This window comes from Xenopus laevis, chromosome 1L (assembly GCF_017654675.1).
Source record: "Xenopus laevis strain J_2021 chromosome 1L, Xenopus_laevis_v10.1, whole genome shotgun sequence".
Classification (NCBI taxonomy): domain Eukaryota; kingdom Metazoa; phylum Chordata; class Amphibia; order Anura; family Pipidae; genus Xenopus; species Xenopus laevis.
This window is the reverse complement of record NC_054371.1, coordinates 79,311,051-79,383,139: the sequence shown is the minus strand read 5'-3', so window position 1 is coordinate 79,383,139 and position 72,089 is coordinate 79,311,051. Positions and strand designations below refer to the sequence as shown.

Below are 72,089 nucleotides of genomic sequence, written 5' to 3'. Positions count from 1 at the left end.
GTAATTTTCATTAAAAAATTATGATGTTCAGCACTCTGCAATAAAACAAGAATATTATATTTAAAGGAACAGTAACTTCAAAAAATAAGTGTTTTAAAGTAATGAAAATATAATGCAGTGTTGCCCTGCACTGGTAAAACTGCTGTGTTTGCTTCAGAAACACTACTATTGTTTATATAAATAAGCTGCTGTGTAGCCATGGGGGCAGCCATTCAAAGGAGAAAAGGCTCAGGTTACACAGCAGATAACAGATAAGCTCTGACTGTCTAATGGTGTTATCTGTTATCCATTAGTTAACCTGTGCCATATAGCCGTTTTTCAATTTCCGCCATTGCACCACAGCAGCTTGTTTATATGAACTATAATAGTGTTTCTGAAGCAAACAGATCAGATTTACCAGTGCAGGGCAACACTACATGATATTTTCATTACTTTAAAACATTTTTTGGTGTTACTGTTCCTTTAAAGATAAGTCATGGTAACAACACACAAATCTTGACCAAAAAAAATGATAGCTTAGAAGGTTAGAAATGCTACAGACAGGTTCTTGTTACCGTAATAGCTGTATAAACTGTTGATCTCAAAAGATTTAAAACAAATTATCTTCTCTAAAATTATGAAATTTGGATTTAAATAATAGTAGTTAATAGTTCACATTTAGGTAATTAGATAATTAGGCCAATCTGAAATTGTCAGATGTCAACTGATGACACCAATTGGGGTAATGTGTAAGGTCACTTGTCATAAATCACCACCAAGATGTCTACAACATTTCTTCATTGCCCACTAAGGCCCCTGTCACATATGGGAGTGTTGTTTCAGGCACACATACAGCAACTTGCTCCACAATGCATAATGGTAAATTGCATGCAAGTTAGGTTTGCATTACATTGTGTGGGCACAAGACAATGCCTGTGATGCCACAAGCAGCATTAGCATACTATTCATTAGATGCAAAAGAATAGCATGTATAGTAGTGGTGCCATTTCTTGACTTAAACAGCACAGTCTGGGTTTGCTTAGGGCTGCATTACCTGCCCCAATGTTTTAGCCCTGTCTCTACAAAGTCAAGAGGTCCTCAGCACTCAACCCATTGTCAATATATTAAGGACATTTAGATATAACAAATGTCCTCCCCTTTAAATAAATCAGGGATTGTTTGCCAATATATTTAAGATGGAGAATATGTCAAAGTCATCCCTGGGCTTGCCAGTCCTACACTCAACTTTCATCTAATTCATTAAGAATTCAATTGCTTAATTATATATTTTACACAGGGACTAAGTACTTACTTGCTGCTTTTAAGGTTAACCCCCCAAACATGTTTGGCCACCACTGGGATCACCTATAGTTAGAAAGGGTGGGAGCTACAACATGGAGCTGGTCACTGCTCCTGTATAACTATAACAAACAAGGAAAAGTTGTGCTCACCACTCATTTTTAAAAACACTAAGCGGGGGTGCAATGAGGTTGTAACCACAAAATTCATACAGACAAAGACAAGAGGTGCTCGGCATTCAAACCTTTGTCTTGAATATATTGCAATATATGGACAAACAGTCCCTGTTTTGTTTAAAGGGGATGGCATTTTTTAATAGCTTAATTCACAAAATGCCTCAATACCCTTAAAGGAACAGTTCAGTGAAAAATAAAAACTCGATAAATAGATAGGCTGTGCAAAATAAAAAATGTTTCTAATATAGTTAGTTAGCCAACAATGTAATGCATTGAGGTTGGAGTGACTGGATGTGTAACACAACAGAATAGAACACTACTTCCTGCTTTTCAGCTCTCTAACTCTGAGTTAGTCAGTGGGGGCCACATGGGACATAACTGTTCAGTGAGTTTGCAATTGATCCTTAACATGCAGCTCAGATTCAAAAGCAAACAGTTATACCCATGTGGCCCTCCTCAAGTCACTGATTGGTTACTGGCTGGTAACCAATTAGTGGAAACCAAGAGAGCTGCAAAGCAGGAAGTAGTGTTCTGGCTATTCTGTTACACATCTCCTCACTCCAGCCTTTTAAAATTACATTTTTGGCAAACTAACTATATTGAAAATATATTTTCCAGAGCCTATTTACCCAGGTTTTATTTTTATACTGAACAATTAATTTAATGTTGATAAATGGTTGAGCAGAGGACTATTTGTCTTTGTCTGTATGAATTTTATGGTCATATCCTCATTGCACCTGTGCTCATTGGTTTAAAATTTAGTGGTGAGCACAACTTTCCCTTTTTTGCTTTAGCCCTTAAATGCCACCACCCTTAAGTCTAGTTTCTGCAATCAGCAAAGGTGGCAACCATAGTGTATAGCACACAAAGGAAGCCCTGGAAGTAATACCTCCTCAAGGCAAGTTTATTCGCAGGGCTTCCTTTAGATGAATGCAATTTTCCACTGCATTCATACATAAGGCCTATAGTGTAATATTTTTTGTATTCAATATTTTGTATTCAACCATTTATAATTTGACACTGGGTTAATTATCTGTTTTATGTAAGTATGCTTACTGTATAAAAATATCATACCACTATAATACCCAGAACAATATATTGGAAATCGTGTTCTGATGTCTTAAAATATCAGGATGTTAGAAATCACTGCAGTGGTCCGTGGCCATAAAGTTCTATTATAATATACTGTAGGTCACAGGACTCTTAGGTAACTTTTAATACCTTTTCATTTTGTTTTATGATGCACCAGACATATGCCACAAGTGACATTAGTGAGTACTAATTATAACTGATGACAAGCACTGTTTCTAAGGATATATATTTAAAGTGATTAAAACGTTTGTGTATTAAATAGAAAGAGTACATATAATTGTAAATAGTCTTTTACAGACTACAAATATAAATATTAGTGTTTCCATAGAAAATATATAAATGTAAACGTTTCCATAAAAACAGTCATAGCACTGTATTTTGCTAAATAAGACAATACCTACCCTTTCCCATTTTCCATCAATTCAAATGCTTCATTCATTTTTCTCAATGACATTCTTTGGCTCACCAGGAAATCAAGGTGAAATTTCTTTGCCATATAATCAGAAACAAGCATTGGTACTTCATCTCTGCTTTTAAAACCTATGCATAAAATTAACATAACATTAACACGATATGCAGTAAATAATATAAACATCAGAGTGTCCCTTCCTACGTGCACCTTGACCAGTGGGGGAACTAGGCCAGGGCCCGCACCCCCTCAGGGCCCCCCGGCAGTCCGTTCGCCGCTGAAAATGCATCCAAATGCGGCCGTACGGAGGGGGCAGGGCTCAGCTGCGTGTCACGCACCAGGGCCCGCCCCCCTCTAGGATCGCTACTGAGCTTGACTTTTAAGTATAGACACCTGCACATTTTAAGGTGATATAGATCATTGTATCACCAGTTTCCAGCTGGACAGCTGTGTTTTAATGAAGAAAATAGGCAAAACTTTCAACAACAGTACCAAATATCCTGTACTTAGTTGTGGATTACAACATTAAATTGATAATTGATAGGGACAGGTTTCACAAGCATTCTCAGCATCGATTATGGAATCTAATAGAAAATGTACTTATTCAAGAGTATTTTTGGCTAACTGTCTGTTTTAGTTTTGTACTGGTATATAGCAACACTCTCTTTTAAGAAATTTTTAGATGAAATCTTTCAGAATTACTAAGATTTTCATTCTCAGTGGACTGTTCATTTGTTTTATTAGTTCACTACCTCCAAATGGGGATCCTTTCATTGTACGTCCCATCATGAGTTCACCGGGATGAAAAGAAAGCCTATCATCTGGTCCTGCTACTCCAAGCACCATGGTGACCCCACTACCTATGTAAGTTGATTCAAATGCCGTTTTCTAAATAAAGAATAAAGATAAAAAGAGAGATAATATTACTGCTATGGCATTGCTGTGGTTGAACTTAATTAGATTTTTTTAAGCCACACCTCTCCCTAGCCATGTCTTTACATGCCTGATCCATCAATAACCGTGTCTGGTTTCAAATAAAGCCGACACCTGACTTAGCTTTTAAATGCAAGATTGTTCCACCAGAAAATTAACAAATAAGATGTATACATATGAAGTATCAATATGTATGACATCCTTATTTGGCATTTGAAACAACGGCTGAATCCGAATCCTGCTGAAAAAGGCCGAATCCTAGCCGAATCCCAAACCAAATCCTGGATTCGGTGCATCCCTAGTAACATTAAATAATTACAGTTCTGCCATGCACTACTATGTAATGAAAAGTTGTCTTTTCTATTAGTCTTATCATCTAAAAAAAAATATTTACCATTGTTTCAACATATCCAGTACATTCAAAGGCAAAATCCACTCCGCCATTAGTCATGTCTCTAATGACCTCTTGAATTGGTTTGTCATAATCCTTGGGGCTTAAACACTCAGTGGCTCCCAACTCTATGGCTTTTGGAAATTTATCCTTATGTGAACCAACCCCAATAATCCGACCTGCTCCAGCGATTTTGCAGCCAATAATCGCTGAAAATCCCACACCTCCTAAACCAAATACAGCACATGTAGATCCTGGAGTAACCTGAAAAAAACATTTGTAAAAATGCATTTTAGCAAATATAGGATCCATAAACGATATCCAGATTGCAAGTACTATAATTTATAATACAGTATCTGAACAGTTCATCCAGTGAAAATCAAAAAGGGGGATTCCCCTACTGTTTTAGTTTTATCTATTCATTTAATATCAGATCAGATCACAGTTTTACACACTGTAATAAAAAGTGGCTTCATTTGTACCCTCAAATTTCTTTCACCCATTCTGAAGGCATTGCAATACTCCTCACATTTGTATTTATTCTCACAATGTGTAACTTTCTGTGCAACATTATCATTTTACGATATAAAGCTGATCAGTAATTGCTACTTCGGGCTATTATAAATGACTATAATGTCATATAATGTATATCTCTAGTTACCTTAGCAGTGTTCACTGCTGCACCATATCCAGTAGCAAATCCACAGCCAATAAGGCAGCCTTCAACAGGAGCAGCAGGATCAACTTTGGCAACAGATATATCAGGGACAACAGTGTACTCTGTAAAAGTGCTTGTGCACATAAAATGATAGATTTGTTTGCCTTTGCATGTGAATCTGCTCGTATTGTCATACATCAGCCCTGTTTTGGCAAAAACGCTGGTGGAGGAAAACATCAATACAAATACGAATTATTCTTTGAGGGTTTGTTTATTTTTTTTGTCCAGATCATTTAATGTAAGGTTGCCAGATCAGTAGCGATGGGCGAATTAATTTGCCAAGCACGAATTTGCGGCAAATTTCCACGTTTCGCCGCAAGTGAATTGATTTGTGAAACTGTGGTGACAATTCGCTGGTGAACAGATTTGCCATCACTACAGTTTAGGAATACAGGGCTGAACTGCTCCCTTCTCTCACTCTTTGTCCTGTTTCTTCCCCCCCTCTCCTCCCTGCACTATTCCTTTCTCTCCCTCTATGCCCTGTTCATTTAACCCTCTCTCTGCCCTGTTTATTCAACGCCCTCATTGCAGTGTTTGTTTCTCTCCCTCTCTGCCCTGTTAATTTAACCTCCTCGCTACACTGTTCCTTTCTCTCCCTCTTGGCCGGGTTTATTTAACCCCCTCTCTGCCCTGTTAATTTAACCCCTCCCTGCACTGTTCCTTTCTCTCCCTCTCTTCCCTGTAAATTCAAACCCCACCTGCACTGTTCCTTTCTCTCCCTTTTCCTTTCTCTCCTGTTCATTTAACCTCCTCCCTGCGTATTCCTGCTTGTTCAAACTTACCAACTCAGATCTAAACCGTTAATTTAATATTATGTCAAGAGAAAAACTTAAACAAAAGTAGAACGTACTCATTTTTTTCACAGAGGTTACAATTTGGATCTCTGCAAGCGCTGCAGTGTCCACACTTTGATAAAATGAGTGGAATCACTTTGTCACCTAAAGGAAGTAAGTTACATTCATGAAATGACTTTTTTTTACATTTGTTAACATGTAGAAGACAGCATGGGTTATAGTATATATGTGGAGGCAGTGTAAAAAGAGCAAAAATTATTGCAACTGGGTATTTTCTTGCACTTTATAAGCTGCTTTCTTCTTTTTACAAATAGTCAAAGTCTCTGCACTTCATTTCAGAACATAGTGGGGCTGGCTGGGGCAGCACTAGGCTCCCCCAGCCCTTACGCACCCACTAAACATCATTCAGGTGTGCAAATGAGAAACTGGGGGATGCAATGGGATCCCATCCTTACTGTCTGCCCTATGGGGGATTTTAAATCTGGTACTAGGTGCACAGCATGGCTACTTGACGGAGCACTAAGGGCTCTGTGCCCCTTTTGCTCATCACTTCCTGGTCTTTGTAAATTATCTCTAGTGTCTACATAGAATAAAGTAGTTTAATTTTTTGGGTTTCTGTGTATTCTGTGTATGTTCCGCAGTCCTCAATAAAAATTTAAGCACTCTGTATCCTATAATCCATATAAAGTTAAAGTCTGTGCAACTTCCACCCTACACTCTTGTCTTGTGTTAACCTAGACAAATACTACAATAGGAGATGCTTGCTTCCAGCTGCAGCTCACTAGCACCTGCACCAGATTTCACTTTGAATAATAAAAGCAATGATGTAACAACTTTCAAACATACATTCATTACAAATTTGAATGGTAATTTATGAACCTAATTGCACCTGAAAACATTCTTTTTTAATTCCTTTTCTGTTCTTCCTGGTTGTAACCCTTATAACAATGTAACAGGAGTCATGTCTCTTCCAGTTCTGTCAGCTGGCTTGCAACATTGTTTTCAGGATGAGATCAGGCGTGCAGAATATAAACAGACAATGCTTTAAATTGCAATATAATTGTAAAACACTGAAAAAGATTAATGCATATGGAAACATTTTTCAAAATGATATATTCTTTCACCATTGAATAATATATTCTTTGGGACACTTTTGTGCAATGCCATGCCAGACATGATCATAAGGGTATCAGACCCATCCAAATTACAGTTGCAATTGATATTACAAACAGTGAAAATACTGTACTATGCTGATAGTTTATGTTTTCAGTGCAACTGCTTTCGTGGGCATTCATGAAAAAAGTAACACTCATACAAGACTCACCTGGTTTGACAGTAGTCACACCCTTACCAATGCTTTCAACAAAGCCAATGGCTTCATGACCCAAAATAACTGGAAACTTTACACCACTAAATTTATCTTTTAGTACACTGAGGTCTGAGCCGCAAATTCCAGATGCCAGAATCTAAAATACAAACCGATTTAATTAATAAAAAATGAATAAAGATACTGTCAAATTTGCTATAGATTTCTTTAGGCTATAACACAACGGGACTGAAAGCTTGAGGAGCTTGAAGTTCTTTTTTCTTTCCCCAGTGGAAGTGAAGAAAATGCAAAACAAGTGGGTATCCACATCTGATGTGTGTAGATGAACTTGTTCTAGAAGGACACTTGACAGAGGCCACAAACAACAGGATTAAAACATTAAGACATTCTTCCAAGTGATAAGTAAGAAAATATATGACTAATGTGCTAATTACTCTAGTGACATATAGATATCATGCTAATTATTAGAAGCATACGCATGGCACATATCCTTCTTTAGGGTCCTTACATACAGTTGTTTGTTCCTGCGTGGAAAGCATGAAGGATTAACCACAGGGGGATGTAGGAACACCCTTGTGTAAGGGCCTGTAAGTTAAAGAACTGAATTAAAAGCTGTAATTAAAATGTAAAGTCTGTCATTTTGGAGAAAAACCACAAATTGGATTTGTAACAATGTCACATGTAAGCTTATGCAGTATGCCTAAGTACATCATTTGTGTTAGGACTGTTCTTTGATTAATATGAGCCTATTCAATCTTACTTTTACTGAAAATCATGCTGTAAATGCAAAATAGAGTAAGTAAGTTAGTAGAGTTGAACAATAATTGGCTGCAATGCATAGCTGCAAGAAAAAAAAGCCATTGCTACACAAATTCCACAAAACAACATGAAGGGCCTCATTCACAAAATACTGCAAGCTATCATTGATTTTAAAGGGGCAATCTACTAAGGGTATGCAAACTTTGAACTGGAATATATTATTATTTCTGTATAATACAGCATGTGCGTTATTTTGTAATGCCTAATAGTTTCATTTGAATTACATTTGTCTTTTTTGCAAATCTGTTCATTGAAAAAGAGGGATAGGTCATAAAACTTACAAGCCCTAAAGCCACTACACCTGCATAAGGTTAACCTCTGTCTTCAGGGAGAAGTAGAAGAAAGGCATTTAATACTCTTTATCTGTACACTTAAGACACAAGTTTTATGGGGAAGTCTGTAATAAGGATTGTTATTGTCACTGAACAGAATTTAGCTGATGTTCTTTTGCAGTTTATTGAAACTAGTTGAAAAGTTGTGAAAACAGAGTCAAAAAGCAGTAAATTAATACACATTATCAGTACTGTACAATACTGTAGTGCCTTTCCTTTAGATTTGGCTTTGCAACATTCCACTTAGAATGACATTACCTTTATTCTGACTTCATGAGCTTTTGGGGGTGCAACCTCCATTTCCTCAATGGTGACAGGTTTGTGCAGCTCCCATGCTATAGCCGCCTTACATTTAATCACCTAAACACAAATTTGCATTAGATCAGGTTAAAAATCAATTCTGCATTGTATATCATTAAGGAGAAGATAATCACCTTTGCATTGAAGGCATTGTTTTGATTTTTTTTTTTTTTTGCTGCAGATTGCTTCTCTTTCGACTAACATATACAGTTTTGTTAAAGAATGATTACACAAATAAATGTAATGGTATAATACTATAACATTAAATAACTGCTAGTGAGAATAATTTTGCATTAAAATGGCTATATTTGTGCTTTAATTCCTTTTAGCACACTGTGTGTGTGTCGTTATTCCAGCATTGACATCTAAATAGGATAAAGATTACAGCAGAATCCCTTTACAAAATAAGAATGTTACAGAACAAAAGAGATTTCGTTTGCATCAAAAAAAGCAGCATGAAAATGAACGGCATGAAATATGCTGGAATGGTTCACTCAGTTTGTTTATGGCCAAGTTCCCCAGAACACAGCACACACAGGACTTGGACAAATAACAGCTTATTAACATGAACATGACATTTTGCAGAGCAGAACATTACAATACTGCCATTTTTATCAGTATCTGGGAAAAATCAGAAAGGTACTTTTCCTGCAGTGTCCATTTCTACGGTGTCTTCAGCAAGTGTTTCTGCTCTTTTCAGTGACAAGCCGTAACAAAGATTACCTTTCAGGAGCTGGACTTTGCCTTTTGAGCAGTATTCAGGCATACAATTGGTTTGATTCTTATCCAAAAACTCAGACTGCCTACTTAAGCAAGCAGTGTAATACCTTTTAGAATCTGATTGTAGTGGGCTAAAAAGAACTGTCTGTCAAACATTAGACATGGATTGAGATTAAATATTCAGTGTTATCAGAAAGTTTGACTCTTTCTGCATCTCAATTTGAATATATTGGAACAATCTAAAGTAACTTTCCAAATATTTTCTTTAATTTATTTGTTTAGAAATATTCATTTTTTTATATGCATATATATGCATATTCCCAAATCTCATCGATGTTACCTTGCTAAACCATTGCCCTGCAGTCCTGTATCTAGCCTTAGCAACTAGTCATGGTTGCAAGCAGGAGCATGAGGTGGCTCCAGAACTAACCTGCTTATCTTTCTGCCTCAACAAGCATTTTCACTTGCCAATCACTATCATTTGTTTTAAAGGCTACTACCAGGGCTACCACCACCTATAGAAATTAAGAAAATTTAAGAAATACTAGGAGAGGCTTTTGACACTTTAAAGAAACATTTTTTTGCACAACAACTGTGCGCAATTGCTCAGTTGAGGCTTTAAAATGATATATATTATATAAGTCCTTGTTTCAAAAAATGCCATATTCATAGAAATGTGTGTGTGTATATAATTATCCCAGCAATGCTATCCAGCTAATGATACACAGCAAGGCAGAAATACTTGCCAAAAAAGCAGCATGAAAATGAGCGACATGGAATATGCTAAAATGGTTCATTCAGTTTGCTTACACATCTAGTTCCAAGTTTCCCATACTACAGATGTGCCATCATAACAACTTATTAACATTCAATTGTGCAGAGTACAGTACAGTATTTCTATCACTATCTGATAAAGATAACAAAGGACTCTGTGGTGTCCATGACTTGTGTTTTACAAGGTGTAGACACTAAAAGGGGTCTAGTTATAATAAATTGGACAGTGAAAAAAAAAACAGTGCTTTAGTGCTAGATGTTTCAGCTCACAGTTGGGATGATGTCAAGATATTTTTTATGGAGATTTGAGGAATGTTGGAGGAATGAAGCTTTTCTCATGCAGGGTGGTAGAGTATTCCAGAGGTGAAGTGCAATCAGTGAAAAAGGTTTGGAGGATATAGTAAGTGTTGGACTGGACTGACTAGACACTGAGAATAAACCTGGTGGGACCAAGCCCTCATGGTCACCACTGACCAACACCCTCTCTCCACTTCGCACTGTTGTGGCTCTCCCTTACCTCCTCCAGATCAGGCGACGGTGTTTGCAGGGGCCCTAAGACTGAGGAGGGGCCTGGGGATATGTGGGGGCCTTCAGTCTGATGCTGGATGTAATACAGTGAGTGGAAATGAGAGTCTGGGGGAACAGATAGTAATATGTTACAGTAGTCTGTCCTGGAGAGTATGAGGGTCTGGACCAGTGTTTTAGCAGTGCAGAGACAAAGGAAGGGATTTTGCAATGTGGCAAAGCAACATTTTTGCAAAGTGGAATGTTCTGATAAGGAATGCAATGTGGGCTGAGAAAGAAAATAATATTTGTATTCATTTAGATTGATGGTCAAATAAATTCTTACCCCATATGTAATAAAAGGCACTAAGTTTGCCCTGAAGCAGTAACCCATAGCAATAAGATATTTGCTTTTAAACAGGTGACTAGTAAATGCTACCTGCTGATTGGTTGCTTTGGGTTACTGCTCCTGGGCAAACTTAGTGCCTTTTATTACATAATAGTCTTAGAACTGCTACCTTGCAGCAGCCATTGCACTTCTGCCTTGTATCAAGCCTTAACTAGTTTTGGTTTCTAACTAACTTTCTATTACAGCCTTTGACATTGTGGTGTTTATACAAATGACCTGTAAATGTCACTGTGCTCATATTTATACTGTGCATACTTCCTGGTAGCTTAAAAGTGAAAATTACTGTTGTGTAATGCCTGCATGAGTCTCTGCTAATAAAGCACTGTTATACTCTACTCATCCTCAGCTACCCAAAACATAACAGATTGACGACGAGATGGCTCTCCTACCTCTGCAGCAGCCTGCAGCTTTTCTTCCAAAACCTGGTGAGCCTATTATACCTTTTACTGCTTGGATCCGTATGTTTGAAAATTACATTATTGCTGCTGACCAAGGGGAGATTTCTGCTGCTAAAAGCGTGCTTTACTTATTCACTGCCTGGGAGCAGAGGGACAGCGTATATTCTATACATTACCATTAGCCGATGAGACTTATGAAACTGCTCTTACTGCTATAAAGAAGTTTTTCGTGGCAATAGTAAATGTGGTTGCTGAAAGATATAAATTCTGCCAACGTGGACAACGTGATGGCGAATCCACAGAACAATTTGTAGCAGCTTTGAGAGAGCTGGTTGTTACCTGTGACTTTGGGACTCTAACAGATGAAATGCTAAGAGACTAAATTGTGGAAAAAACAAACTCACCTCGCATTAGAGAGAGACAGCTCTTAGAGCAGGATTTAACCCTTGCAAAGGCTATTACAGTTGCTAGCCAAATTAAAACAGCAGTAGCAGAGAACTCTCAGTCAGGGAAGTGTTGGGAATGTACAGATTATGAATTCAACACTGTGGCCTAATAATGCACAGTCACAGGCAAAATACAGTGCTAAGGAAAGGGATTCACCTACACTGCAAAACCATGCAGCAAATACAAATTTCTTTCTCTGTGTTCAACACAACACACTGCAAATCATGTTACATGTCCTGCAAAAGCTAAACGGTGCAGCAAATGCACAAAAGTAGGACATTTTGCTAAGATCTGCCGTAATTCTGCTAAAGATGTTTATGAAGTCACTACTACAAATGTTACAGTATTAAGTGTAGATAAAGATGTTTTATATGCACTGTCAGTGTCAGTACTGCTTCTGCTGACAAGGGACACTCCATTAACCTGATGCTTGATACAGGTTCAGCTTTTTCTATACTACCAAAGGATATTTTCTTGAAATACTTTGCAAAAGATCCGCTTGTTGCACATGCCCTAAAACTGGTCAGTTACTTAAAGGATCCAATCCCTGTGCTTGGTTGCTTCCCAGTGACTGTACAATTTGAATCAAATACTGCAAAATGTGACTTTTACATTGTGAATAAGGGTACTGCTATACTTGGAAGGGATCTCTTTGCTGCATTAAACCTACAATTAGTTGACAGTCTCATTACTACAGCACCAGTGCCTGCCACACAGCCAGTGTCTAAAATTTCACCACAAAGCAACATGTCACAACATGAAACATGTTGTGCAAAGAACTTTGTACACAAAGTTAAGTTGAGACCAGATGTAAAACCAGTACTATTTCCTGTTTCAGCATGGGAAAAACTTGCTATTGATATTGTTGGTCCTTTTACAGATGCTCCTATGGACGGCAGATTTGCTATAACCTTGATGGACTATTACAGTAAATGGACAGATATTGCATTTGTTTCTCATATAACATCGGGCTACAGTGATAACATTTCTGTCTTCAGCAGAGAAGGTAATCCAAAGGAGTTGATATCAGACAAAGGACCACAGTTTGTCTCATATGAGTTTGAATCATTTCTGAGAGAGAGAGAAATATTGTGCATAGGAAATCTTCAGTGTATTACCCAAAAGCAAATGGAGAAATCGAGCAATTCAACAGAAATCTGAAAGAAGCACTACAGGCAGCAAATCTTACTGGGAAATCTTGGAAAGTATTTACAACAGAGTTCCTACATAACAACAGAGCAGCATGCCATGCAACAACCCAATCATCTCCAGCTGAATTATTACATGGCAGACAGATGTGCACTAAGTTACATGTTGCAGACAAATGCAAGGCTTATACGGACATAAAACGTGGTGCAAGAGAAGTACACTTTCAGCCTGGATCTTTAGTCAGAATTAAGAAACCAGGAATACTGAAAAAAGGACAATCTAAATTTACTACACCACTTGAAGTGAGATGCCAGCGAGGACCATACACATATGAACTGTCTGATGGATGCATATGGAATGCAAGTCGTCTTGTTCCTGTTAGATATGACTTTGGAGAAGCTCCATTTGATGAAGGACATTTTCCTACTCCTGATGTCAACTGCAATAGGCCTGAAGAAAGTGAACCTATAAGGCGTACTGAGAGAATCAGAAAACTACCTGCATGGACCCAGGACTATGTGATGTGAATAATGTATATTATTGCTTTAAGATGCATTGTTGTTTATTACAGTTGCTCAAATGCGTTCCTACTATAGGGGGAATATGTGGTGTTTATACAAATGGCCTGTAGATGTCACTGTACTCAGACTTATACTGTGCATACTTCCTTTTAGCTTAAAAGTGAAAGTGAAAGTTACTGTTGTGTAATGCCTGCATGAGTCTCTGCTAATAAAGCACTGTTATACTCTACTCATCCTCGGCTACCCAAAACATAACAGACATGTCACTTTCAGTTCAGCCTGTAAATATCTTGTTCCATTAATATTCCTTAGTGTCTTGTTCTTGTCTATGCTACAGTGACCCTGTTACAAATGGAATGTTATTTTGACATGTCCTGCCCAGTTCTGAATCTCCCCCTTAATATAAAAAGCTAAACTGCCTGATGGCACAATAAAAGTATCCTTAAATACCTGGGCTGCAAACTTTGAAAAAGTAGTTAATGAGTAATCTTAGAAATATAGTTACTGATTAATCAGTGATTAACTATGCATGCAACAGTTCAGCAGTAACTGATATCCATTGAACATATCATAAGGGGTCAGTTTACTAAAGCACAGTCAATTTGACTACATGTTCCGCCAAAATATTCGCAGTGACTACGTTTACTAAACAGCTATGCGCTCAGAAGTTACGATCACTTGCAGTAACTTTGTAAATGAACCAGCTTACGTTAGTGGTAATTTTAGTGAGTTTCAAATTTTGTGGAGGCAAATTAAGTTTGCGAATATTTATGCTATAAAATAGTCTTGTTTTATAGTGCTTATTATGCCAATTTTTACTGTGACATTTATGGCCAGAAATGCATCTTCAAAACTCATAAACTTTATTGACTGATAATTATACCATCCAACAACATTACCAGAGTAACACCAATCAAACATGTATGCATCATATAAACCAATACTTCATCCATCCAGTCACAAACCCTTCTGCCAATAGAATCAAATAAACAAGAAATCATACCAGTCAATCTCTTTGCATCATATAAATGCACAGTTTAATGTAGCCAATCACAAAGATCCCCTGCCAATAGGATCATAAAGTTAAAGAAGTCAAATATATACAGCCAATAGACACCTGCCATTTCACACAAGACATCCCACTGATTGATTGGTTATAAGTAGCCTTGGCATACAGTGAATCTTTGACAGGAGTCTCAGTAGGAGTGAAGAGACAGTAGTGAGAGAGTCCCGGGCCCTGAACTTCCTTGCGAATTTTCTGACGGAAAAAATTATTTACCGACACTATATAGATGGCAGTACAATTTTTGAGAATATTCTCTTTAATTTCTCTATAATTCTCTATAATTTTGTCTTTCGCACATTTCACTGTTTAGTAAACCGGGCATTAATGTGTACGTAGTGTTATTTTCAGCGTATGCGATAACTGGCGAACACATATTCTTGCTCAAGAAAATCCTCAATTCGTACAATTGGATCTTTGCGTCTATTGCCAGTTTAAGAGTGTTCATCTGTCGAGCACTTGTGCCCCCTCTACACTGTACTGAGTGCCGGAAGAAAAATCTACTGATCAGTGACGAACAAAGTGTCACTAGGCAGGTGGTAAGTACAGATCCCCAATGTGAAACATCTGCCCTTTTGAATCACAGGCCACATTGTTTCTAAGTGCAGGGAGAGGCCTGAAGCTACATGGACAATGCCCCATGCAAAAGTGCAAAATAATGGTCAATTGCAGCTTTTTTTTTTTTTTTTACACTTTTCACTCTGTGTGGGACATTATGTGACCCCTGTAATGTATTATTTGTCAGTTATAGATGCTTATATACATTTTTAGCAAAGGCAAATATACTGTTTTTCCTTTTGTTGATCTATCATATTGCTATCTTTTTACACTTGTCAGTCACTGTCATTTATGGGCCAATATGTTAAAGGTCTTTTTTTTAATACAGGAGATGTTATAGTAAAAATTATTTTCCTCTTCTGAAATTTTCTTCCAACTGCCTTGATAGATCAAATAACCAGGAGGTGGCGATGTTTCATTTTATTACCAGTGTGAAAATTGGTAATATCTTGAAATCCAGATTAAATCGGAAACGTCAGTTTTATTTAATTAATATTTTATCAGATTTATTTGTGATGTGCAAATGTAGGTTATTTTTTGTGCCTGTAAAAGTTGTTGCCACATCACTATGGGAGCACATGGGAGGGTCGTAAGTATTCTCTTATACAACATCCAGTTGTGTGTAATTCCTTAGTCTAAAATGTGCATAAATGTGCATTTTTTAACGAGTATTTCCAAAATCACATAAAATGATGATTAACTGTTATTATTATAAGGTATTGTGAATAGCTTTGACTATGTTTAATGGGTACTTGCTGTGAATCATAGAACTTGTACAGTGGATCATTGAATTGCGGGTAACCATGCCACAATAAATATACATGGGTCAATGTGCATCAGGGAGAAAGCACCACTGACTTAACTAACAAAGACTTGTGTCACGCGGTCAAGGGAGACTGTGAAACGCGGATATGTGAGTAGTGTGATTTATTTACCAATCATAGACTCAACTGGAGAATCCTTCCTGGTTCCGGACTTTTATTTTGCTTTGGCTTCTACGTGCTTTAAGATTTGGCTATCCTTGTTAGTAGAAAAAATCGGGTTGTTTTGTGATGATTTTAATATTTATTAAAGCAATAATTATACTATATTTTTATTTATATTTTCATTATATTACTTGGAGGATGACTGGAGGGAAATCATAAGCTGAAGGACTGACATTATTACAGTATATGCATCAAAGTTTTAAGAAATCTTGTGAGAATACACCCGAAAGCGGCAATCTCTTCTGCAATATTGCTCTCCAGGCACCATTTTTAAACACTTTGTGGCTCTATTGGCTTCATTAATTATCTTTATTAATTAAGATAATAATACTAATGTGTGCACTTCCATTTTGCATTCTGTTTTATTCTGTCTTTTATTAGCCAGGGTTGAACGGTGATATTCAAGAAAGCAACCTCCCTTCTTTTCAATAGTGGAGTGGCGGGGTATTGGTATAAGATAATTATAACTCCTTCTATATAGTGTAAAATGTGCCTGGTTAATGGCAGGTTTAAAGTACAACCTTAATTAATTCTTTGTAGTTACTATGTCTCTTTTATCTCCTCTAGATTGTTTCAGTGAACGTGATTAAGACCAGGGAAAGCTTTCACCTAGGGTAAAGTAGTCTTTTTTTCTTCAGTAGTTTTTGCTGCTGGTAAATTTTGTACTCGTTTTGATATGTGCAAATGTTTTTAACTTTAGTATCACTGGTTTTTAGGAACTATGCATCTTGAATTAACAGGTTTATCTAAGCATTAAAAGACAAGAAGAATAACACTGGACATTTTTCACATTTGTGCGGATCACAGAACTTTTAATCACAATTTTTTCAAAAAAAATGTTTTTATAAATGTTTTTATTCACAATGTTTGTATGAACGAGTTTTAGGTATAATGTGGGTTTATATGGCATAATTTATAAAGGGGTATTAATAAAGCAATGTTTTTGACAAATTTGTTAGGTTTTGTATGGGGAATTGAATTTACCATCAGGTGTTAAGTATATGTAATCATAAGGGTATTTATGGTGTGAGTGCATGCTACTTTGCATGTCTGACGAAGGGGCCCGCCCCCGAAATGTTACATCACAAGACTTGAATAAACACGCAGGGGTCCGCCCCGCTTCACTTGCTGTTGAGTGTCTGGTGAATTTTTCGTCTCCATGTATAAAAGTACAACATTCCCATGTTCCTTCAGTGGGACTATTGCCTTCTTCTCTTAACCAAATGGCATCTGTATTAGAACTAAGGACATGCGTCAAAATGCTCAAAAAACATTTCCTATTGCTTTTACTTTAACATAAACAGTTAGATAATGAATGTGTTACATTTGTAGATTTCAGACTGTAAGTAGTAGCAGAGCAGCAATAATTTGTTTATTTTTCGATAACATAATGTATAATATGTTTAGGCGTGACTTCTCATAAATGAAACATTTTCTAATCAAAGTACCCCACTGAGGGAAAGTATGAGATATCTAGGATTCCCCCCCCATTATATTAAGATTAGTTCATTTAAAGGCAGTATAAACTCTTTATTCCATTAAATCATTATATTATCTTCCATCACCTTAAATTTTACATTTCTATTCAGATATGAAAACTATACTATATCAGTTAGGCTGCAAGTGGACCGTAGTGGACGTCACACCAGAAATGGAAACTGCATTAAAACAATATAAGGTTCCACAGTCTGATACAAAAAAAAACAGAATATCAACAGATGCATCTTAAAACATTGCAGAAAAAAACCTGGCAGCTGTTTAAAGGTTCTGAAATGGAAATAAAACACAATTTTGACCTGTGTGCTTTAACTCTGCCCTAGCACACTGCTTTTTAATTCTTACATGTCACTCAGCACCATATGGTGTGGGACAGCTCCAAGCAGAGCAGGAATTACATGCGACTTGCACTGAGATGGGTCCTCGCTAGAATGTTGGTGGTAGGGTGTTGCAGAAACTATACTTTCAGGTAGAACATAGATATTGGGTATCAGTGGTTCTTAAAACATAACATTGATTTTTTAACACCCAACTCAATACGGTCATGCCATGTTGTTCTTTGAAACCCGCATGAAGCTGATTGAGTACAATTTCAGCTTGCTCACAATAGGTAGAACACAGAATTATGTGACACAAAGCACTCACTTTACATAATATAAAGAGTATCAGAAAAGCAACTGTGATGACTTTCATGATTCTATGTATGTAGAGTGAGCAAATAGTGGCTTGCTAAAGGGGACTCCCAGCACCACAATGTTGAATACAATGGGTGTTGCCAAACATTTTTTTTAAACATTAAAGGGGAACTATTACGAAAATGAAAATTTATTATAAGCTTCCTCATACTGAAATAACTTTCTAAATCAAAGGAATTAAAAATTCTCCATTGTTTCTGAAATAATCAAGTTTATATTCACTATTCCTGTCAGCATCTGATTTTCTTCATTCTCTCTTCTTGCAGCAGATGGCAGATGTCAGATATTCATTGACAGTTGGATCCAATATATTTTACAGGGGGCTTCCTTTCCTAACACATGTATTAGAGCCAAGTCAAATAACTGATTCCAGTACAAACAAAATCTAACAAAACAACTGCCTTTTGCACAATTTCTGCATGTAGACAGACGCGATGTCTGGTGATTTTAATAGAGTGAGCTCTAATCTTCTAGGCAAGAGGAGCCCCCCTATAAGATATCTTGAATCATTCATCTGACACCCAACTCCTGAATGAATACAGAATGAGGAGAAACAGATGCTGAGAGAGGGATAGTGAAGATAAACTTTATTTTTTCAGAAACAGTACAGACTTTTTAATTGATTGTATTTAGAAAGTTTCTTATTTCAGTATGATGAAGCTTATATTACATTAATTTAATTAATAGTTCCCCTTTAAAGTAGAAAACATCACAATAATATAGAGTCTCACCTACAGGCTGAACATTTTCAAATGCTAGGATGCCCGCAGCAAATGCCATCCAGAAAAGAGAGTGAACCTGGGTCGCAGTCCACAGTAGAGAAGTATTGCCCGGGGAGTACTAACCCCAATTCTTTTTGTAACTTGGGGCTTAGGATGTCAAAAAAAATATTATCATTTGTGTATTTGCGCTTCTCATTGAGTTGAAGCCCTGTGCAAAGAATCCGAGTACAGAAGGTAATAGCACTTTTTCTTGTTTTAAAATGTCTTTATTTGCAGAAAGTCCTGCTTAGGATGTCCCTTACTTTCTAACGCTGATCTGCCTTACACCCCCAGGGAAGTACAGTAATAGAGTCAAACTAACTAATTCACAAGGTCATTATATCCAATGTAATCCACAATAAGGCATATTTTAGCCTCTGGACCCTTAGCACCACTACCTGCTGCTGAGCGGAGCACCAAGAATGGTACCCATGCTGATCCCTGCAATAATATTAGCTAGGGAACAAGGCATTCTAAAATATCTTCAAACCAGACAAGACTGACACGTTCCTATGAAAATCCAATAGGAACATGGCAGTATTACTAGAAAAGCTAAGGTACTTTACCAACATCTTTCTGGCCAAACACCTAAAGTCCAGCATTATTTACCTTACCCAACATTATGACAACGGCGTAAGTGTCCTATGCAGTTGCATCAGTGGCCTGGAGGTGATGCAATCTTTCCATAAGCTGGAGTCCTGTCCCAGACCATCATTTAAGCTTTATGCGTTCTGTGTCCATCTGACACTTAATCATAGCTTGAACCAGTTCAATACAATGCCAGTATTTAAGAAGCCAAGTACCAAAAGGAAAAAGGGGAGTGAAAATGAATGATCCCAGCCAAAGATTTTTAAAGGGACCAAACACATGAATGCAAAACATGAGTTACAATATAAAACAAACATTATCAAAAAAGAATAATATTCCAAATATCAAGATTAAGAAATTGTTAAATGCACTATAGAGTGGATATCAAAATCATATTAGATATTAAAAAACAGTTACGAACTAGTGTATGTCAAACAATTTTATCCTTACATAATGTCAGCCATGTAGGAGACAAATTTTAAATCAAAGCAATTTAAAAAAGGTAAAAATACAAAGTAGAATAGTAAATACAATGCAATAAATATAGAAACGAAGTAGAATCCATAAATGAAGAGATTAATTATCTTAGTGGTAATAACAGGATACTGAATTCATTCCTTTAGGTGCTCTCGTCTAATTATCTTTCGTGCTAAATCGCCATCTCTATAAGAGGCTATAATCCTTCTTGTATCTGAAAAAAGTCTAGATTACCAATAGTGCAAAATAGAAAATGTTTAGACGCATTAGTGCTCTTTTTGTTCCCGAAAATCAAAGATATATTCTCGGATGTGTTCCCTCAAGCTGTGTGAACTTTGTCCCACATATTGCATATCACATTTTTACATGCAATAAAATATGACTTTTTTGTAACAGAGGAGACACAACTATCAATGTGATGCAGAAAGTGACAAAACTTGCAGCGAGTGGAACCACACCTGAAAATACCTTGATGACAGAGCCAAGTGGATGTTTTTCTTTCTTTATCAATAGCACTTGGGGATAAGGTCTTTTCAAGAGTGTTACATTTTCTGGACACAAAATGACAACCTGAGCCCAAAATAGTTTTTAACTTGACATCAGTGTGTAATATAGGAAGATACTTGTTAATGATGCGTTTAATGTGTGGAAACTGAGCAATATATGTGACAATACATAAGGGTGGTCCAGAGGTCCTTTTTCTAGATCTATATGAGTCACCAGAGGAATGATTATGCAAAAGTGAACAAGTGGGGTTTTCATGGCTGTTATAAGTGAACTTAAATTATATCCCCTAGAAAGTAGCCCATCTATCAATTTGCACGATTCTTGGAGAAAATCATGAAATTCAGAACAAAGGCGACTGAGACGTAGAAATTGTCCAGTTGTAATATTATGAAAAAGATGTTTTGGATGAGACGAGGATACTTGCGAAATGGTGTTGGAAGCACAGTTTTTACGGTAGAGGGATATCCAAATAAATTAATCTGACTATTATGGAAATCAAAAGTGAAACAAAGATTGAAATCATTTTTATTCAGATAGCAGATGAATTTATCAAAGCTAGATCTATCTCCTGCCCAAATAAACAATATATCATCTATGCAGTGTCTGTAAAAATGTATGGACTTGCTAAAGGAGTTGTTTTCACTATAGATGTATCTGTACTCCCACCAATCATTTGTAATTAGCCCATGGAAGGATCATGCCACCCAAGGCCAATATGACAGAAGGAAACAGTTACTTTTCTTCAACTCTCTGTCCCATTCCTGAAGAGAAGGTACTGCAGGACTAGACGGCTTTTTGGCAATAAGATGTTGGTGTATCATCAACTATCTGTCCTATTAAAAATTCTATGTTGGCCAGTCTGAAAAGCAAATGTGTACCAGATAATGTCACAAATCAGGGCATGAGTAAAGTACTCAAGTAAGAATCAAGTGTAGACTTAATCAGACATTAACCACAAGCAGGGCTGAATATAAGACAGGTATGCCTTAATGTCAGGGTACCACGCTCCCTCATGCGCTCTCAAACTCTGTGGTCTGGTCAGTGGCGTAACTAGATGTTACTGGGCCACAGAGCAAACTCAATTTAGAGTCGCAAAACATAAACTATTTTATCAACATACATTAAAATTGCTCATTAACTAGGGAGCATACACTCCAGCCCCCTCCCCTGCAACTGCAGCGTCTGCTTCGTCTGTAGTTACACCTATGTGGCTGGTCCACTGCATCAGCCCACTCCTGCCCTGCTTACAAAATACTAGGGATTGACCGAATCCACTATTTTGGATTCGGCCGAACCCCCGAATCCTTTGTGAAAGATTTGGCCGAATACCGAACCGAATCCGAACCCTAATTTGCATATGCAAATTAGGGGTGGGAAGGGGAAACATTTTTACTTCCTTGTTTTGTGACAAAAAGTCACGTGATTTCCCTCCCCACCCCTAATTTGCATATGCAGATTGGGATTCGGTTCGGCCGGGCAGAAGGATTCGGCCGAATCCGAATCCTGATGAAAAAGGCAGAATCCTGGCCGAATCCCGAACCGAATCCTGAACCGAATCCTGGATTCGGTGCATCCCTACAACATACTCCTATTGATCTCACTGGAGACTGACTGGGCAGTAGATTTTGCATCTCTCGCCTAGCCCCCCGCTGCATATACAGCACAGGCAGCATGCTGTCCCTAAAATATTGTGTAGGCTGCCAGCAACATTGTAATTTCACGGAATGGCAGGGCCCAGCACAACAACTTGTTCTACAATGAAATTCCATATGCTGGAGCCCTGTTTTCATTTGTAATTAGTCCAAAATACAAACAAAAGGTTTATTTAACAAAACAGAGGAAAAGCCATTATTCATGTATTACCAAGGTAGTATGGTCACAGCTATAATTACTGACACCACCTTGGAGGCTGACTTGAAATGATCCTACTTCACCTCTGTGATGTCCTTTAGTAGATGGGAAACTCAGCGAAATGCTTCTAACCTGAATCCCTATCCAATGTGATCCCTACAATAATAGGCATGGTGACGTGGGAGAGAAACCTCCAGTCTATCAATCCCATGATTGCCTTATGCCAGCTTACACTCCTAGAAAGTAACTTGTTTGTGGGGTTCCCCTACATCACTAACAGCTTACTTTCCGTAGGGCAATCCTTTTACTTGGGCCTTGCTGTCCCAGCTTTGCAGCAGACATTAACAATGTTCAGCAGTTGAAGGCCAAATAAGAAAAGCCAAATGCCCTCCCCACTATATCAAACCTAACAGGAAACTTTACCACCCTGGAACAACAATGGAAAACTATCCCACCCACATATCCCAGTTACAGAACTGCGACTGTAGGGGGAAGTCCCAGAGCAAGTAGGGATGGGTTCCCATGATGTTTTATTTTCCCTGCTTTTCTCCTACTTCATTAACTGCGAGCAGCTGAAAGAGCTGACAAGGGCTGGACTTGGCTAATTCAATAACAAGCAGCTAGGGCTGGGCGGTTGAGATATAGGTGGAAGGGCTGGAAGCAGGGTCTGGACCAGATTGGAATGTATTACTTACATATATGATACCCCACCGCTATTTCACTCTCTGTTCCCTTTGTGTTGCCTACAAGCTCTGCCCTAACTAAGCTGGACAAGAGCAGGGAAGAATGAGAAGCGGCAATGATATAACTAGCTATTTACTCAGAATGGGGGCAGGTCCCAAGTTGATCCCTGAGACTGGGACAAAATTTGGTACATAAGGTATTAGTTCAGTGGGGGCCAATATCCTATAAACATGTGGAACAGGTGCCAATGGTGATGCACATAGTACCTCTAATGATGAAACATGATCCTTTTATAATTTCATAATATATAATTTATCCTCTTCAGTGTTGTCTGGATGGAGGAAATGTGTCCTGTGTTACTTGTAAAGGGGTGGTTTACCTTTGTAATTGTACTTTATTATTTGTTTTTTAATTATTTAATTCCACTTCTGTATCTTTCCAGTTTTCAAATGGGGTTCACTTACCCTGACGGCCAAAAGTCTTTTGCTCTGGGAGCTTACAACTTTAACATTATTTTTTACTTCATATTCATGCCTGGATTTCGAGTCCTAGCGCCTGAGGATTATGTATACAGGAATACACGTCCCCAGCGACCCTTGGATTGCATCTGGGTGGCATGCAGTCCCTAAAAACTTGCCTGCCTTTTTTTATTCTTTATTTTTCTATTCAGTCCCTTTCCTATTCATATACCAGTCTCTCATTCAAGCCATGGCCTGGTTGCTAAGGTAAACAAGACCCTTAGCAAACAGAAAGTTGCTGAAATTCCAGACTGGAGAACTGCTAGACAAAAAGCAAAATAACTTCAAAACCACACAAAGTAAAAATCAAAAGCAAACTGTCCCAAAATATCAATGTCTATGTCACATTATACATTAATTTAAAGGTGACAACCCCTATAATTTAGATGTGTATAACAGATTATAGCAGAGGCAGATGCATTTTATTTTCTTGATCTATCTTTTTCTAAATTTTCATTTGCCAATTACTATAAATTTTGGGCCAGTATTCAAAAGACACTTATATCTATATAATGTTTTTGTGGTGTGGCGGTGCTATTTTTAGTTCAGGTATCTTTTAAATGGGTATGTGCACCATTTTTAAAATGTCAGGAAAAAATAACCATATGTTGGACTTTAAACAACAAATTAACAAATTGTCAATAAACTGGTTTTCTTTCACCAAAAATTCAATCTGTAGATTGGGGCAAAATTTTGGCAGATTCATGTTTGGGAATTCGAGAATGCGTGTATACCTGTTTGAACACCCTATTTAGCCAAAACAATTATTTCATCCACTTTTGTGCATTTCCCCCCCCCCCCCAAAGTTTAAAGTGACCAAGATTTCCTTAATTCATTGCTAGGCAATGTGTTTTCACCATAACAGGGAATGGGATGCAGAAATGTGTATCTGTGGCTTTTGGTAGTCAAGGCCTTCACCAGAAAGTTCATTATTACTATTATGTTACAGTTCATTCATTTTGTATTGATTGTTAATCATTTGGCTTTATATTCTTGCTCTTACCAGTCTGCAGCTCAAATGTTACTGAGGGCTTTAATTTGTATTGCATATTTTGTATTGCTTATATTTCTTCAAAGGCTCTCTACAACCAATCTTCCATTTTGATTTTAAAACTGCATCCTGGTAGCAGTACAGTGGTTGCTTTTTATTCATTGACAAAGCCCCTAACAGTAAGCTGACCCTTCCCTCCAAAAATATGTTTTATGAAAGCACTCATTTAAAATAAGTGAAGTGTATTTCCGCCCAAACTCAGGAGGGTTCCTGGAGGCCAACGTCTAGTGCTTAGTATTCCAGAATGGAGCCAACCACCCCTGTGGCTGGGCCGCATGCCAGCATAATTTTTGCCACCCTAGGCCTGGGCCTTTGCAGCTTAGCCTCCAATCCGGACCTGCCCAAACTGCAAAACTAAGATAAATATCTGCAAATTGCCTCAAAGCTTGTCACACAGTGAGATTTGGTCATAGTCAGTGCTAGGAGTCTAGCTGTACAATAAATGTTTGACAAGCACAAACAAGCAATATGGCTCAAAACCTACAGGGCTTTGGCTGTTCCCAAGGAAAGCTGAACTTGTAAATCATCAAATGACTGGAGGATCAGTTTTATGCTCATGGAATAGTTTGCTACTTCCAGGTTCTCCCTTGAGAAAAACACACTTGGTACACGTGGTACAGGGAAACAACTTAAAGCAATGTTAGTACTTTGCTGAAATGCTGTGAAACCTTCAATACCCTCCTACAGAAACAACCATTTTGCTTACATGTTGCTGTGCTCAGCTGAATATCATGTGCCTAAGGCAAAGGTTCCCAAACTGGAGAAGTGGCAGTGAGGCTCAGTCTGAAGGTGAATTTGTGTGGGAATTGTAGACAATGGCCAGTTGCTGTCCTAGATACAACCAAATGCCCTGATTGAAGGTCAGTTGAAGTTTGGAGTGAACATGTGTTTGCTGACCTAGATACCTTGTACCTATGGCTTATTACTTATAATTTCCTATATATGTGCTAATTTCATGAGCTAACAGGGACCCTGGCAAAAGCTGTACCTTCTTAAGGAGCTAGTTGATGCAAAAGCATAGAGCAGAATTAGGAGTTGCTAATAAGGGAGTTGCAGGGCCGGGGATTGGACAGCAAAAGTAGACCAAAGAATTGCTTATTCAAAAGGTTACTACATGGCTGACTAAATATCAGTATTCTGCTGCTCCTAAAAGTGTGTGAAGAAAAAACTACAAATTTATTTCATTTTTGGGCCTGTTTGTAAAATCTGCACAAGTTGGAGCCACATCATTCTAGGAGCAACTGGAAGGGACATAAGTATTCTGTCATACAACCTCTAATTGCACATAATTTAGAAAAAATAGTGAAGCTTTCCCTTGCTACTTTCACTGTGACCATCACTACTTCTGTGCAGTTTTCCTTTCCAATGTGTGTTATCTTAGAATGAAGGATCTGCCCCAAAAATGCTTTTACTTCACTTTGTTGACATAAAACAGTCAAATAATGAATGTGTTATATTAGTTTAGATTTTGGACTGTACGTAGTCAGCAATTATTTATTTAGTTTCAGGTAACAAAATACAGATTACTTGAATGCGTGATTTCTAATAAGCGAAATAAATTTGCCATATCTAACCAAAATACTCCATCGAGGGAAAGTATGTGCCATCTTTTAACCTTGTCCCCTATTGTGTTAGCTTTAGTACAATTAAAAATATAAGCAGTATAAACTTCTTATTGTATGACATTTTATTGTCAGCAATCATGTTAGCAGCAATTCTTTAAAAATTGTAGTATTGAGGCAATTATAATCAGCAGAATGCCAGGCTGCAGCTCTGTACTGGACTTCACATCAGAAATGGAGAAAGCATTAGTAAATGATAATGTTCCTCACTCTGAAAAAAACCCCAAAATATCATGAAATCATGGAAGCCGTAGACAAATCTGTTAAAACTTGTTGCATAAAGGTTTTCATATGAAGGAAACAGCTATCTTCTGATTGGATCTTGTTTATAGCTAAATACATTTATGGAATCTCAACATATTTTTAAAAAAATAATGATCTCTAAAATCTTTGTATTTAAATATATAATAATTTAAAATATAAAATGTGATTCTTTTTAAATTGCTTGGCCATAATGAAAAAGTGTACGGAGCTGACACGTTAGCACATATGTAAAGTCTCTTGTCTCCAACATTTCTCCATCGCTGACTGAAGCCTCACTGTTTTTAACACATAAAAGGCAGTGAGGTGAACAGTATTATTTAAACTTTTTCAAAGGAAATAGCAAGAGTACTCTATTTTGGTAATTTGTAAGACAATACTTACCCTTTCCCCATTTTCATTAATTCAAATGCTTCATTGATTTTTTCTAATGGCATTTTTTCGCTCACCAGGAATTTAATGTCATATTTCTTTGCCATATAATCAGAAACAAGCATTGGTACTTCATCTCTGCCCTTAAAACCTATGCATAAAATCAAAAGAACATTTGTCAGTGATTTTTGTTCTCATCATGACTGAGAGTACAAAATATAGTAAAAAAAAATCTATGTATTGGAGAGTCCTTTGCCATGCACCTTATATATTTCAGTTTTTGTCTTAATGACCACTTTAGTATTTGCATTGGAATGCAGGAGTCATAGGAACACTGTACTTTTCTGTTATAGGAGTGCATCTGTTGAACACTGTCATGTTTTCATTCTCAGTGGATTGTTACATTGTACAGCAGCACATTTTTTTATAGATTTTTCTTTTTTTACCTCCAAACGCCGATCCTTTCATTGTTCGTCCCAACAGGAGTTTGCCAGGATGAAAAGAAAGTCTATCATCCGGACCTGCTACTCCAAGCACAACAGTGACCCCATTGCCTATGTAAGTCGATTCAAATGCAGTTTTCTGAATAAAGAAAGAATAAATAAGAATTGATAATATTGCTGCTATGGTCATGCACATTAGATTTAGTTTACATCCATATGCATACCTGTCAATGTTCCCAAATGAAAAAGTATAAATATGTAACCAATACCTTGCCCCAGCCATGCCCACACATGCATGATCCACCCATAACCCTGTTTACACCTACTGTATATACTGTAGCTTTGTAAATGAGAGATTGTTCCACCAGAATTAAGTTAAATGGAAGGTGTGCATATGAAGTATCTACTTCTGTATGACATCGTTGTTTTATAATAATCTACCTTCCAAAAATGTGGATAAATTGTTCCATGTCCAAATCCTGGACAGTGTTTTGTTTATTTCATTGGGCCCTGAAACACTTTTTTTATTGCAGGGCAACTAAGCCACAATATATGTAGATATATGGAAATTCATTTAAATACTTTGTAGTATGTTCACTGCACTAAAATGTTGGAGATAGAATTGAGGCTTCCATAATACCAAATAACTGGATTCCTTTAAAGAAAAAAAAATTGCACCATATTGTACAGTTTAATTTTAAGCTCGCCAACATGTGTTTTCTGCTCTGTAGTGTGTTAAGGGGCTGGTACTTTCTTTGTAGTTCTGTCAAAACTATTCTTATAGGGCATGAGTGGTGGAGGGAGGCATATTTTTGTGGGGAGAACACTGACTGCCCCAAGAAATGTGTAAGCATTTAAACTTCTATAAAATAATGCTGGCAGTGAAGAAATGGCCCGTGCTTACTGAAATAGACAAGATCCCAAGGTGTGCCACCCTGGACCAGCAGCCATGGGAGCAGATAAATGACAAAATAGGGATGCCACACACACAAATACATTCTGTAGACCTCCTCTAGTTGATAAACTATGGTGTCTGAGGAGTCAGTAACTCAAAAGTTATATGAGATAAAAAGTCTATTTTTGGGCCCTGTCCTGGTTTGCCCTAGACGAATCTCTGTTTTGGCCATTTATTAAAATGGCTCTGCATATGGTATATTTGCAAACAAAAATCCTTACCATTGTTTCAATATATCCAGTGCATTCAAAGGCAAAATCTACTTCGCCATTGGTCATGTCTCTAATGACCTCTTGAATTGGTTTGTCATAATCCTTTGGGCTTAAGCACTCAGTGGCTCCCAACTCTATGGCTTTTTCAAATTTATCCTTATGTGAGCCAACCCCAATAATCCGACCTGCTCCAGCGACTTTGCAGCCAACTATAGTTGAAAATCCCACACCTCCTAAACCAAATACAGCACATGTAGATCCTGGAGTAACCTGAAAAAAATATTTTTTTAATGCATTATAGCTAATAAGGATCCATATAAGATAATCAGACTACAATCAATGCTACCTTTTATATAGTTAATTGAATATTTCATCTACTAAAAAGGAGCAAGGGGATCTTGCAAATGTGTTCTTCAACAGGATAGCTGATTTAGGGGATCTCCAATGCTCTATCCAATATCAGAGGCCTATCATGTAACAGATACCACTCTGTAGTGATTAATAACAATGTGTCCATGGAAATTTAAAGTGGGGGTATCTTGGACAAGCCTAGATAATAATAGAGGACACTTCCACATACACTGTAAGGAATAGTGGCTTTATTCACAGTCTCAAATCTGTTTCAGCATTATTTAAGCATGATCAAAAATCAGGCTATAACACATTAGCATACTATGAGATAGTATATCTCTAGTTACCTTAGCAGTGTTCACTGCTGCACCATATCCAGTAGCAAATCCACATCCAATAAGGCAGCCTTCAACAGGAGCAGCAGGGTCTACTTTGGCAACGCATATGTCAGGTACAACAGTGTACTCCGTGAAAGTGCTTGTGCACATATAATGATAGATTTGTTTGCCTTTGCATGTAAATCTGCTCGTATTGTCTTGCATCAGACCTGTTTTGGCAATAAAGCTGGTAGAGAAAAAAACATCAATGCAAAATATACTTTCATTGTTTGTTTTTGTCTACAGAGTTTAATTTATAAGAAAAAGCACAATTTATAATAGGGAATTCCATATTCTATCAAAATGGCTTCTGCTATTTCTGACGCACAAATATCAGGGGTCCCTAGTTGCCATGCACAAATTCATTATAGTCAAAGGGGTCAATGCAAAATACATGACCCTTCTTGGGAATACTGCATGACACTTGGACAACTGAACTGAAAAAAGGCCTTCTTTTCCAACAGAGACCACATATTTGAGTGTATGAGCATGATTAAGCGATTTCCAGACCCCTGCTGCTGCAACTTGATCAGACAAGTTAAGGTGACCATATCCTTACAGATAGTCTGGTGTACCAAATGAATGGTTGTAAGTAACTGTACATTATGTAGTTTCATGTATCATTAATATAAAGACTGTATCTTGGCGATCTTTTTTACTGTATGATGGGCTGTGTACATAAAGACAGCAAGACGTCATACTGTTTTTTTTCTAGATTGACCATAAACATACAGATATTGTTGTACAAATAAGGGAACAGAAACAATGTTTATCTTGTCTGGTCACAGAAACAATTGATATCCATGCCATAATGATATATTATATAATGAACAGATGATTGTAGGAAACCTTGTATTGGACATGTGGACATGTATAGCCACCTTTAAAGGAGTTGTTCACCTTTAAATTCATTTTTAATATGATATAGGGAGTGCTAGTCTGCAACAATTTGCAACAGGTCTTTGTTTTCAATTTTTTAATTATTTCGTTTTTTGTTCAGCAGCTCTCCAGCCTGGAAATTCAGCAGCCATTTGGTTGCTAGGGTCCAATTTAACCTAGAAACCAGGGGCCCTAATAGAAAGATGAGTAATATAAAATAACAATAATTGTAGCCTCACAGAACAATCGTTTTTTGGATGTTGGGGTCAGTCACCCCATTAGAATGTTGGAAAGTCGGAAGAGGAAGGCAAAAATTCAAAAACTATAAACAACTATGGATAAACATAATTAAAACTTACTAGGAATAGGCCATTCTATAACATACTTAATGTTAACCTGATGGTGAACCAACCCTTTAAGTTATATGCAATACTTGCCAAATCAATTAACCATTATCCAGGGGGTCAGGAAACAGAGTGATTTCCACTCTCCGAACAAGGGCAAATAGAAAATTGTGACTACTGCTTTGACACTTGACAGATCTAATCTGTTAGAGCAAGGAACAGCCCAATTCAGATTCAGAGCGCAAGCACTAAAGTACAACTTACTCATTTTTATCACACAGGTTACAGTTTGGAGTCTTGCAAGCTCTGCACTGTCCACACTGGGGTACGAACAGCGGGATCACTTTGTCACCTAAAGGAAGCAAGTTAGAACTATGAAATGTGCTTTATATAAAGTTTGTATACATTTTGCATGGATATGAAGACAGTGCCTCCCTAGAAAAGTGAAATTTTGCTGCAGGTACTAGCAAGCTGCAGCTTAAGGAACATGTTTTAGGACATCATCAGGGGAAATCGTTGTCCTGCATGCGCTGTCCTAAGCAAGAGGAATGTGACATGGCATGCTTTTTTACTCACCCATCCTCTGAGGCTGATGTCACACCTCACTCCACGCTCCTCAGCCATCAGCTCTTGCTCCTCATTCCTCACTCCTCCCTCGTCAGCCATCCGTCCTGGGTCCTCACTTCTCACTCCTCCCTCGTCAGCCATGCGTTCTGGGTCCTCGTTCCTCACTCCTTCCTCCTCAGCCATCTGTCCTCAGTCGTCAGCGATCACTCCTCAGGGTGCGCATATTCAGCCCTGCACCCTGATTATAGTTATTTGTTCTTGCCATTTGTTTTAACCAATAGGCGTTTTAGGTTTTTTAATTGCAGCAGTCAAATTAGAGCGACGGCTGAGGAAGGAGAAGCTAGGACCCAGGACAGATGGCTGAGAAGGGAGGAGTGAGGACCCAGGTCGAATGGCTGAGGAGGGAGGAGTGAGGAGCAGAACCTGACAGCTGAGAAGGGAGGAGCTAGGTGTGACATCTGCTTTGAGGAGGGGTGAGTGGAAAAGCAGGTGACGTTGCATTCCTCAAGCATAGGAGATCCACATACAGGAGATGGATTTCCTCTGACGATGTCCTAATATGTGTTCCATAGCAGCTGGTAGAAAGTATCTCCTCAACCCAGAAGGATTGTGTGAGAAGTGCATGAAATTCAATTACATGTAAATTTATACAGGCAGAGATCCAGAATATGCACACAGAAGTCATATGCACAGCTAAAGGTAAATATAAATGCAATCCCATGACAGACATGAGCATTGCATTGCATCTGAGATCTATTTACAAATAATACTACACAAGTAATCTTACAATTATATTTTGTAAGTGGATGGAAGATTAACTTAGATTGCTGCTGAACAGAAATTGTGATTTATACATAGGGAAGAACATGACACACAAAAGGAAATAACTTTATAGGAAAAATGGACATTAGGGCCCCACTGCAAAGTAGCACATTGATGTCATCAAAAGTTAAAAAACTGTACTGCCTAATAGTTGTTTTTGAAATGTTAATTGCAACTGCTTTCCTGAGCATTCATGAAAAGAAGTAATACTCATACAAAACTCACCTGGTTGAACAACAGTCACACCTTCACCGATGCTTTCAAAACACCAATGGCTTCATGACCCAAAATATTTGGAAATTAACACCACCAAGTTTGTCGTTCAAAACACTGAGGTCTGAGCCACACACACCAGATGCCAGGATCTACAATACAAGGGAAAACAAAATAGCCAATGTAGTTAATAAAACAAATATATATTTAGAAAAAAGTTGGTTTGTAGGAACCTTAACAGTTAAAAAGATCACTTCCTGAAGGGAAGGAGGTGTGTATTAGTTATTCAGTTTAAGATAAGACCAAGAGAAAAGAAGTAAAACTCCCCTTACCTTTCACACCCCAAACCAATTAGGAATTAGACAAGTGCTTAACACAATAATTCAATAAATTAAATATGGTACCAGTAATTACTGGATTTAAAAGATGATATCTCTGTGCTTAAATCATTAATAGATTTCTTGTAAAAACAGTTGAAGTGCTAAGTGCTAGTTTGTTCTATAAGATAATACAATTCTTAAATTAGGATTATATAATACATGATTCAAACACCATTAGAAAAACACTTTTTAAGTGCCTAGTGCCACAACCTAAATGCAATCTCAGATTGCCAATGTGCGGAAACAATTAAGTAAAATTGGTTTTATGAAAGATAGTCAGAGCTGTCTCGTATAGGAAGTGAAATAAACCCAAACCGGCATTTGAGAAATAAAAGTAGGAAAATGAAAATAGAGAGGAGGTGGAGAAGTCCCAAGAAGCTGCTGCCTGGTTGTTTTTCTAGGCCTTGGGACCCCACACGGGGAGAAAGTAGAACACTGGGGACTGGGATCTCAAGTCTACCTTGCTGTCTTAAAAGGAGAGCTGAACTTCCCTATAAAACCAAAACAAATATATATATAACACATAGGGGCACATTTACTTAGCTAGAGTGAAGGAATAGAATAAAAATACTTTGAATTTCAAAGTATTTTTTTGGCTACTTCGACCTTCGACTACGACTTGACTTTGAATCGAACGATTCGAACTAAAAATCGTTCCACTATTCGACCATTCGATAGTCGAAGTACTGTCTCTTTAAAAAAACCTTCAACCTCCTACTTCGCCACCTAAAACCTACCGAGCATCAATGTTAGCCTATGGGGAAGGTCCCCATAGGCTTTCTAGCCAAATTCTGATCGAAGGAAAATCGTTCGATCGATGGATTAAAATCCTTTGCATCGTTCAATTCGAAGGATTTAATATTCGAAGCCGAAGGATTTAGCTTCAAGGGTCGAATATTGAGGGTTAATTAACCCTCGATATTCGACCTTTAGTAAACGTGCCCCATAACTTTTCTTAGATAATAAGTCACTAGACAAGACATGAATGGGCAGATTTATAAAAATGTGAGTTTAGAGCTTAATAAATAAAAAATTCACTTGTGTTCTTAATTAAGTATTAAAAGGAAAATAATGTATAGGAATATTATTGTATAATATAATTATAATTCTCAAGGTCTGTTTTTGTTGTGGGTGGGGGGCTCTGGGAGAGTGAACTCAAAAGCCAGTCAACATTTTTAGCTGTATGTTGGAAAAGGGCAGAAATACAAAGTTTAAAAAACAATTGCAAATAAGCACAGATTATCACTCTTTACATCATACTAAAAGTTAACTCAAAGGCGAACAACCCTTTAATATTTGACTTTGAAACATAAATATACATTCCAATTAAAATAACATTACCTTAATTCTGACTTCATGAGCTTTTGGGGGTGCAACTTCAATTTCCTCAATTTTAAGTGGTTTGTGTAGTTCCCATGCAATAGCCGCTTTACATTTGATCACCTAAAACACAAATAACTCGTAAGAACATATTTCTGTATATAATAAAAAAAATAAGCACTTTTGCCATCCAACCATGCATATTGCAGCTCTTATTCTATAGTCCATTTGAATAGTTATATCTCCCCTTAAAGGGGTTGTTCACCTTCCAAATACTTTTTTCAATTCAGTTGTTTTTAGATTGACAAAGACTTTTTTTCAATTACTTTCCATTATTTATTTTTTACTGTTTTTCCAAAATCTTTTCCAAAGTTTAAAGTTGAATGTCCCTGTCTCTGGTGTTTGTGTGGCAGCTCAGTAATTCAGGTGCAGACTCTAAACTGTTACAATTTTGCAACATTTAGTTGATACATTTCTGAGCAGCATTGCTGGAGGATTAGCAACTATTGTATCAATTCTAACAGCTGCCTGTAATGAAACCCAGAGATTCTGCTCAGCAGGGACAAAGATAAGAAATGTATCAACTAAATGTATCAATTTAGAACAGTTTACAGTGTCGGCAACCCCGTCTCCCAGTGCTGCTTCAGAAGGTGAAAAATGAGGTGAAATAACATGCTTGTTGCTGCTGGGTGCATTCTGGGAGTTGTAGTTCTGTAATAACTTGTTGTTGCAGGTTGCTTCTCTCTGGGCTAAAATATTCAGTTTTTTTACAGAATGATTAAAAAATGTAAACAACTGTTAACTAACGATTCTAAATTTGTTTTATATTAATATAATGGTAATGTTAAAGTATTTTGCATTAAAAATGTCATATTCGTGTCTTTAATTTTAAATCTCACAAAACTGTGTGTGTATGTTTTAATCATTATTCAAAAATAAACTCTACATGCCATAGATATGTGGAAAATACGTAAAAAGAAGAAGGAAAACAGCAATTTAAAAATATAACTGAATTCTAATCAAAAAAGGAAAACTTTCTAGAATATACTGGAATAAATAACTCAGTATACTTGTAGTTCTAAGTTCTCTAGCACACACACACCCACACACACACAGCACCTGTAGTCATAACAGCTTATTGACATTAGAATTGAATGTGCATATCAGATCATTACACTGCCAGAATTTTTATCAGTATTATAGGAAAAAAAGCAAATACTTTTCCTGTGGTGTCCATGTCTGTGGCTGCTTCAACAACTATTTCTGCTCTTTCCAGAAACTTAACAGTGAGTATCATGTAGGCGCTGGGACCACTCCCCATAAGCAGTATTTAGACATATGATTGGCTTGATTCGTACTCAGTCTTTAACGCCTTGTGATGCAAGCAGTGCAATCTATTGTTGCATTTCTGAGTGAAGGGAAAAACTGAACTGTTTGTCAAATATAGCGGAGAAAAAAAATGCTGTGTAATAGTGTTATCAGCATGTTTGACTCTTTCTGCCAGTCTTTGGAATAGTCAATGTAAACATATATAAGTTGTAGTATATAATATAATTAACTTTGCAATTTTTGTTATTTGTTATAACAAGGTGACCACAAGTTCCTTCTACACACTTGTGCAAAGATAGATTAGGAATATTATTAGATTAGGAATATGACATGATTTTGTGGGCAGAAGTGGGCAGTCAAACTGGACCACTCTAAATAGCAGGGGAAATTCTTACAGCCCATACAACTGCAGGAGAACAAACCTGTTTTGAAAATATAGGAAATGTTGGGCTCCTACTTTTTTTGTTTTTTTGTTTATTTGACGTGCATTCGAGATGTAGGTTTGAGCCTAAACCTAAACACATCATATATATATATATATATATATATATATATATATATATATATATATATATATATATATATATATATATATATATATATATATATATATATATATAGTGAAAAAGGATTGCGGTGCTCACAGGGTTTTAGTGAAAAAACAAAAAATTTTATTATTAAGCCTCAACGTTTCGATCCCCCACAGGGATCTTCGTCAGGAGCAAAAACAAAAACCTGACGAAGATCCCTGTGGGGGATCGAAACGTTGAGGCTTAATAATAAAACATTTTTTGTTTTTTCACTAAAACCCTGTGAGTGCCACAATCCTTTTTCACTGCTTATTTCCCATGCTAGCACCAAGGGATTAATTTTGTCTACGGACTGCACCATTCCTTTGGTTATATATATATATATCTATATCTATATATATATATATATATATATATATATATATATATATATATATATATATATATATATATATATATATATATATATTATATATATATTTTAAGTAAACAATAAAATGCAGCTCATCCCTTCCTTCATTGGGTGCATGTGGTCAGACCTGAAAATTTACCACAGCACTCCCAACATATAACCCCCTGGGAAAACCTGTTTTGCAAAACTGAACTGTAACTCTAAAAAAAAAAAGACGCTTTATGTTACAAAGTTTGTACAAAGCATGCATAAGCTGACACGTCCCATCAAGGCAGTGTCCATGCGTCTATCTAAGTGTAAAAAGTATTATCTTTGGGGGGGGGGGAGAAAGACCATACCTGCTTTTCTCTTTATTTCTCTTTATTTAGCATGATCTACTCCAAAGACACCATTAAGCGGGGGTTGGGAGAGCAGGCATTTAAGGAGAGCGCCACCTCCCCATAATATATAATTTAAATAAACAATGAAAGAGATCATGCTAAATAAAGAGAAAAGCAGGTATGGTCTTTCTCCCCCCAAAGTTAATACTTTTTGCACTTAGATAGGACTGACACAGGGGGCTATATGTTTCATTGCTGTGGTAAATTTTGTAATTTATATATATATATTTATATATATTATTATTTTTCTTTTTTTTCTTTCAGGTAGCATCCTACACAGCCAGCCAGGAGGAGAACTCTCTAGCAAATACTAAAGTTTACTGTTTTAAACCAGACCTCACAGGAGGCTATACTGCTGCCAATAAATAACTTTGCCTGTTATCATATGTAAAAATGATAAAAAAGACTTAAAAGTTACAGTTGCTGCTATCTAAATAATGCATGCCTACAAAGAAATGATCTGAAAGCTAAGCGCTGTTGGCAAATCTATGTTTGTCACGTTGTTACGTATATACATACATACAGTGTATTAAATCCTCATCAGCAGGTCTGGCATACTGTGTTTGTTTTGCTGCAAACTATAATTAATGATATTGTGTACATTAAAATATGACACCATCTGAAAGTCATGCTTCATTATCTTTCAAGGGTATTTTTTTCCATAGCAAATACTTGTGATAACTTTGAATCAGTTTAACTGCCAGTTGGTGGGCTCCTTAGCTGCCACGTGTTCCCTAGCAATCAGGGGCGCTTCGCTAATGAGGCGACTTGAGACTGTCGCCTCAGATGGCAGCACCCCACTAGTTACCAGGGGCGGCAAAAATGCTGGTACTTTAAGAGACAAATTTCCGGTTCTGAATTTGTCTCTTCTAGCTCAGAGAGCGCAGTTAAGCTCTCTGCGCTATTGCACTGGCCCTCTCTGCTGCCCTGGTGGACCCCCCCGGACCCCCTCAGGCGCAAAAAGTTAAGCGCAAGGGGGAGGGGGGGGCGGCAGCAACTGCTGCTGCCTCGGGTGGTGGAGGGGCCAGGATCGCCCCTGCTAGCAATGCATTCTTTCCATTCATTCAGTAAGAGTTTCTGCAGTGACAAAGATTTTAACTGGAAATTAAAGGGTTCAGTCATACTGTACTAGCAACGAAGCCCTGAAAATAACACCTGCCTTAAGGAAATGTTTAGGGGTGATGAGAAAATTCTTTCACCTGATACAGACTCAAAATTTGTGATTTCATGAGAGGTGAAAATGTTCACAAATCTACTCTAGAATTTCACCATACATTTTGTTTTTCTGGGAACAAGTTTTCTTGTGGGCAAAAAATAAGAAAAAAACACACTGACGCGATGCATTTGGCATGAGAAAAGACACTTTTCAACCTGTAAATGCTTTAATTAACATTTTGGACTGAAAAAGCTACAGTACTGTCATTAGGCATCTCCCATTCAAGTTAAATGGAGGCAGCAGAATCAGTTTAGGGCACATAGGCCCCATGTCTCCATACTTCCTTGTATATAATCAATCATGGAGTCATCATAGTGCATATGGGTTGATTTTAAAGAAGATGTGGGGAGGCTGAGCAGCAGGCTGAATTTCATTAAAACCAGGGGAATGACAGACAGATTCAAACTTCTATATTATTTAAATAGAAAGCAGTGACATAATTTAATTTGCTGCTGTCCAGAGTCTGCTACAGGCTGTCAGATCAGTTGAGCAAACAAACTACACATGGAACTGGAAGTTTATTTGGTCTCTGCTGTTACTGGATTTTATATAGAAGCTGGTGCTCCAGTTTTTCTTTCATGGCCTATATAGGGTTGCCACCTGTCCAGTTTTGACCCAGACAGCCTGATTTTCGGAAGGGCTGCACGCAGGCCCGGACTGAGAATTAAAATAGACCCTGGCATTTCAGGTACACAGAGGCCCAATCAGCCCACATAGAGGCCCAAACAGCCCCCACCAGCCCACTAAATACTGAATTTCTATGGGACCTTATAGCAGCCCCTCTGGCATTTGGCAGAACCAACAGATTGCCACGGGTCAAAACTGCCTGGTTTCCAAATTAGGAAAACTGGGCAGGACTCCCTGGCTGATCACCATGTCATACAGTAGATAGCATTCATGAAGGGATACTATTAAACTGCCTATCATCTAAAAATTGTTCCCCCTACCAGAGGTATACTCCAAAATGGGGAAACAATAGTATTTTTCCTAAGAAAAGACCCATATCAAGTTCTGTGCCCTGTGCACCAGAAGGGAGCTCTTGGCGTGGACTGCCATTGTGGGGCACATGCATGTGCTTCATGACGGAGTGCCCAGCCCAATCATTGTGCACATACATGTGATAGGATTGTTGGAAGCCAACCCAGTGCAGGGATTTCTTAGAAAATTACTATTGTGCACTGTGAGCAGTTTCCCCGCACCCCTGATGCAGGCACCCTTTAATTAGCCTTGTCAAAAACTCAAAAACCACTCATCGCCTATGATAATGCAGACATCTTATTAAATAAAATCACAAGAATATAAAAGGTAATTTAGCTACACACATTCAATCTGTTAGATGATCACATGAAGATCCCTGAGTTGCTCAGCGTATTCATGGGGAAAGCTTACCACGCTGCGATGTGCAAACTGCAATTTTGGACACAATCACTGTGTTTTTTTTACCCACAATGCAGCATTTCCCCCAAGAATTCCAACATTGTTGTGGTCAACAGGGGGAGCTGAGCCTGAAAAATCAGATGAAATTGTTCTAAAAATAAATCTTATAAGTGTCAATTCCTGTCCTCTCTATCAAAATGATGCACACGGCCAGGGGAAACTGCACTATAGCTATGATTTGGAGGTGGTGGTAGTACTAGGGTTCCCCTTCATTAATAAGCCTAACTGCATGAAATTCAAAACAAAAAGCGGGAAGGACTGAGCAGTACAGAGCACAAGTGCAAGTGTGCTGCCGCAGCAGTTTCCAGCTTCAAACAGGCCAGGCAGAGAAGTCTCATGGGGAAATCAGTCACTAACACAGCAATTGGAGTCAGAATAGCAAGCAGTGTTGGACTGGCCCACCATGATACTAGGAAAACTCCTGATGGGCCCAGGTGTTAGTGGGCCCTCCTGCTTCTAAACTTGTATGGCTATTTCATATATGGAAACAAAGAGACTAAATGGATGGAAGAAAAGATTATAGTATGTAAAAAAGAGACTAGGTTGAGTGAGGAGAGGAAAAAAAACCAGTTGGAGAATGGGCCTATGGTCTAAGGTATTCTAGTGTGCCCCAGGATGCCAAACCAATCCAACTGGACGCCAGGGTTTAATTAATGTCCAAATTATTTTTTAGTATGGAGATCCAAAAAAAAGACCCCTTATCTGGAAAACCATAGATCCCAAGCATTCCGAACAGGACCCATATCTGTATCTGTATGTAGATAACATCTTGCTTTATAGCAGAGATTTGAAATATACCCATGATCACTGCTACCGTCCCACATATAAACCAGCATCAATAAGCCTTTTGGTGAATGACTTATTAACTTTTATTGCACTGTTGTATGGAATGCCTGGGACTGAATTGTGTGTGCCAATCGAACAATTGGAAACTACATACATACATAGAGTACATACAGCGTGAACCTCTAATGTGACTGAAAATAACAGAACACTATAAAAATTACTAATTACTATAATTAATCAAAAGCTAAATTGAATTATTATAAAAGTGAGTAATCATGTGATTACAGTTCTGTTTTTTTATCAATCCCCATTTACATATAACAGATATACTGTATGTAACATTTGCCTCGTTTGACCACAGTTTAAATGATTTCTGTGGCAGAAAATAAAAGGGTCATTTATTTTACTAGAGGTGCAAGTGATTTGGGCAGTTAAGGACAAGCCCTGATTCAGGCTATGGGGCAAATTCACTAAGCTAGCGTTGGGCATTTTCGGTACTTCGCAAATTCACTAACGAACGCTGGCATAAATTCGCTAGTGTTACTTCGCACCCTTACGCCTGGCGAATTTTCGCTACGAACGTAACTACGCAAGTTCACTAACGCACGCAATGTACTTCGCCACCTCAGACCAGGCGAAGCGCAATAGAGTAGATAGGGATTGCTTCAAAAAAAGTTCAAATTTTTTCTAAGTCCCAAAAAACGCTGGCATTTTTTCTATATTATGGGTGATAGGCTGAAAAAGATCGAAAATTTTGGGGCTCCCCTCTTTCCCCCCTACATTTCCTAACTCATGGCAACTTAACTATACAGTGGGCACATGTGTAGGGCAAAAAAAAAAATTTTATTTGATGTTTTGAAGGTTTCCCAGGCATTTGTAGTGATTGTACGTATTCCTCCATTGAAATTTGAATTTGGCGCCGTATGCAAATTAACCATCGCTAGCGTAACTTCGCTTAGCGAATCAACGCTAGCGCAACTTCGCAACCTTACGCTACCCCTGTGTGCAACTTCGGATTTTAGTGAATTTGCGGAGCGCTGGCGAAACTACGAATCTTAGTGAATTTGCCCCTATGTCTCCTGACACTCCCTAACTTACACACCTGAATAACGTACAATTTATATGGTGGGCCTGAATATTCTATACATATACTGTATATACTGTATGTATAGAGAGAGATAGAGAGTGCTTTGTATGCTAGTCTCCAGTTACAAAGAGCAGCAAAAACAACTAGGAGCATATCACTGTTATCAAAACAACCTAACAATCAGTATTCTTCTACCTGTACTTTGTTAATAGAGGGCGTTGTATGTTTTCTAAGCCAATATTAAAAAGTAAATTTTGCCATGTCCTGAGGTGTGGAGCTGAAATAACAGTATTTATTTTCATGATTCCATCAGCCTTCTTGTATAATAATGCTCAGTGTATTTATCTATTGCCATTTTTCCATTTGTAGCTTTTATATATGGGGTTATATATTTTTTTCAGCGAAAACTCACATTTTTAGGTAAGAAAACACATATTTTTCAGGTTTTATTATACCTGAAGCTGGAAATAGCTTGAATCTGAAAATACTCCAGCTAAAACCTGTCAAGGTCATGTAGAAGTCAATGGCAGAGGACCCTTGAACCATTTGAAGATGTTTTTAGCTTTCAAGATATTCAGGTTTTTTTTGCGATCAAAAACTCAAGCTAATCAAGTTTTTTTTTTTTTTGCAGATAACTCGATCATTTCTAGTATTCGAGTCCCTCCCAATTGTTTTTTTTCATATATAAGCAAACATTCTAGTTGTGAGTTTATTCGAGGTAAAAAAAAAACCTCACAAACTTGACTGTTGATAAATAACCCCCTTAGCATGATGTAGACCAAGGATGCCCAGATTTTGTCACCGTGTGATCTACTCCTGCCACCTGGCCTCCGTCATGAGATCCACCTTAATAAAAATAGTGTGCCATCAATTGTACGGCACAAGCCACAAGACAAAGTATCACTCTGATGTCAGACTTTTAACCAAATATCTATTATAACTATTCATTTCCCATGCTATTATCCCTCTTTGTCTAGTGATTGTTCCTAAATTATAATTAAGCCAGTTGAAAAAGGTTAAAAACACAAATGTATGTTCAAACAGAGGCAATTTTGTATTTATGACAAAAGTACATGTTATGATTTGCCCTGTAGCTGTTTTTTTGGCTTTCCATATTATTTATCATTCCTCCTCTTCTTACTCTAGTTTGCTAGAGTGGAAAAAGAAGGAGCGGGTGCAGAAAAAAACATCGGGAGAGATTGCAGCACGGATAACTGCTTCTGAATCCAATCTCAGCTAGAAGGAAAACACAAACTTTGCTCAATCACAGTAAATTAAACTTGTTGAATGATGATAAAACAACACGAAAGGTTTCCTAAATCAATATATGCAATAAAGTAAACCTGTACAGCAGCTCAAGGAATAACTGACCATTGTCAGCGAACTAATTTCTCACAGCATTTCAATGTTGCACTGTACTCTCTGGATGATGATTTGAACCACAGGACAAGCTTGATAAAATTATTGGTAAGGTGGCTGAACCTAAATGACAAGCAGAAACACAAAACAGCTCTCTGAAGGCAAACTATAACTACTGCTTTCCATACTACTTATGATTTATCCCCTTCTCACTCTAGTTTGCTAGAGGGGGGAAATAAGGAGGGGGGAAAGAAAGAAGAAAGTCTTTCACTGCAGAGCATCAAAAAAACTGGCATAATCATGGACAAAGCTGCTGAGTCCCACTCTCAAACAGGCATCCAGGAGGTCATCCGTCAATAAACAGTGGCATTTGGATGTTATCATCTTCATATTTGAAAATGCAGACTCACACAAATAGGTATATCCAAAGAATGTAGATAGACACAAAGCACACTTCCTCATATATAGTTATTTTACTTTTGAGATCAGATCTTGCTATTTGTGATGATATTTCAACTTGAGTAACAAAAGGAAAGCACATGAAGGTGGCAACATTAACACGGCAAAAGCCTTGAATTGCTTGTCATAGATAATGTTTCCATTCTATTAGTATTGGTGAGTTTCAAATTCTGGATGTTTTTATTTTCTGGTTCTCTACCTCAGAAAAGATGTTCTTACAATTTTCAAAACACATCAGGTAATAGTGCTGCTCTGGCAGAATTCTGCACTGAAACCCATGTCTCAAAAGAGCAAACAGATGTCTTTATATTTAATTTGGAAATCTGAAATGGGGCTAGAGATGTTGTCTGTTTCCCAGCTGCCCCCACTCATATGACTTTTGCTCTGATAAACTTCAGGCACTCTTTAATGCTGTACTGCAAGTTGGAGTGATATCACCTCCCCCCCAGCAGTCTAACAACAGAACAATGGGAAGGTAACCAGATATCAGCTCCCTATCACAAGATAATAGCTGCCTGATAGATCTAAAGCTGGCCATAGACTCAAAGATCCGCTTGACAAACGAGCGGATCTTTCCCCGATATGCCACTAACGGCATGGCTATATCAGGGGTAATTCGAACGTTCGGCCGCATGGTCGAACGATCGAATTACGATACGCCAAGGGGCTCCGACGGGTCGGTCGGTTAAAAATCAAACCTTCCCGATCGATATCGTGGCCAGATATCGATTGGAAAGACTAGTCGGAAAGCCCCATACACGGCCAGATAAGCTGTCAAATTGGTCTAAATGAACGATCTCGCCAGCTTTATCTGCCCGTGTATGGCCACCTTAAGAAAAACACTCATTAGTAAAATCCAGGTTCCACTTAGACACATTCAGTTACATTGAGTAGGAGAAACAACAGCCTGCCAGAAAGCAGTTCCATCCTAAAGTGCTGGCTCTTTCTGAAAGCACATGACCAGGCAAAATGACCTGAGATGGCTGCCTACACACCAATATTACAACTAAAAAAATACACTTGCTGGTTAAGGAATGAAATTTTATATTGTAGAGTGAATTATTTGCAGTGTAAACAGTGTAATTTAGAAATAAAAATGACATCATAAAAATCACGACAGAATCCCTTTAAAGGGGAACTATCGCAAACAATGTAACTTTAATATAAGCTTCGGCATACTGAAATACAACACTCTCAATACAATCAATTAAAATGAAGCAGTTGCAGCTTTGATTTTTAACAGGGGTTTTGTTAAAGGGGTGGTTCACCTTTAAGTTAACTTTTAGTAAGTTATAGAATGGCAATTCTAAGCAATTTTTTCAACTGGCCTGCATATTTTCTCTTTTTTATAGTTTTTGAATTATTTGTCTTTTTCTTCTGACTCTTTCCAGATTTCAGATGGGGGTCACTGATCCCATCTAAAAAAACAAATGCTCTATAAGGCTACAAATGTATTGCTTTTGCAACTTTTTATTATTCATCTTTCTATTCAAATCCTCTCCTATTCATATCCCAGTCTCTTATACAAATAAATGCATGGTTGCTAGGGTAATTTGAACCCTTTGTATGTACTGTACATTTGGTACCTAAATCAGCAAAGGTACTTTGGTGGCAGCTAAAAGCAGGCAGAGATATAATTAAGTAGATATATAAAACTTCTTAAACAATAGGAAAGTGGATATGGTTGAGAACTTGATATTTAATATCAAGTTAATAATAATTATCCTCCCTCTAAGCAGACATTCAATGCTTAGAGATCTGATTCAGTAGAAACACAAATTTGCCATCACCTGCCTCTCTACTCATTATATTTCAAAGTCTCCATTTTGTGTATAAGCAAATAAAGTGTTGTCATCTACCCTTAGTGCTGGGCCAAAGGCAGGACCTGCCGATCATCACCCTTCTCACTCCTCCCCTCTGCAATAAATAATTTTTTTGCTGCCCTGATATGTGCACTACACAAATGAGCAGGGGGTGGGATAGGGGAGGAGTGGAAGGGTGTAGTGATACTGGGGTCTGCTTCCTCTATAACTGAAAAGAATAAGCCCATCCCCCTTTGTGGCCGGGAGGGGGGATGTTGGTGGCTGGAAACTCTGGCATGGGGTTGGCAAATGGGGACAGGGAGTAGGGAAGGGTAAGTGGGTGGGCAGGAGGTGGGTTGGCGATCGCACTCTAGATACGCCACTGGGTGCCGCCTTGTGTGACATTAGCCTAAGGCCACATATACTTTTTAGCAATTAGTTAAACACAATAGAATGCCTGGCCAAGGGAGGTATCAGATAATAACCTTGAAGTCAGGAACAATATTTATTCCCTTCAAGCAAAATATGGAAACAGTTTATTTTTTCATTTAAGTCAACACATTTTTTAACTTAAAATATCTAAAAGTATAAACCCTTTTACATAGGAAAAACCAAAGGTTGCAATCTTCTGATTCTGAGCAGTTAAAATACTTCAGCTCCTGGCAATGGACTGAAATAGTAAATAGAATGTGATTATGCATGTACTTCATGCTTATTATTGTTAATCATGTTTGTCTTGCATTTGGCTAATCTACAGTAGTTTTTAAGGTAAGGCCAGACGAGCAGATTCGGGGAGATTTTGTCGCCTGGCGACTTATCGCCACGTCTTTTATGCGACTATCTCCCCGAACTGCCTCAGCGTCTTTTCCCCATAAGCTACAGCGCAAAATGGCCTGTGCTAATGCACACGCGGCGATGCGTTTTCAATAGTTGAAAACGCATCGCCGCGTGTGCATTAGCGCAGGCGACTTTTCATTCTAGCCTATGCGGAAAAGACGCTGAGGCAGTTCGGGGAGATAGTCGCGCAAAAGACGTGGCGATAAGTCGCCAGGCGACAAAATCTCCCCGAATCTCCTCATCTGGCCTTACCCTTAAGGCTGTTACTATAAACATTAGATTATTTCGCTTGCAACAGAATGTCCATCAGTTCAATGTTTAAAGTACCAGTTATGTCAAAAAGTGAAAATATACTTTTTTACATGTTAAGTGAATGTTTCTTTATCCAGAACCGACATAAACTATTTCTTGGCAGCAAATATCCTGCTTGAGAGAGTTCTCTTTCTTTAGGGCAGGGGCACATGGGCAGAATCGGGGAGAAACGCGGAAATTTGACGCAAATTTGTGCCTGCCGAAATATAGCTCTAGTGGCGTTTAAGCATGAACATGCACAATATAGATAATCAGAGTGATATTATTTTGTGGACTAAAGTCCTTTCCATACAAATATGTACTTGACTGATTGTAAATATTATCAGTATCAGTAGGGCCAGCCTTATGTAACAATTTACACCCTTGAAAAATAAAGCATTCTGATAATTTAAATGAAATAAACACTTTGGGAGTTATTTACTAAACCTCAAATTTATGTGATTCGGCTTTTTGGGGCAAAAACTAAAATTTTTAGTGGAAAAAACCCCTATTTTTTCTGTCACTGTCCTCTAAAGGTCAGTGGCAGAGAGACCTATATCAATTTGAAGGTATCATGGTCTGTGCTGGGTTTAGCCCGAAAATAGGACTATTTCTGGATTTCTGGGCAAAATCTCAAAAAAAATCTAGGGATTCTGGAAAAAAACATGAAAAATGTCCACGATTCGGGTTTTCCCTCGATTTTATCTAGTTTTTCAGCGATCCGATTAATTTGGGTTATTTTATTAATAAATAAGGTCAAATCAAGCATGGGATATTGATCATGGTTTGTTTTAAATAAAATATGAGATAAATTCAGATTTTAGTAAATAACCCTTAGTATGAATTAAAAGACCATTCTGCCCAGTCCCCAGTTAAGATGCTTAATTACAGATGCAGAATATTCACCAATGAGAATGCTGCTTACCAGAGACAGATCAGCCATCTTATCATAGCATGAAGCCATAAAAAGTATGTGCTTTGGATTTTAAAGCAATGCAGGTATAGGATGCCTTTTCCAGAAACCCATTATCCAAAAAGTTACAGGAAGGTCATCTCCCTTAGGCTCCATTTTAATCAAATAATTAACATTTTTAACATTAACATTTTAAAATTTCATACTATGGGTTATTTACTAAAATCTGAATTTATCTCATATTTTATTTAAAAAAAAACCACGATCAATATCCCATGCTTGGTTTGACCTTATTTATTAATAAAATAACCCAAATTAATCAGATGCATGAAGTACATGCATAGATTTCCTTTTCTTTGTAATAATAAAACAGTGTGTTATTCATAATCCCAACCAATATACAGTATAATTAATCCATGTTTGAGGCAAAATAATCCTATTGGGTTTATTTAATATTGAAATTATTTTTTGAAGGTATAGAGATCCAGAGAGATGATGGAAATCCATTGAGCATTGGATAATAGGTGCCCTCTGTTGTTTGCATACACCCAGCATTATGGTTATAATGTACCAATCTCTCTCTACCTTGCTATATTTGTAACAGGCTTAAAACTTATAAAGAAAATGGTTACTTTGGGTTATTTCTGCCCAAATTGATTTTAAAAGCCACTTAACCATAGGACATCTTCATGATTGTTTGATTTTGTGATAACGTAAATCGGGATGTGCTATCTGTCACGTTAATTTATATTAATTTAATTTCATGACATGTAAAGAAAGACTAAATTATATTAGTTATATCTTGATGTTTAAACTGTTGATTTTAAATGGAGTGCTTCTTTCTTTTTCCCATGATTGTTTATACCAATATGTAACTTGTGATATCTCCCTAGGTACGGTTTTGAATAACACCCTAAAGATATTGCAAATATTATCAAATGATGGTGCATTCACAGTGCACGTGGTACAATCCATACCAATGGAGTAAGTGTTTTGTTATGTGAGTTACATGCGCTTAAGAATTTTGTGCAATTGCAATTCACTCAGACCAGAAATTCTGCTACACAATACAGATATAGGACCTGTTACCAGAATGCTTGGGACCTGGGGATTTCTGGATAAGAAGTCTTTCTGTAATTTGGATCTCCATACCGTAAGTCTACTAAAAAATCATGTAAACATTAAATAAACCCACTAGGACTGTTTTGCTTCCAATAAGGATTAATTATGTCTTAGTTGGGATCAAGTTCAAGCTACTGTTTTATTATTACAGAGAAAAAGGAATATTTTAATTATGGGAGATGGTCTTCCCTTAATTCAGAGCTTTCTGAATAACAGGTTTCTGGAAAATGGATCCCATACCTTTTTTTTGTGTGAACCACTGTTTGTCTGACCAGCATGGACAGCTTTTTATATATTTTTTATACACTACGATTTACAATGTCTTGAAGGGGTACAATGGTTTATGAAGCATAATTTGTTTCTGTATGAAAAAAACAGACCAAAACAGATTTTTTTCTTAACCATCCTGTAAAATTTATTGAAAATATTTATTGGAATATTTCTTAATAAACAAAATCTTTGCAAATCAGAACAGCAGTAAACAACAGACTATTTTTCATATTTTTCATTAGATTTTATTTTTCATGTATGTCTGCAGGCATTTTGTTGAGGAGATACATGATATGAATCCCAGCATTCTGCTTCACATATCCAGGACTGCACGGACACTGTAAAACAAAAGAACTTGTGAAGCCTTGCATCTGGGCAAGAGCTAAATTTAGCTTGCAAGAAAACCAAAGGACTTCTGCTACGTAGGATTTGTACCGGTAAATGATCACTGGATCACAATGGATTGTGTTGCGTTGCACTGAAGGCAACTGCATCTGTGATTAACTAATAAAAATGCTCTCTATATCTATATCATTCATACAGACAATGTATAAAGTGCTAGAACATATGATTATCAGATCCAAGTGGAAAATATGAATCAAACTGGGTGCAATGAAAGAGATCATGCTCAGCCAGTGATTAACTGCAAGTGTGTTCTCAGTTTTCCTTATCCGCTGTTCTACAGAGGGTAACAATAGCACAACTTGCCACTTATTTATTGCATTTTAAAACCTTCACAGGTTTTCTTTCATGGAAGATCGAGGACCATGAAACCCTATTCTTCACCCAATTATTCTCCATGTTTTCCAAGTGGTTGTAGTGCTTGGGGCCATTGGGCCAGTAATATTCCCCCCATTACTGCTCTTTTGTACCCACCTTCATTCTGATAGTGTGGAGGATGGGAACATTCAAGGGATATGCATTTTCGGCTTAAGAAGTGCAATTGTGCCTTTTCGGCGCCAATAGAAATGAGATTGGGGGATTGAAGTAGTAAGGAATACTCCTCTGTTTGCTCCTCTCTGTAATTTTACATAACTCACCATTTTCCCTGGCGCATGAGTTCAAAGCCATCCATAATTTTATCAAACTTCACCCTATGCGTCACCAAAGCTTTAAGGGGAAATTTTTTCTTCATAGCATCTTGCACTAAGCGAGGGAAAGCCTCCTTTGCCTTCCAGTCTAAATAACAGTAAAAATAAAAATACATATATATATATATGGGAATGCTTTCGTTTGTACAACATAAAAATATAGACGTGGCTCTTATTCTGCTTTCCAACATTTGTCCTACTTTAAATAATGAATACACTGACATTTTGAAAATGAAACAGATTTCCTGCCATATATCTATCAGAAAAGGCATTGGGTGGCAGCTCATAGATGGGCAGAGAAGCTGCCAGCTCAGTCTGAAGGGGCCTAATTGGCTTTTTAAATCTGTGTATGGCCAACACTTTATGCTGCTATACATTTAAGCCTTTGCAGCTATACTGTATATTGAATATGTGCTGAGGGCTCTGTTACAGCATGTGAATGTAAATACAATAGCAGCAAGGAACAGTCAGTGGAAGCCCACGGGAAACCTGATAGATATTGTAGATATTTTGGTATAAGAAGACTAACTATGCATTACGTCATCTTTTGACGTCACATTTTTGTGTGGTTGTTTTGTCGCATACCTCCAAGGAAAGCTCCCTTCACTGTACGTCCAGTGAGTAGCCACATAAGATCAAGAGAAAGTCGAGCGGTTGATGGAGGGACACCAATAATGGTTGCACAACCGAATGAAAAATGACAGGCTTGAATAACAGATGCCTATGGGAAAACAAAATCAGATTTTTATTCAATTAGTTAATACAGTAGTTATAGAGAGGGCTGTGCTCATTACTAGCCGACTGACAATGCACTAAATGAACATTAGTGTGCGCCATGCAGTTTCTCTAGATGTAAATCTTTCCATCTGCATTAAATGATCTAAAGTAGAGAAAGGCATAGCTACAAGGCAGTAAAACATTCAAATTCATTTTGGCTATATGAGGAGAAAACATTAAACTTTCACTCAAGGCCAATATATCAAAAGACATTGTGGCACAATTAAATCATCTCAGTCTGGTTCTATAGTGTTTTGGGTTTGATTTTGACCAGGCCATCATGTTTGGTATTGGGGCTGTATCCCACCACCCCAAGTTTGCTCTAATTTCACCCATAAAATAAAACCGAGTGGTTTACTAGCTTCTAATGAAACCTTTCCATTATCTGTGCCTGTTGCTGGGAAATTGTTAGATACACTGGAAAAAATAATTTTTTAAAATTTTTTTAAAATCCCTGTGTAATACAGCGTGTGAAAACCATATACGTATTATTCTTAATGGCTCTCTGAGAAGCCATTGTCTCCCAGTCCCAAGATCTGAATTTGGAGTGTTAAAGGGGACATATACCTTTCTGTAAACTGACTTTTGTGCTTCCCCAGTATCTACAAATTGGTTAATTAACTGCCCTGAAGTAATTACACAGTTTTTATATCCTAAACAGCCTTCAGCAATTGTGATTATAGTGTAATATTGGCAAGCAAATGGAGCATGGTTTCTCAGTATACCAGATGATTGAATTGGGCTAATTCTTAGCAGAGAATCCACTTGCATTGGTATTTAGGTAATTAAATAGAAATAGCAATTAATTAAATTAAAGAACACACAATTTTAGAATGAAGACAAATTGAAAACTATTTTAGAATACCATGGCCTATCTTAAGGAGAACTACCCCTTTAAGCTAGAACAGATAACATATAACTTACCATCAATTCAACTTTTCCAACGCATTCAAATGAGTAATCAACTCCCCCATTAGTCATTTCTGCAATAACCTCATGGATTGGTTTATCATAATCGTTTGGGTCCAGGCATTCAGTGCATCCCAACTTCTTGGCAATTTCAAATTTTCCTTTATTGATGTCTACTCCAATGATTCGTGATGCTCCAGCAACTTTGCAGCCCATAACAGCAGACATCCCTATTCCACCCAAACCAAACACTGCACAAGAGCTACCTTGCTGTACCTGGTATAAACAGTAATAATACAATTATCAACATATTTTTCTTAACACATGATACACAGGAAACGGATACGGTATGATTGTATCATGTTGTATTCTATACATTACAGCTTCCAGGTGAAGACTTTTGGGGAGTTGCAGTTAAGCTAAAACTGAGAATTACCACTCGGACATTCTATAAAGTTTTATTTTATTTAAGTATTAAGCTAGAGTTCACCATATACATGTAGATAATTTGTTTTTTATGAATTTGAGTATAAGTATAGCAGCCTGACGATCTCAAGAGATTGCGATTTACTATGTATATCAGTTCATGAATAGAGATGTCGCGAACTGTTCGCCGGCGAACTTGTTCGCGCGAACATCGGGTGTTCGCGCTCGCCGGAAGTTCGCGAACGTCGCGCGACGTTCGCCATTTTGGGTTCGCCATTGTTGGCGCTTTTTTTTGCCCTCTCACCCCAGACCAGCAGGTACATGGCAGCCAATCAGGAAGCTCTCCCCTGGACCACTCCCCTTCCCTATAAAAACCGAAGCCCTGCAGCGTTTTTTCACTCTGCCTGTGTGTGCTGAAGAGATAGTGTAGGGAGAGAGCTGCTGCCTGTTAGTGATTTCAGGGACAGTTGAAAGTTTGCTGGCTAGTAATCGTTTTGATACTGCTCTGTTATTGGAGGGACAGAAGTCTGCAGGGGTTTGAGGGACATTTAAGCTTAGGTAGCTTTGCTGGCTAGTAATCTACCTTCTACTGCAGTGCTCTGTATGTAGCTGCAGTGGGCAGCTGTCCTGCTTCTGATCTCATCTGCTGACTGCTGCAATAACAGTAGTCCTTGTAAGGACTGCTTTTATTTATTTTTTTGTTGTTTTACTACTACTACTACTACTACTACTATAAGAGCCCAGTGCTATTAGTCTAGCAGTGTTGGGGAGTGGGACTGGTGTGCTAATCTGCTGCTCCTAGTAGTTCAGCAGCACCAACTTTAATTTTTTTTTTTTAATATTCATTTTTTTTTTATTTTACTTTTTTTTATTTTACTACCGCTGTAGTAGTGTATAAGTTGACCTTTTAGGCATTATTTGCCCTGTAGGCATTATTTGCACACTGTTTTCTTCAACCCGCCATCGAGCTGTGTGACCTTGTTCACATTCTGTCTAAATATCCATAATATTACCGTCTCCAGAAAAAACACCGGAGTCACTTTTTTCAAGCAGCCATAATATATTTTACGTAATCCGTATCCACCGCTGTAGTAGTGTATACGTTGGCCTTGTAGGCATTATTTGCACACTGTTTTCTTCAACCCGCCATCGAGCTGTGTGACCTTGTTCCCATTCTGTCTAAATATCCATAATATTACCGTCTCCAGAAAAAACACCGGAGTCACTTTTTTCAAGCAGCATTCATATATTTTACGTAATCCGTATCCACCGCTGTAGTAGTGTATACGTTGGCCTTGTAGGCATTATTTGCACACTGTTTTCTTCAACCCGCCATCGAGCTGTGTGACCTTGTTCCCATTCTGTCTAAATATCCATAATATTACCGTCTCCAGAAAAAACACCGGAGTCACTTTTTTCAAGCAGCATTCATATATTTTACGTAATCCGTATCCACCGCTGTAGTAGTGTATACGTTGGCCTTGTAGGCATTATTTGCACACTGTTTTCTTCAACCCGCCATCGAGCTGTGTGACCTTGTTCCCATTCTGTCTAAATATCCATAATATTACCGTCTCCAGAAAAAACACCGGAGTCACTTTTTTCAAGCAGCATTCATATATTTTACGTAATCCGTATCCACCGCTGTAGTAGTGTATACGTTGGCCTTGTAGGCATTATTTGCACAGTGTTTTCTTCAACCCGCCATCGAGCTGTGTGAGCTTGTTCACATTTTGTCTAAATATTGATAATATTATCGTCTCTAGAAAAACCACTTGAGTTACTTTTTTTCAAGCAGCATTCATATATTTTACGTAATCCGTATCCACCGCTGTAGTAGTGTATACGTTGACCTTGTAGGCATTGTTTGCCCAGTTTTTTTGGCCGCAGCCACTGAAGCACAGAGGCCAGAAAAAATATGCCATATAAATGCTGAAAATAGTAATTTTTTGCCATACGTTGACTCAACGTATATGGCAAAAAATGACTATTTTCAGCATTTATATGGCATATTTTTTCTGGCAACTGTGCTTCAGTGGCTGCGTCCAAAAAAACTGGGCAAACAATGCCTACAAGGTCAACGTATGGCAGTTGTTTAAAGAGAACAGTAGATTACTAGCCAGCAAAGCTACCTAAGCTAAAATGTCCCTCAAATCCCTGCAGACTTCTGTCCCTCCAATACAGAGCAGTATCAAGCAGATTACTAGCCAGCAAGCTTACTATCATCTGTCCCTGAAATCACTAACAGCTCTCCCCCTACACTATCTCTTCCAAGCACACACAGGCAGATTTTTCAGATACATTTTTGCCCTTGATCCCCCTCTGGCATGCCACTGTCCAGGTCGTTGCACCCTTTAAACAACTTTAAAATCATTTTTCTGGCCAGAAATGTCTTTTCTAGATGTTAAAGTTCGCCTTCCCATTGAAGTCTATGGGGTTCGCGAACCGTTCGCGAACCGCTCGCATTTTTGCGCAAGTTCGCGAATATGTTCGCGAACTTTTTTTCCGACGTTCGCTACATCCCTATTCATGAATCAGATATGGGGCATTGGCAAATGCATAAGTGAAGAAGACATACAGCTATAACTTATATAACATCGCTGTATAACATACAGCTATAACTGATCATTCAGGCTGTCAGTCCAAAAGAATAAACAATAGAGAGGGACATGTATGGCCTCTCCTACAGTATCCGTTTATTTAGCTTTGTATTCAATAGTTAGGTACCACTATAAAGCCTTACATATTACAGATTAGATTATTTGGAAAAGGAAAACATGACTAGAAGGTGCTATAATATATCTGTAGAAGAAGTTTCTGTTATTTTGCCTCTTATAGATGCTTGGTAATGTCTCACCTTGCATATGCAGTGCAGTTTTGGGCCCAAGTCTTATAGATTTTAAAGGGGATCTGTCACTCAAAGAAATAATACCAGATCCTTTGTTATCATGTTAGTAGAGCAAAATTAACTTTACTTACACCATCCACATTTTTAAAATCTTGCCTCCTTCATTCTTTTGGAATGCATATTTAGAGCATAGAGGCAGATGGCATTTTGTGGAAACTGTTATCAAGGCTAATTCTGATTATCCCAAATCTCTTTTATGCACCAGAAATAAGGACCTGATGTGCATTGCCATGCATAGGCTATGCAATTAGAGACAGTGGGGGCAGAGGGGGAAAATGGAGATGCAGTGATATGTAAGAAGTTCAGAAATAAGAGTGAAAGTGTTGCAATGAATTGCTATGCCTCAGGCATAGAGACGAGGAAGGCAAAATATGAATGATCATTTTTTTTTCTTTTTTTTTTTTAAAGGTGACCACTGCGATTTTTAATTGAGTTTATAACTGGTATGGATGTTTTTATTTTTTATTTGATGTTTAATTTAATTTGGAAATAAGTTTTCTTAAACAGATGTGTATGTCTGGGTGGCAGCTACTCTTTAATGAGCTGAAAAGTAATGGAAGGATTATGCTATAAGCATAGACTGTTAAGGTTAGGGAAAAGCAGCTTACTAGGGGACAGGATTACTCTTTACAATTACATTAGAGGGCATTAGAAACAGATAGCAGGGATTATTTTTCACAGAGAAAAGAACAAAGAACCAGAAACTTTTCATGTAGATTAATATTTTTTAGTGTCAGTATCACTTTAAAAGTAGCTTGGATGATTTCTTGGGCAGGCATAAAATCAAAGGCTACATTTACTGTATCTCAAGGTCTACAGGAGATCTTTTGGAGGGGGTCAATTTGGTGGACGTTCGTCTTTTTTAACCCATATTAACTATGTAATTACATAAAATCAATATCCTCTCATTTGTAAACCAGAAGTGAATGTCTTTGCTTACTTTAGCAGTGTTGAGTACTGATCCATAACCAGTGGAAAACCCACAGCCAATCAGGCACACTTCATACAAGGGAGCCTTGCAGTCAATCTTAACACAAGCAAATTCATCCAGAACTGTGTATTCGCAGAATGTGCTTGTGGACATAAAGTTGTGAATCATCTTGCCGTTGATGGAAAATCTGCTGGTTTTGTCCAGCATCATTCCAACATTCTTGCCCACGCTGGTCAAGAAATACAGAGACACAGTGATTAGAGGTTATAACACAATTTACAGAAAATAAGTCAATAAATGAATACAGTTAGGAACAAACAAGTGTGCTTCTTATGTGAGATATTGCTTGTTTTGAATTAGTTAAAGTTACAATCACAGTGCTGTAAAAACAAAACCCAATCTTATTGATGAACTATTGAGAATTCCAATGCGTTTTAAAATTTCTGATAATGATTTTGAAAAGCTGTAGTAATAAAAGACAGGATGAATCAGTTACCAATTGCAACAACAAAGCACTTAGGGACCATGGCCTAGAATGTCTTCACCCTGTATAAAATTCTAGCCCGATGTGCAGAAAACAGCAAAGTCAGACACAAGATAGCCCTGTACAGGTATGAGATGTCTTATCCAGAAACCCAGTATCCAGAAAGCTCCAAATTACAGGAAGGCCATCTCCCATTTTAATCAAATAATTTAAAAATTTAAAAAAAACAATATTTTTTTCTCTTTAATAATAGAACATCACCGTATAATTGATCCAAACTGAGATACAATTTGTCCTTATTGCAGGCAAAACCAGCCTACTGGGTCTATTCAATGTTTAAATATTTTTTTTAGTAGACCTAAGGATTGGCGAATTACGGAAAGATCTGTTATCTGAAAAACCCCTGAGCATTCTGGATAACAGGTCATATACCTGTACTAAATTGCTGCTAAAGACAGGCTGGTAGTACAGGGCTTAGTTGTGCTTTGTACTTTGATTCATATGGCAAATTTAATTTAATGCTTTTAAAGGTCAGTAATGTTTCAAATATTAATAATTTAGATTTGTGGTTGGGTGGAATCTGCTCTGATGCATACTGCTTGTTGTACTGGTTCCAATGCAGCCCAGCAATGTACAACTGAATGAATTACTGACCATCATTACAGTAGACATATGTTATTTTGTTTGCTATAAATTCTATCATGCCTTTAAATTAGACTTTACTTGGACTCATGTTGAATGTTAATTATTCTGCCTTATACACAATTGCCCAAATCATTTTGCATTCTGAAGCTTGCACTCTGAAGCATGCATTTAGAGGCAGAAAATATCCCAGTACTGAGTACTAATTAATTGCCAAAAATGGAAAAATTTGAACACAATGGAAATTTTAGGACACATACTCATTTTGCACGCAGAAGTTGCTGTCGGGATGCAAGCAGCTTGGACACTTCATGCACATTGGACTGCATATTGCGATGACATGATCTCCTAAGGACAAAAGTTGAAAAATTCACATGTATATATATATATGTCCGTCTAAATTGAGTAACCATAGATCTCTTCTCTACATACTACAAGTACTACTACACTATCTGCCATGACTAACAGACAGGCAGGAATATCAACAGGCTCAAAGTTGGTTTCAGGTGTAGTAACCTGGCCAATCAAAAGATTTTATTCACTGGTTTGCTGTATGAAGCCAGCATCTAACTGGTTTCCATTGGTTACTAAACCTGGAGCAAACTTGGACCTGGTATATTATTATTAACATTATTATTAACATGTATTTATATAGTGCCAACATATTTCACAGCACTGTAACATTGCCTCTGAATGATATAATGAGCTCTGAAAATTTAACAGTAAACAAAATGAGTTTAAATTTACCTGGTTCCACACTTGTCACCCCTTCTCCAACACTCTCAACAACTCCAGCTCCCTCGTGTCCCAAAATAATTGGAAATTTAATACCAGCCATAAAACCCCCTAGAGCATGGTCATCTGTGTGGCAAATGCCACTGTGGTAAATCTAAAGAAAAAATGAAACACCAACAAAAACCAATGACATTTCAGAATGGTCCATGCATTAATCATTTATGCAACAGTGCTTTATGAGGGTGACCTTTTTTTTACTGTATATTTTGTAGTAAAATGACTAGTCCATTTTATTCTGAATACGTGTTTAGTCATTTTAGAAGCTAGCTGAATAGAAACATACATTTCATACACAATGACTGTTTTGCATAATTAATGGTTTTCAACGAACTAATTAAAAAAGTATGCAAAATTGCAATATTGAGCTTTTGTTACCTTGATACGGATTTCTTTAGCCTTTGGTGGAGCAACTTCAATTTGCTGTATAACAAGTGGTTTTTTAGCCTCCAGGGCAACTGCCGCTTTGCAGTGGATTACCTAGGAGAAATGTCAAATTATTTCGTGAAGACACATGTTTTATGACTTCTTCTTTTAAAGGTACCTAACTCTTTTAGCTTTTTGAGGATAACATTCACTCCTTACTGACTGTTTGCCATAAGTTTGGAAATGTATAACTGTATTTCACTTATTTGCAAATTAGGATTATAAAACTGTGAAGTCGACATTAATATATATTTATAGTATACAATTCTTTAAACCCATACACTTGGTGGCACATTTACTTAGCTCGAGTGAAGGATTAGAATAAAAAATACTTTGAATTTCGAATTATTTTTTTGGCTATTTCGACCATCGAATTGGCTACTTCGACCTTCGACTATGACTTTGACTTCGAATGAAACGATTCAAACTAAAAATCGTTTGACTATTCGACCATTCGATAGTCTAAGTACTGTCTCTTTAAAAAAAATTCGACCCCCTACTTCGCCACCTAAAACCTACCGAGCACCAATGTTAGCCTATGGGGAAGGTCACCATAGGCTTTCCTAGCTTTTTTTTGATCGACGTAAAATCGTTCGATCGATGGATTAAAATCCTTAGAATCTTTCGATTCGAAGGATTTAATCGTTCGATCAAACGATTTTTCCTTCGAAGTTCCATCGAAGGAAATGCGGTATGTCCTTTGACTTCGAGATTCGAAGTCGAAGGATTTTACTTAGACGGTCGAATCTCGAGGGTTGATTAACCCTCGATATTCGACCGATAGTAAATGTGCCCCTAGGTTCTATTGGCCTGGACGTTGATGGTAAAATAACTCTGACTGGCTTGTTTAGTTTAGTGGCTTGCAAAACCAGTGCATTTATGGACACTTCAAGTTCTGGCTGTATACATATCTATGTATATGTACTATTATTGAGAAAATAAAAGTCAGTCAAAAATTATGAATTTTTCAAATAGGAAATGGTATTGGTATGGTAAATGGTATTCCTGTATTTAGGAACTTTCTGGATACCGGATTTATAAATAATAGATTCCATATCTGTACTATTTGGCCACACAACATAAATAAAAAGCCTGTTGGTCTGTGTAGAGGCCCAAAATGATGACCTCCCCAATAAATATCCCCAATACATATCTGATTGAAGCACAGTCAAATACTGATAAATGTCCTGTAGGTTGATGCGACCCATGGATGGTGGATACGACCCAATGCCTAGGAGTCTGCAAATGCTAAATGTTGACTCAAGGTCTGAAACCCCATATCAACCTAATTTGGTCACTCAAATAATCAACTGGCCATCTGGAAAAACAGCTCTATTTGGGCATAAAGTGTTTAAAACTCTACTCTGTAGTCTCTGGTAAACTCTATAATAAATTAGCAAATCAAGTCATTTGTTCATTGGATTACCAGATACAAAAACATAGACTATGGAAAATAACATGCAATGTCAATTCTACATTCATATTTTTATTTTCATAAAATAAGAGAAAATGAGAATAATATATTTCTCATGTTCTTATATACACACACACACGTATATGTAGTGTGTGTGTGTGCGCTTGTGTAAACCTATATAGAAGGCTAGGATTGTGATGGGGTATAGGCATGTCTTGTAGGCAATATCTATGTTAGGACTCATTCAGGGGAATGTAATAAAAGTCGCAAAGAGCAAAATAATTCGCACCAATAAGACTAAAAATCCACAACTCGCAATGTAATATTGTTCCTTAAACTGTTATTGCATTGCGAATTTTAATTGCGCATTGCGAATTTTAATTGCGCATTGCGAATTTTAATTGCGCACTCATAAGAAGTGCTTGAAGGTGTCGTAATCTTTTGGAGCAAACATAACGACATTTTCAGTAAGAAGTTTTATTACATTGACTGCGCATTGGCGCAAACTATAAAATTCGCAAACGGTCTTTCACTGTCGGAAGTGGTCGCTAAACAGTTTCCGGGCTCGCAAAAGCTATATTAAATTCGCACAAAGCAAAATTTGTTCGCGCAAAGGCATAACTTTTCGCATTGCGAATAGTTTTTCCGTTAGCGATTTTTATTACATTCCCCCGATTGAGAGGTGTGGAAGGCACTGGGAGTCTGAGGCAAGGGAGGTCCTAGTAGAAGAGAGAAGAACCTGTTACAAGAGCCCTGTGAGCGAGGACTGGCCAATGATAGAGTGAATCTATCTCCTTTCTAGGCTTGAGTAATAGATATGGGTATTTAGAGAGACAGATGGGTTAATACCCCAGGTGTGCTTTGCCAGAAGTTCATTAGAGCACACTATGAACCTCTGAGGGCCTTTTTCATGGTGGTTGGGATTGTGGAGAGCGCACTAACTCCAACTTTAAATTCTGACATTTGTCATCTTGAACAAATTAACTGTGCATCATCATCAAATCCCAGTGATAGACTATAATTATATAGAGAAGTTATATAATATATATATATATATATATAAACATAATGTGTAAAAAAAAAAGCCTTTCTCCATTCTGCGTAGTGAGGGCCCTACATTGTGTAGGATCCCTGTATAACCTGCTTTACTGGGAGTAGACATGTATAACATATATAAAGATTAACACTTACAGGTCATATGGTCAAGAAAATTAATTTATTTGCAAGGACTAATGTTCAAAACAGCTCGAGTTTCAAGTGATATCCATAACCAAATGCGCTGCCAAGCACTTCCTCTCTCCCAAACCTTATTTTCATGTTGGAACAACATTAAATTGACAGGAAGGTGAACACTGTACAAACATTTCCTACATGTGAATGTGTCCTGAATACATGGTGGTTCAGTTTTAAGAAATCAATATTTTCTCTCCTGGATGTTAATGCTTTATGCAGCTTGTCTCAACAATGCATTATGGAAGTGTATTGATTTTGATAGACATAATCCAAGGCTGGGCTTTTTTGGAGAATGTGCTGGCATGTGCTGTATGAAATGTTATCCTGAGCAAATCTTTTTATGACACACCCAAATATTTGTTTCAGTTGTAAATGTGCGTAAATGTGCTAAATGTGCTATAATGGTGTTGCTCCTTTGCTAACTTAATCCCTTCTGTAAGAACCACCAGCATCAGCATAATTACCAAGTCGTTTCCAAAGATTGCAATAAAAGTTATACCTGACAAAGTACTCACAGCATAAAATGTTTACATTATTTGCAATGTCCCATAATTGTGTCTGCCTTTTATTTGTTATTATTTATAAAACTAGGGGATAATAAAACAACTGTTGTCCCAAGTATACCTCTCTGAACAAAATCGGGTCCAGTATGACTAGATTTGGGGTGATAACCTTGATACCTAATGATTTACTGGATCCTGCACAAAAGCTTTTGGCTGGTTACCAAATTGAATCCAAACCTCACTTTGCACATGAAAATAAAAGAATTTGCATTATCTGCATAAAAATATCAGCTTCCGTTCACATGAGTTTAAGGATTTGCATTTAGTTCTGGCCAAATTCCTAAAATAAATAATAATTGCGGCTGGTTTTCCTAATCAAAAATGGACTATTGTTTGGACAATTTTTTATTGAACAAATGTACAGACAATCCTGCATGGAACTTTCAGTTCAGAAGAATTAAATTGAAAAGATGTGATGCTCTTCCATTCCAAACCCAACAGCATTATATACAGTTTATGGATTTCTGGATAGAAATAACCTATACAAAGGCTGCATACAATAATATAGTGAATAAAGTACCCCCTCTTGTAAATTATAAGGATATTATAAGTTACCGAGGAGTTTCATGACCATATAAAAAGGCAGAATGTTTTTATACAGGTCATGGAACTCCGAGGTAACTTCTAATATCCTCATATTTTACAACAGAGGGTACTTTATTCATTATAATACACAAGTTTCAGTGAGTCATGTGACAGAAATGACATCAGAACTCAGCGTTTATAACTGATGACATCAGAACTATAAGCATATAATTTACAAGATATTCATGGCTTTTGTGTATTATATACAAATAATATAATTTACCTGTGGTTATGAAGTTGTGCATTATAACACATTAAAGGGGTGGTTTATAGTAACATAGTAAAATAGTAAGTTAGGTTGAAAAAAGACACACGTCCATCAAGTTCAACCTTTTGGTACTTGAGAATGCAGAAATAATTCACCACAAATGTAATTATAGATGTGAAAATATTCACCAATGAGAATGCTGCTGATTAAAAAAATCAGGTATAAATGCAAGAGAACCCACCAATGAGAAGTCTTTATTAGCATAGAAATCTTTTTTAATAGCCCAGAAACTTCAAAACTTAGATAATTGGAAAATTATGGAACTAGTATTGTCATATTATAGATTCTGTGCTGGCAGCTAAACGTTTTACCAGAAAATGTTTGTTTCTTTTATGACGAATAGTGATCTATTGTGACGAATTGTGATATTAAGCAGAAAAGCTGCAAGAAGAATAGTAAGTTACCTTTCCAACAGTGGACATCTTGGATTTCTTGCCTGCACACAGCAGCTGAAAGTCCTGAAGGTCTTTTCTGGCTTCTGGCTGAGACACTAAGTTCTGTACTGCTTATATACAGAGTACTTACTCTGATGGCTACGCCCTTTAGCTTGGCACAGCTACGTAAACCAAAGTACACTCTAAGTCCTAACACAGAGCCCCAAATATCACTAAAGGAACTAAAGTGGGAGTCTGTAGTGCAGAGTTTGGTTATTTCTGTTTTGCAGAGTGTGTAAGCAATTTACAGTTTTTCTGAATGCAGAATGGTTAACTGTGCAAACTTAAAGTGACAAAGGCTCATTTATGAATGCAGCACAAAATGCAGAGTATAATTTTCATTTTTCTACAGAAATCACCATGTTTTTATACGCACAGTGCCATTTTTGGCAGAATGCCTGCTTGGATGTAATGCTCCTTGCGCAAAATGCACTGATATGCACTTAATTAGCATTCATTTTCAGTAAATAGTGCACACGTTGTGCTGGAATAGCATTTGATTCACTTGGCGCAGTCAGTTGTGTGTATGTGTGCATCAGAGCAGTCTGGAGGGGCACATTTGTGCTCATTGGAAGTCACAAAGGAGTGTATATGATTGACAGTACCTTTCTGAATAGTGCCAATGCATGCTCCAATATATTTTTCAAAACAGTGATGCTGCTATTAGCCACATAAATATTGATTCTGTCACCTTCATGCCTTATACTATGCCTAATAATATCCCTTAAGGAGGGGTATGATAACTACTGTATGTATAAATATATAAGGGGTGTCCCGTCAACTTGCCACAAGAAGGGCAGGACTCACACAACACAACTCCTTTAGGGAATGCAGATCTTTATTGTAGCATGGCAACTTCAACATCACAGGTTTTTGTCAGAGTCTAGATGGTAGCCAGCCGGCATTCAGTAGTTCAGCTTGGGGAAGGATGATAACAAGGGTTGGGCTATGGGTTGCTATTGTTGGTTACTGGAGCATGTGGGTACAGCTGTCATGGTTTACAGCCGGGCAGTCTCTGCTATCCTCCATGTATGTAAAAAGACTAACAATTTGCAGAACAGGGTTTGATTCCTTTTGCCAACCTCAAAGGCAGCTTCCAGAAGGGACAATCACATGAAAGGCCAGGTGGGCTAATTTGGCCATTAGTTGTAATGGTGACAATCATAGCTAATACTGCTGTGCCAATGGGGTGCCATTTGGGGGCATGACCAGTTTAGTCTGAATGCAGGATCCAGATAGTACAGGTTATATACAGACTTAAGGTTGAACATGATGGAGGTATGTCTTTTTTCAACCTAACTTACTATGTTACTATGTAATACCAAAATATAAAACGTATAGTACATAGCAATGTACTTATTGCAAAGAGAATGCAGGGCTTAAAGTGGACCTGTCACCCACACATAAAAAGCTGCATAATAAAAGTCCTTTGCAAATTAAACACGAAACACACATTTTTCTCGTTAAAACAACCATACCTTTTATAAATGTGTTTAAATATCTGAGCTGTCAATCAAATATTATCTGCCCTGCCTCTATGCCTGAGGTATGAAGAAGTGACGGAGTAAGAGACTCCATCCATGATTTGTTTATGTGCACCAAGAATTTAATGATCCCAGGGGTCTGCCCTTAGTACTTAAAATGACAGTTTTCTATTTAGGCCCATGGTACATACGGTACTACTAAAAAGTTTTTTTTATCTTAATTTTATGAAAACAATTTATTTACATGAAGCAGGGTTTTACATATGAGCTGTTGTATGCAATGTATTGTTAAACAGATCTACATAGTTTCAGGTATAGTGTTTGTAAAGGGACAATTTAAGTTATGCTATAGAGTGAGCAGTTCTCAGCAACTTTTCAATTGGTCTTCGTTCTTTATAGTTTTTTTTTAATTATTTGTCTTCTTCTTCTGACTCTTTCCAGATTTCAAATGGGGGGGGGGTACTACAGCAGTCAAAAAATATTTGCTCTATGAGGCTACAATTCTGTTGTTATTGTTTCTGTTTAAACCACTACCTAGCTGCTAGGGTAATTTGGAACACTAAACTGCAGCAAAATAACAAAAATCTCAATCATTTAAAAAAAAAAAACCCCACAAATATTAGAGAATGAAGATCAACTGCAGACTGTCTCAGAATATCACTCTCTACGTCATACTAAAAGTAAATTTTAAGGCGAACAACCCCCTTAATGTACATTTATGGATTTGTTTACAAAGCAAGTGCCAATTACAAAAATTGATACACATCACCATATTTTTCTACAAATATACCGTCACTACGTGGACCTGATAACTTGCATGCATTTTACCAATGCAGATAAAAATTCATTGATAAATGCATATAGAGGCTCATTTTCTTAGAAGAAACAGGGGTAAAATGGAAGAGAGCTCTAAATGTTGTGCTGAGGAATAAAACATGCAATCTGCATCCAGATAAGGGGACTCCTTAATTTGACCCTTCACCTTGAGCCATCCCTTAGAAACCCTATTATATACCTTAATAAAACTAGGAGATAAAGATGGGTGTAAAATGGGCACAACATTTATTCACATTTTATCAGATAAATAGGACCTTGCCAGCTTAACCAAGGCAATACTCTAAAGCCAGAATTTAACAAGAGATCGCTACTATGCACTGCCGCCAACATGAGAGAAGTTCAGCAGCCCTGCTGCCGCACCCGAATCTGCAGTGTCTCGATGATAAGAAATCTAAGCAGGCTGCCCCCTAGCACAAGCAGTAGTAGCGTCTGTATCAATCAATCCACTGTGCAGTCACAGGAGAGAACCTCCTTTCGCCCTCTTCTAAACTTACCTGTGCAGTATTCTGGCATGGTCCTACTGCTGCTGTGACAAATAAAGCTTAAAATATAATATCATATGTGCACTGTTTTGATCCGGGGAAGGCAAAAAACCCAGCCTGAAGCCAGTGCTAATTATGCTTCAAGAGGGACCCCAATGGCGATCGGAAACATTCCTTGGATCAAGCATTTGACATCATTCATTTAACATAAATTAATACAATCCAGACTCTTACAATTATACTGTATAACCCTTCCTGAGCTTATAGCTCCAGGACTTTCCTTTACACTTAGTACCTGGATTACCCATCATGTCTGGAATTGATGGGGAACTTTTAAAATAAAATGCACAATGTACTTTGGATTGAGGTTGATCCACCAATATTACTGTGGCTGTAGCTGGAAAGGTCCAGGGATGCTTAAGCTTAAAATGCTTGTAACATTTCTTAAAACCAGAGAAAAATAGCCTACTGAGCAGCACACAAATATTGCAGTCAGTTCATTCCATCCTTAAACACTAACCTGTTTGATTACCCAGTCATTCATCTACATTTCTTTACTACATTAAAATAATCAGTTCAGTGCCTAATACCCAATAGTACAAACTTATTTAAAGCATTGTCAAAAACATCCCAACACAATCATAAAAAGTGAATGACTTCAGTTATTCAGACATTGACTGGAGTAAAGGAGTTGCCAGAAAGTCAGAAAGAGCTAACAGGTTTGTAAACCTACAAATTGCCAAGTTTGTATTTCAGATAGTTCAGGAACCTGCCAGGAAATATTCTTTATAGGATGTGATAACTAACAATACTGAACACATCTCTAGCATGCAGTTGGTTGAGCATTTAGGCAACAGGGATCATAACATGGAGATTGTATTTCAGGGTGTAACTAAAACACAAAATGTTAGATGTGCAAATGTTGGCAGTATAAGCAAATTTTCACATGGTTAAAAAAAAAATTCAAATGCTACTTAACAAATATACAGGTCAGTATATTACCCTTGAAAGCAAGGGAAGATGTCACAAAGCTAAATCTTCATGGTTTGCTAAAAGTGTTCGTGTTGAGATTGGTAAGAAAAAAGAACAATAGGCCACCCCTTTAGACTCGTGGAACCGAATTTTCATTTGGAGCACCGTAGGTGGTTCTTCATAGTGACGACAGTAAGATTGTGGAATGCCCTGCCGGGTGATGTTGTGATGGCTGATTCTTTTACTTGACTATTGTTTATGCTATTCTGGACACTTGATGCATTTACCTCGTGAGCCACTGGGGGGCTCTTGGGGCTGATCCTGAACTCTTCATTGTTGTTCCTGAATTTGCATGTTCCCAGTTTGTCTCCTCCCTGGTCTCCTCCCTTCTAATTACCCTCATGTGTTCCCTATTCCCCATCTTCTACCCTTTATAAACCCAGCCCTGAGCCTTACTTAGTGCTGAGTCATTGATTGTATTTTGTTTGTTCCTGTTTGACCTGCCGACCTGAAAACCTTGATACCTGAAAACCTCGATACCTGAAAACCTTGATTCTTGAAAAAAAAAAAAACCCTTTTTGAATATTAAGATGGAACCTTCTTTGTTATCGGTATGAGTGCCCTCTTGTCAGCTGGACCTACTGGTAAATAAAGCATTAGCGAGATTATTATATGATCCCCTTGTATATTTATACATAGTCATCATATCTCCTCTTAAGCACCTCTTCTCCAGCATAAACTTAGCCAACTTTTTTTTAATAGATGGGACTTTCCATAGCCTTTACTAGCTTAGTTGACCATTTTGAATTCTCTCTAATTCAATAATATCTCATTTTAGCACTGGAGACTGGAAAGACACTTTTAATACTGAACAATATATACAGATTTTGGAGCAACATATGATGCCATCATGGTGACATCTTTTTAGGGAAGGCTTTGCTTAATTCAGCAATAAAATGTCCACATTCTGCATATTGTACAACACAACAGCATGGCTCCATAGTAAACAATACAATTTCTCAATTACAACATTCGATATGTTGTCTTTGTACTAAAGTATTTGCAATTAAATAAAAAAATTAAACCATTTGCCAATAATCCCATTCTATTTTATTTACATTATACAAAGTTTCCCAACTTTTTTAAAACTTTAGCTTAAAGGTATAATAAACTATAATTTTTTTTGTATACCATCAGAAATATTGGCTTTTACATCCCAGGCAGTCTTTTATACTAATTAACAAAATTGACTGCAACTTCTATTTCTCAAATTCCCATTACATATTCACTAAGTCTATATCAGTATATACACTATATCAGTCAGTAGAAACAAAACAAACATTCTTTTCTTTTAAATATTAGATGTGTACTATACGAGGTAAAAGTTTCCAAATAACAGTTGCCAGCTTTTGCTTTGGGCTGAATTAAACAAATATGTGTATACAGATTAAAAATGCTCTTAACGAGTTACGCCCAAGGTTGCATTGAATAGTTAAGCCATTTGGCAGTATTTTTTTTTAAAGTGATGATTGTTATGGCATGATTCATTTTAGCTCTTTTCATTTTCATTGGGGAGTAAATACTTTTGAACTAAAACTCAAATACACCATTGGGCACAATGGAAGTCAAGTACAGTCATGTAACTCAATAATAGTACCTTAGTACAATAAGAGATTATTTTCATTTGCACATGCCCCTTACATTGCCGCCTCTGTGATCTGCTCACTTATTTGCTGTTCTGTGGTCATGATTAGTATTTTAACTGCTATCTCATTGCTGGGGTGTAATTAGACTAGAAATCAGGCAGCAGTTTGGAATTCAATGAATGGAAGAATAGTAGATGACCTGAACAGAAAAATAAGCAAAAAAAATAACAAAATAGCAATAAAATGTAAACCAGAATAGGTAAATTTAATTTCTTCACTGCAATGTGGAAAGTTACGGAAGAGCACCGGGCCAGCAAAACAAAAATGTTTTTTTGATGAATTATGACTTTTAATCTCATAATTATGACTTTAAAAAGTCACAATTATGACTTTTAATCTCACAATTATGACTTTTAAAGTCATAATTTTGATTTTTTTTAAAGTAATAATTATGAGTTTAAAGTCATAATTGTGGGATTAAAAATCATATTTTCAACTTTTTAGAGAGATTAAATGTCATAATTATGAGATAAGGGGGCCCATTTACTTAGTTCGAGTGAAGGAATAGAATAAAAAAAACGTAGAATTTCTAACGTTTTTTTTGGCTACTTCAACCTTGAATTGGCTACTTCGACCTTCGACTACGATTTCGACTTCGAATCGAACGATTCGAACTAAAAATCGTTTGAATATTCGACCATTCGATAGTCTAAGTACTGTCTTTTAAAAAAAAACTTCGACCCCCCCTAGTTTGCCACCTAAAACCTACCGAAGTCAATGTTAGCCTATGGGGAAGGTCCCCATAGGCTCTGCAATCTTATTTTTTTTTTGAAGAAAAATCGTTCGATTGATGGATTAAAATTATCTGCCCTCCATGACATTGGCTAGAAAAATTCCAGCCCTCTGTACCACAGAAGTTGGACAGCACTGCTATACATTCATCATATTGACACTATATAAGGGACGGGGACATGGGATACCTCCCGGACAATTTAGGCAACATACCTGCACTCTACTTTCCACGGAAAAGTCATAATTATGAGTTTCATCAGAATTTATATTTTTGCTTTTCCGTAGAAAGTAGAGTGCAGGTATGTTGCCTAAATTGTCCGGGAGGTATCCCATGTCCCTGTCCCTTATATAGTGTCAATATGATGAATGTATAGCAGTGCTGTGCAACTTCTGTGGTACAGAGGGCTGGAATTTTTCTAGCCAATGTCGTGGAGGGCAGATAATGGAAGCTAGTGTTAACCACTACCTGTTTTAAACCAGACCCACTTTAAAATACACCCATGTTACCACAGGAACTTTTAAGAGCATGTTCACATTAATGGTGGTAGCACACCAAAAAAACACATGGTTGGTGCTCACTGCAGGGATATCATTCATATGTGAAAATGTTTGCCTCCTTCTACTTTATGGATAGGACAGCACCCCACCCCAGCACACGATTAAATGCCTTAGGGGCCCCTAACAACAATTTCCAAATGATGCAAACAAACCCTGCCAGGCTCATATCCCACATGTAGCATAGGGCAGGCAGAGTAGGGCACACACAGGGAACATATAGCAGGCAGGGCACACACAAGTAGTGTAGGGCAGGCAAAGTACCGGTATGGCACACACAGGGAGCATAGGACAGGCAGAGTATGACAAAAACACAGGGAGCATAGAGCATATAGTTACATAGTTAAATCGGGTTGAGAAAAGTCACATAATGCCCAGTGTCTCCTGTCATAATGCCCAGTGTAATAATTCCCAGTGTCACAATGCCCGGTGTCACAATAATGCCCAGTGTCACAATACCCAGTGTCACAATGTCACAATACTCAATGTCACAATGCCCAGTGTTTCATGTAATAATTTCCAATGTCACAATGCCCAGTGTCACAATGTTCAGTGTCGCAATGTTCAGTGTCACCATGCCCAGTGTCACAATGCACAGTGTCACCTGTTATAATGCCCAGTGTCTCCTGTCACAATGCCCAGTGTCACAATGCCCAGTGTGTCCTGTGATAATGCCCAGTGTAATAATTCCCAGTGTCATAATGCCCAGTGTCTCCTGTGATAATGCCCAGTGTAATAATTCCCAGTGTCACAATGCTCAGTGTCATAACGCCCAGTGTCTACTGTCATAATTCCCAGCGTAATAATTCCCAGTGTAATAATTCCCAGTGTCACAATGCCCGGTGTCACAATAATGCCCAGTGTCACAATACTGAGTGTCACAATGCTCAGAGTCACAATGCTCCGTGTAATACAGCCCAGTGTCTCCTGTCATAATTCTGAGTGTAATAATTTCCAGTGTCGCAATGCCCAGTGTTACAATGCCAAGTGTCTTGTGTCACAATGCCGGTGTCACAATAATGCCTAGTGTCACAATGCCTAGTGTCATAATACCCAGTGCCACAATGCTCAGTGTCACAATGCTCAGTGTCACAATGCTCAGTGTCATAAAACCCAGTGTCGCCTGTCATAATGCCCAGTGTCACAATGCTCAGTGACGTAATGCTCAGTGTCATAATGCCCAGTGTCTCCTGTCATAATGCTCAGTGTCATAATGCCCAGTGTCTCCTGTCATAATGCCCAGTGTAATAATGCCCGGTGTCACAATAATACCCGGTGTCACAATAATGCCCGGTGTCACAATGCCCAGTGTCACAATGCCCGGTGTCACAATAATGCCCAGTGTCACAATGCCCAGTGTCATAATGCCCAGTGTCTCCGGTCAGAATGCCCAGTGTAATAATTCCAGTGTCACAATAATGCCCAGTGTCACAATAATGCCCAGTGTCACAATAATGCCCAGTGTCACAATAATGCCCAGTGTCACAATGCCCTGTGTCACAATACCCATTGTAATAATTCCCTGTGTCACAATGCTCAGTGTCATAATGCTTAGTGTCATAATGCCCAGTGTAATAATTGCCAGTGTCACAATAATGCCCGTTGTCACAATAATGCCCAGTGTCACAATAATGCCCAGTGTCACAATGCCCTGTGTCACAATACCCATTGTAATAATTCCCTGTGTCACAATGCTCAGTGTCATAATGCTCATTGTCATAATGCCCAGTGTAATAATTGCCAGTGTCACAATAATGCCTGGTGTCACAATAATGCCCGGTGTCACAATAATGCTCAGTGTCATAGTGCTCAGTGTCATAATGCTCAGTGTCACAATGCCCAGTGTTACAATGCCTAGTGTCACAATAATGCTCAGTGTCTACTGCCATAATGCCTAGTGTCACAATGCCTGTTGTCACAATAATGCCCAGTGTCAGAATGACCAGTGTCACAATGCTTTGTGTCACAATGCCCAGTGTCACCTGTTATAATGCCCAGTGTAATAATGCCCAGTGTCACAATAATGCCCAGTGTCACAATGCCCTGTGTTATAAAACCCATTGTCACAATGTCCAGTGTCGCCTGTCACAATACCCATTGTAATAATTTCCAGTGTCACAATGCTCAGTGTGATAATGCTCAGTGTCATAATGCCCAGTGTCTCCTGTCATAATGCCCAGTGTAATAATTGCCAGTGTCACAATAATGCCCAGTTTTACAATGTCCAGTGTCATAGTGCTCAGTGTCATAATGCTCAGTGTTACAATGCCTAGTGTCACAATAATGCTCAGTGTCTACTGCCATAATGCCCAGTGTCACAATAATGCCCGGTGTCAGAATGACCAGTGTCACCTGTTATAATGCCCAGTGTAATAATGTCCAGTGTAATAATGCTCAGTGTCACAATGCTCAGTGTCACAATGCTCAGTGTCACAATGCTCAGTGTCATAATACCCAGTGTAACCTGTCATAATGCCCAGTGTAATAATTCCCAGTGTTACAATGTCCGGTGTCACAATAATGCCTGGTGTCACAATAAAGCTCAGTGTCATAATGCCCAGTGTCTCCTGTCATAATGCCCAGTGTAATAATTCCCAGTGTCACAATGCCCGGTGTCACAATAATGCCCAGTGTCACAATAATGCCCGGTGTCACAATACCCAGTGTCCCAATGCTCAGAGTCATAATGCTCAGTGTCATAATCTCCAGTGTCTCCTGTCATAATGCCCAGTGTAATAATTTCCAGTGTCACAATGCCCGTTGTCACAATAATGCCCAGTGTCACAATGCCCAATGTCATAATGCCCAGTGTAATAATTTCCAGTGTCACAATGCCCGTTGTCACAATAATGCCCAGTGTCACAATGCCCAATGTCATAATGCCCAGTGTCACAATGCCTAGTGTCTCCTGTCACAATGCCTAGTGTAATAATTCCCAGTGTCACAATGCCCACAATGCTCAATATCATAATACCCGTCATCCATTCCACTGGCATCCTCCATCTTGGGTATGCGCACAGTGTCTCACGTGGCTGAAAAGAAAATCTCTTGCACCCGCAGCCATGGAGTAAAACTGCCATCCACACAGGTTGATCTGGGTGCAGCTTCGACTTCAAATATCGAAGTCAAAGGATTTTGCGCTATTGCTCCGATCGAACGATCGAAGGAATAATGATTCGATTGAACGATTAAATCCTTCGAATCGAACGATTTGAAGGATTTTAATCCATCGATCGAAGGATATTCCTTTGATCAGGAAATTGTTAGGAAGCCTATGGGGAAGGCTAACATTGGCCTCGGTAGGTTTTAGGTGGCGAACTAGGGGGTTGAAGAATTTTTTAAAGAGACAATACTTCGACTATT

The 72,089-nt window shown here is 37.8% G+C and overlaps 3 protein-coding genes across 3 annotated transcripts; all 3 read right to left on the bottom strand.

Moving 5' to 3' along the window:
- Positions 1 to 2,142: 2,142 nt before the first annotated feature.
- On the bottom strand, positions 2,143 to 9,335 carry LOC108719623 (NADP-dependent alcohol dehydrogenase). Its single transcript, XM_041584032.1, has 8 exons — positions 9,213 to 9,335; positions 8,528 to 8,629; positions 6,977 to 7,257; positions 5,848 to 6,072; positions 4,941 to 5,157; positions 4,283 to 4,543; positions 3,708 to 3,843; positions 2,143 to 3,086 (listed from the first exon to the last, which is right to left on the bottom strand). Exons 1-8 carry the CDS (start codon positions 9,333 to 9,335, stop codon positions 2,944 to 2,946), a joined length of 1,488 nt encoding a protein of 495 aa, XP_041439966.1. The 3' UTR covers positions 2,143 to 2,943.
- A 17,064-nt stretch (positions 9,336 to 26,399) lies between these two features.
- adh1-a (alcohol dehydrogenase 1) lies at positions 26,400 to 35,116 on the bottom strand. Its single transcript, XM_041590737.1, is given in 11 exon segments — positions 26,400 to 26,560; positions 26,995 to 27,133; positions 27,429 to 27,564; positions 28,602 to 28,862; positions 29,291 to 29,507; positions 30,808 to 30,895; positions 32,158 to 32,196; positions 32,199 to 32,238; positions 32,241 to 32,297; positions 33,867 to 33,968; positions 35,065 to 35,116. Coding segments are annotated over 11 exon segments (1,122 nt in total). The 5' UTR covers positions 35,083 to 35,116; the 3' UTR covers positions 26,400 to 26,535.
- Positions 35,117 to 48,206: 13,090 nt separating this feature from the next.
- Positions 48,207 to 62,003, bottom strand: adh4.L (alcohol dehydrogenase 4 (class II), pi polypeptide L homeolog). Its single transcript, NM_001086329.1, is given in 9 exon segments — positions 48,207 to 48,413; positions 49,116 to 49,254; positions 49,752 to 49,887; positions 50,868 to 51,128; positions 55,127 to 55,346; positions 56,504 to 56,591; positions 56,991 to 57,132; positions 57,414 to 57,515; positions 61,929 to 62,003. Coding segments are annotated over 9 exon segments (1,131 nt in total). The 5' UTR covers positions 61,947 to 62,003; the 3' UTR covers positions 48,207 to 48,388.
- Positions 62,004 to 72,089: the final 10,086 nt, after the last annotated feature.

Bases quoted from the DNA above. Each gene is read 5' to 3' on its own strand.
- LOC108719623 (XM_041584032.1), bottom strand. From the start codon at position 9,335: ATGCCTGAATACTGCTCAAAAGGCAAAGTCCAGCTCCTGAAAGGTAAT. The intron at 3,844-4,282 runs GTAAATATTTTT...TTCTTTATTTAG, and splicing joins CTGGATATGTTGAAACAATG to AAAACGGCATTTGAATCAAC. The intron at 3,087-3,707 runs GTAGTGAACTAA...TTTTATGCATAG, and splicing joins GAAAGGATCCCCATTTGGAG to GTTTTAAAAGCAGAGATGAA.